The 52,639-nt window shown below is 38.2% G+C and overlaps 2 protein-coding genes across 2 annotated transcripts; one reads left to right on the plus strand and one right to left on the minus strand.

Moving 5' to 3' along the window:
- The first annotated feature begins 1,022 nt into the window (after nucleotides 1-1,022).
- On the plus strand, nucleotides 1,023-10,957 carry cd44a (CD44 molecule (Indian blood group) a). Its single transcript, XM_041791778.1, has 5 exons — nucleotides 1,023-1,155; nucleotides 6,624-7,721; nucleotides 7,809-7,856; nucleotides 9,998-10,076; nucleotides 10,164-10,957. Exons 1-5 carry the CDS (start codon nucleotides 1,089-1,091, stop codon nucleotides 10,327-10,329), a joined length of 1,458 nt encoding a protein of 485 aa, XP_041647712.1. The 5' UTR covers nucleotides 1,023-1,088; the 3' UTR covers nucleotides 10,330-10,957.
- A 5,449-nt stretch (nucleotides 10,958-16,406) lies between these two features.
- On the minus strand, nucleotides 16,407-34,274 carry slc1a2a (solute carrier family 1 member 2a). The gene is made up of 10 exons (XM_041788990.1): nucleotides 34,139-34,274; nucleotides 32,098-32,250; nucleotides 27,053-27,303; nucleotides 26,833-26,941; nucleotides 24,302-24,428; nucleotides 23,967-24,200; nucleotides 21,265-21,459; nucleotides 20,724-20,858; nucleotides 17,430-17,640; nucleotides 16,407-16,478 (listed from the first exon to the last, which is right to left on the minus strand). The coding sequence occupies exons 1-10, from the start codon at nucleotides 34,266-34,268 to the stop codon at nucleotides 16,407-16,409; spliced, it is 1,617 nt and encodes a 538-aa protein (XP_041644924.1). The 5' UTR covers nucleotides 34,269-34,274.
- Nucleotides 34,275-52,639: the final 18,365 nt, after the last annotated feature.

The following is a 52,639-nucleotide window of genomic DNA, read 5'->3' on the forward strand; positions in this document are numbered from 1 at the left end:
AAGTAAATATAAATAAGTAAATATAAAGTAAGGTTTATGCCACAGCTGCTCTAAATTAACAGCATTGGTAAGCTTAAGCTTCATCTGTTTTAATATGAAAAGTTGTTCAGTCGTAACTGCCAGGCTTTGTTTATGAATGAAGTTGATTTTTTTCTGTTTTTTAAAATCCAAAACTGGAAATACATGTACCAGCAAATCACAGCACTTCCGTTCTTAAATAGACAGCATCTCAATTCAATTCAATTCAATTCAACTTTATTTGTATAGCACATTTCATACAGGCGTAAACTCAGTGTGCTTGTCTCAGATGAACAATCTTTAATAGTGGCCATCAGAAATGTACGTTCTGCAGCCAGCCCCCTCAGTATTTTGGCTCCTATGACTCCATTATATATCCTAAAACAGCAGTTGCATTTTACTTTATTATTAAGGGGTGCCTGTACCTTTAAATCATGTAGATTCATGTTTTCTTCTTATTTTTAAACATTAAGAAAAAGGTTTTATTTTGTTGTACTACCCCCAGAAAGTAGGGGGGTTGAGTAAGCTCTAAGTAAATTATTTTTTACCTTTATTTTAGCATATTTTTGTAGCAGTATTTGTTAACCAGGACAGAAGTCTTTCTATTTCAGTGTCTGAGTTTTGCTGTGAATCCTGTAAGACATCAGATTTGGCCTCATCAGTGTTTGTTGACATTTTATTGTGACTCAAATAAGACAGACGGCAGAAATTAGGTCAATCAGCTGTATTTCGCAACTGTGTCATTGTCCCGGTCCATGAAGAATCACTGTCTGACAACAAACCCAGGCCCCCTTAGCTGGATTTGTTGTTCCCCTGTGTCTGGAGAGGACGGAGACAAAGCGTGAGAAAGTGGGATGAGGAAGGTGTGTCCACAGGTGTGCCAGCCCTCCTGTGTGCGTACGACAGACATTGTCTCACTGATGTTACACCTACGTGCCTCATGTGTGTATAAAAGACAGAGGCATGATTCATCCACTTCAAATTATCAGCTCATTGTGCCAAGATTGTTCCGGCTGCTAACAGGTACCTTCAGTCCTTGTCACAAGACATCACAAGTTCCTGGTTGGAAGATGAAGATCCTTCTTTTTGGGGTTATTCTAGGACTTCTTGTTTTTGTCCATTCAACACCTGCACCTAGTAAGTAAAAGTGCTTTTTCATATCCTTCTACTTTTTCACAGGATGTCTCTGAAGACTAATTGAACACTTTCTTTCTCTGATGAGTGATTGTGTGGTTTTATCAGACATGTAACTACTTCTCTTTTGTAAAATACAGATTAGACTACAGCTAGTTTCTGATTTTTTCCCTGCTAATTTTCCATACGACGGTCTCTGGTGGTCATGACATTCTTAGGCAAAATGACATTCTCCCACTGCAGCACTCAGGAGGCCATGTACTCAGGCTTTGAAGTCTGAAAAATACATTAATTCTTCAATACAGACCTCTGAAATTTCAATTATTCCCATGGTGTCCTTCCTCTCAACCCATGAGTCAGCACTTCCCTCCTTCGCCACCTCAGATGCACTTTATGTATCAGGTCTAACTCTCTCCGTAGGAATGCCGGAGTCGTGTTTCATTGTAGCGGCGCAGGTTTCACTCACACCTCCAGATTACACACAGAGATCATTGTAAAATCTGCAGAGCTGTTCCAGGAGGTGCATTAAAGCGTATGTCTTCAGTAATGTGAAACCAAAGAGAGGCGAGGAGCCGGGACATAAGTTTGGGAAACCTCATAGGGAGTACCGGAGCCTAACGTGACTGGGCAGCAACAGAGAGCTGATACCTGTCATTTGATTCCCAGGTTTTTTAAATTAATTTCTATTCAGAGCAACAAATTAAAGCTGGGATGGATCAATTTTAAAAGATAAATATGAATCATTGTCTTCATTAAAAGTACCTGATAGTTTTAACTGGAACAATCTGACATATGCTCAGTTAACTTTAGATTCTTTACAAACATTTATAATGAGGTTTTTCTCAAAATTTTATTTGTGGCTAAATGCAGGAAAAAAATCAAGCAGATATATTCAAGTGTAATCATAATCAGTTCCTTGAATCTTTGAGGTAATTTAAAGGGCATTTCTCCTCTGTATAACTTCTGTATCAGCTCAAATGTGGACTATTTCTGTGGCAAATGCATTGTAGGAGTCAGAGGAGTTGAGCACTGCTTGAAGTTTTGACTAGACTTGGGTTATAACATAAATGTGTAGTTTATTTACCGCTGTTGATTAGGTGTATTTACCACTGTTTATTAGGTTTATTTACCCCTGTTTATTAGGTTTATTTACCACTGTTTATTAGGTTTATTTACCACTGTTTATTAGGTTTATTTACCCCTGTTTATTAGGTTTATTTACCACTGTTTATTAGGCTTACTAACCCACTATTTATTAGGTTTATTTACCACTGTTTATTAGGTTTATTTACCACTGTTTATTAGGTTTATTTACCACTGTTTATTAGGTTTATTTACCACTGTTTATTAGGCTTACTAACCACTATTTATTAGGTTTATTTACCACTATTTAATAGTTTTTTTAACCAGTATTTATTAGGCTTATTTACCACTATTTAATAGTTTTTTTTAACCAGTATTTATTAGGCTTATTTACTGATTTTTATCAGGTGTATTTACAGATTTTTTTCAGGTGTATTTACCATTATTTATTAGGTTTATTTACCACTATTTATAAGGCTTATTAACCACCATTTTTATTAGGCTTATTTACCACTTTTTATTAGGTTTATTTACCACTTTTTATTAGATTTATTTACCACTTTTTATTAGTTTTTTTTTTTTAACCAGTATTTATTAGGCTTATTTACTGATTTTTATCAGATTTATTTACCACTTTTTATTAGGTTTATTTACCACTTTTTATTGGATTTATTTACCACTTTTCTTTGGGTTTATTTACAACCATTTTTTAGGTTTATTTACCGCCATTTTTATTAGGTTTATTCACCATTATTTATTAGGCTTATTTACCACTGTTTATTAGGCTTATTTACCATTATTTATTAGGCTTATTTACCACTGTTTATTAGCTTCATTTACCACTTTTTTAGGTTTATTTACCACAATTTTTATTAGGTTTATTTACCATTATTTATTAGGCTTATTTACCACTGTTTATTAGCTTCATTTACCACTTTTTTAGGTTTTTTTTAGTACTGTTTATCTGTGTGCACAAGCATGTGAATATTAGGTAATATGCAGCACCACCCATGTTTTTTGGACTTTGATTGGGTAGCAGCTAAATAAAAGCATTTAACTGAAAGTGAGCTACTGTATTGATGCACTGTATTTAATCACAGGCAGGGCAGCACTCTATTATTCATGGGTTAGGGCGGATCCTGGTATTAAACGGGGATAATTACCGGTAATGGGTTGGGTTTTAGTTCTGGGATCTAGGGTACAGACAGCTGCGACCCGTGCAGGGCTCTGACCCCAGGGCACGCCCAGGTCTTGGTTGAGGGATCATATTGACATGAAACCCCCCAGGAGGGGCTGGAAAATGTCTCTGGGGAGAGGGAGGTCTGGGTTGACTTGCCTGTTGCAGCTCCATCCCAGAATAGAGGCATGATTGTGGAATTTATGTTTTAATTAAGAATAGATCATTTGGATTTTATATGCAAATGTGCAGACAATATTACCAACACTGGCAATATTGCCAGCAAATTTGCATATATCACACCATCTGCAATATTGCCTTTAAACTAACTTATGTTACATCCACATAAGTCAAATAGCTATTTACAATAAAAACAGAATATCCATAATCATCAATCCATTCTTTATATACGATTCCCTCAGCAAGAACTGGGTCAGTCCTGGGGTTTCCTCCTGGTTGAACATGCCTGGAAGACCTCTGCAGGCATCCTGATCAGTTTCCAAAATCAAGTCAACAGACACCTTTAAGCTTCTTGCAGCACAGCTGATGCTGCATCAATCCAAAAGTATTCACTTCCACCAAAAGTGATCCCCGTTAACATAACTGGGTATGACTTTTTTAATGCATTGTCCCACAAACTTACACTTAAAGAAATACTGTTTCATAAGAAACAACAAAACATGACTTTACAAAAGTTAAATTATAAAAGCGTTACTGGCATAATGTGAACATGTAAAATTCTTTACAAATTTTAATTTCACCTCTGGTTAAAAGCTGTAACTGCAGGTGTGTTTGTGAGCTCACAGATGGCTTTGACTTCACTTTGAATTTCATTTTCTCTGAATTTGCACTTTTTCCAGATTTTATTGCCTCTTTTGTGTCTTTTATTTTTATTTATTTCAGATTTATTTGGTTTACCTGCTTGCATACAGGGAAGAACATAAAATAACTTTCTGCCTTCTCTATTGGGGTGCAGTGTGGTCTGCTAGGTGAAACTTTGAGCTAAATGGATGTAAATGATAAATTTGATGACAAAGGCTGTTATGTAAAGCATGCATCAGTATAAGCCCATCCAGGCACATTCATATATCACTGATATAGCAGTGGGAAGAATTTGCGTTTGTTGCCCTAGGACACTTTAACATGTGATTGTAGGGGATTGAACTCCTGACCTAGCTGAGAGGGAACTGGCATTATCACTGATATAAAGCCACCCAAAGGGCTAGCTAACATCCAGTAATTTATATTAGATAAATCTGTAATGCCATAGGTCACTGATCATCAACTGGTGGCCCGGGGGCCACATCAGGCCTCTCAAAGCTTCCTGTCTGGCCCCTGAAAGATCATTAAATTCAGAAAAGAAGATTTTAAGAGTATCCTCTTTTTTAAATGTCTGCAGCTGTTAAATCTATCCCACAAACAATGAACACTGAAATAGTTTTAGAATGACTGACCATTTAATCCGTTTTTACAGAAATTTACTGTCAAAATTAGTTGATATTTAAAACATGGTTAAGGTTGGCAGAAGTGTTGCAAAAACTGGCAGAAAAAAAGTTGTGAAAAGAGGTTAAAATGTGTCAAAAAAGGTAAAGGAGGGAAAAGGGGCAAAAGGTATCAAAAATTGGTTACAAATGACAAAAAACAGTGCAAGAAAGTAAAGAAAAGGGGTTAAAAAGTGACAAAAATTGATAATAGCGTTGCATAGGGGGACAAAACATGCAGGAAAAGTGGTTTAAAGGGGGTTAAAATATGTCAAAAATTGGGTTAAAGATGCAAAAAGGGGCAAAAAGTATCAACAATGGGTTGAAAGTGGGAAAAAATGGTTTTTAAATTGCAAAAATTGTTGAAAAGTGGCAAAAAAAATTGATAATAGAGTGGCATAAAGGGGATAAAACATGCAAAAAAAGTGGTTTAAGGGGGTTAAAATCTTTCAAAAATTGGGTTAATGAGGCAAAAAGTATCAACAATAGGTTAAAAGTGGAAAAAATGGTTTCATAGTGGCAAAAATATGTCAAAAATTGGGTTAAAGAGGCAAAAAGGGGCAAAAAGTATCAACAATGGGTTAAAAGTGGGAAAAATGGTTTTTAAATTGCAAAGATTGTTGAAAAGTGGCATAAGTTGATAAAAGAGTGGCACAAAGGGGATCAAACATGCAGAAAAAGTGGTTTAAAGGGCGTCAAAATCATGCAAAAATGGGGTTAAAGAGGCAAAAAGTACCAAAAAGGGGTCAAAAGTGTCAAAATGGGTTGGTGCTAAATGACAATTATGGAGGGTCCATTCTTGAATTTTCAGGGGTCCGGCCAATCCTGTTGTCAGTTCTGTCTCTTTGTGGCCTGCTGCATTCTAGATAATAGAGATAGATCTCACTGGTAATGACTAAAAATGTCCTGTAGTTTAAAGGAAAATACAAATACAACTGCAATAATATTTCAATCAGACCAAAATGTTAAATTAGTTTTTGTGTATTTGAAAGTCTGGCCCCCAGCGTTTCTGTTGAGTTGGCCCTTGTGCAGATGTACTTGATGACCCCTGCTATAGGTGCTAAGCCATGGTTTTAAGCTTGATGGCAAACTTAACAGTATAGAAAAATGACTACAGATATTAAGATAACTGAGAATCTTAAAGTTAATGTAGGCGACCAATTCTGGAGACAACTTGGGATCTGTGACTGATAACACAGTTTAACTAGTACATTCATAAAGGCTTTGTCTGATGGAGCCTGTTCAAGAAAACACTGTTTAGATAACAGATTAGGTTTTTAGTTCTGAATAGTGACTCGTGGCCTTCCAATGAGTTACAAATAAAATCCGTTGGGTCATTGGATGACTAATGGGATATTAAGAATGTCACGAAACCCTTACAATAACTTCCTCTTAAAGAAAAGAGAGAACGCTGTCCGGGTTACCTTGTTCCACTGGGTGTGTCAGAGTTTGCGGTATGCTCGTGTAAACTTTAATGCCCTGGTAGAGCTGCCTTTCTTTTGTTAACCCACTCTTACACCATTAGTCACCGAGGTTAATCATTACCGTCCCACCCTACACCTGATCAAAAAAGATCACAAGTTCATACACGAATTTGGGGTAAGTAATCCTTGTGTGGCAACTTTGAAACACTTCAAATAAAGCTTGGTAACTTTCCTTACCGCTCATGTCAAGACTAGTAGGTAAACACTTAAAGTGACCTGTGAATTTTTCCGTCTCTTTGTCCATAGCTGTGACCCGGACCTCGGCCAAGTCTGAGGATGAAGTCCTCCGCGAGGCGTTGACGGATGGTTTCCTGGTCAAATTGACTTCACTTACGACTGAATCACCCAAGAGAAATTCAACGCTTCCAGCTTCCCCGCAGCCGTCAAAGGCTCCCTCGGGAGACTTTGAGGGAAGTGGTATGGGGGGGTTCAACCAGCCTGAAGGTGAACACTATGCAACCACAACCCAGAGTGTTTCACATGCCCCAAGCTCAAGCTCAACAGTGTTTACAAGAGATACAGGCAACCCTAGCTCAAACTCTTCCACCACTGAAAGCCCAGGAGAGTCCATCGATGTGATCCCCCAGCATGAAGGTGAAAACATGGTGACAACGACCCAGAGTGTTTCACATGGCCAGAGCTCGACCACAACGGTGCCTCCAAGAGGTGCTAATGACGCTGGTTCTGATTCCTCTACAACTCAAGCCCCAGGAGAGTCCAGCAATCTGACCCCCAGTCATGACAGTGAAAACATCCCAGCAACAACCCAAAGTGTTTCACATGCCCCAAGCTCGACCTCAACCGTGTTCCTAAGAGCTGTTGACCACTCGATTTCAGATTCATCCATCAAACATCGGGATAACATCACAACAACAACCCAGAGTGTTTCACATGCCCCAAGCTCGACCTCGACCGTGTTCCTAAGAGCTGTTGACCACTCGATTTCAGATTCATCCATCACTCAAAGCACTCAGTCAAGCCTTACCTCTTCGACAGTGCCAGATGAAGCCCAGCCAAGCCTGGACTACACATCTACCACTCTAAAGACTCACCACTTTGTCCCAAGCTTTGATTCTTCCGGTTCAGGTTCAGGATCTGGAGAAGGAGAGATGCCTGACCAGTACACAACACCCAGTATTACCACCACCACAAACGCTGTGACCACCACTGCATCATCCACCATTGCTGTTCCTATCAAACCCATAGCTCCAAGAATGTTTCCAAAAAGTAACGAGTTACCATCAATAAAGGATTTAGAGGAGAAACCAGGAGTCATCCGTGTCACTTCGGAGCCACAGCTTCCAACATCAATCACCGACAATAAGAATAAGTCTGGCATGACTGGTAAATGTCCAATACCTCTCCCAATCAATATACTTTAACTTTGATGGTTTTTGCTCAGTGTATAAGAAAGTCTGGTTTTTTTTCTAGGTCCACTGATACCAAAACCAGAACCCAGCAAAGGACATAATACACCAGGTGAGTCCAGAAATATTCATTCGAAGCATTAGAGGTCTGCAGGGTCAGTCTTGGAAAACCTACAGGTCATGGACTGGCAGCCAATTTATCAAAATTTGGGTGTAGTCACAAATGAATGGTGAAAATGGTGTAGAGATAACGGTCCAGACTTCCTTTTTCTTGCACTCATAGTTGCTTGTGTTTGACCATAAAGTCATTTTCCTCAACTTTTGTCAAACTGCAGACATGGCTATAGTTTTGACTGCTGCTCTCAAAACGAGAGGATAACATCATGCTATACCGAGTAGAGTACTTGCGATGTTTATGAGTGCTTAGGCTTGGTATCGGTGTCAGTACTTGTAAAAGTATCTATGCATCCCTAACATAAATGGGTCAATAACATGACGTGCATATTTTTGTCTGAATTTAGTTCATGCCATTTATCATTTGTTCTATGAAACCTTTGTTTCATAGAACAAGTTTGAATACATTTTCACTAAATTGGAATTATACACTTCTTAAAATATTTTGGCATCTAAACCCCTTTGAATGTCAGGTGGTGGGACTGTCAGGGTAAATGAACAGATTATTGGCATGATTAAAAATATTTTCACTGTGGGAAATTCATATTGGATAGCTGGATTTTATGGCTGAAATCTATGAAACAAATGTTAATAAAATGTATTTAACAAGCCATCAAACAAAGCCGAGCAGCTCGGCTTTGTTTGATGGCTTGTGACCATGCATCTTCCTCTTCATCTCATTCCAGAGGTTCTCAATGGGGTTCAGATCTTGAGATAAGGCTGGCCATGACAGGGTCTTGATCTGGTGGTCCTTCATCTACACCTTGATTGACTTAGCGATGTGGCTGGCTAGAACAACCAATCCAAGTTGGGGAACATTGTCAGAGCAGAGGGAAGCAAGATTTCTTCCAGGATAATCTTGTACATGGCTTGATTCATGCATCCTTCGCAAAGACAAATCTGCCCGGTTCCAGACTTGCTCCAGCACCCCCAGATCATCACCAACCCTCCACCAAATTTCACAGTGGGTATGAGACACTGTGGCTTGTAGGCCTCTCCAGGTCTCCGCCTAACCTTTAGATGACCAGGTGTTAGACAAAGCTGAAAACTGGAGTCATCAGAGATGATGAATTTAGTCCAGTCCTTTATGGCACTGGTTCTCAACCTTGGGGTCAGGACCCCATTTGGGGTCGCGAGACTCTTAGATTGGGTCACCAGGTGCCTTCAAAAATTGAAGAATATTTTTAAACGATTTTTTTCCCCATCCAAATCCAAATTCAAATGTTCCCAAACTCTGAGGATTGGTCGTTCTAGCCGGCCACATTGCTAAGTCAATCAAGGTGTAGATGAAGGACCACCAAATCAAGACCCTGTCATGACCAGCCCAATCTCAAGATCTGAACCCCACTGAGAACCTCTGGAATGAGATGAAGAGGAAGATGGATGGTCACAAGCCATCAAACAAAGCCGGGCTGCTTGAAGTTTAGCACCGAGAGTGGCATAAAGTCACCCTACAGCAATGTGAAAGACTGGTGGAGAGCACGCCACAAGGTTGACAGCTGAGATTAAAAATCAGTTATTCCACCAAATATTGATTTCTGAACTCTTCTTAAATGAATACGTTAGTATTGTGTTGTTTGTAAATGAATATGTACTTGTTTTCTTTTCATGATTTGAGGTCTGCCTCATTTTTGCAATTTGGATCATTTTTATATTTCTGCAAATAAATACCCTAAATGAGAATATTTTTATGTTGAATTTGGGAGAAATATTGTCAGTTGTTGATAGAATTAAACAAAATTGTTCATTTTACTCAAACACGTACCCATGAATAGTATGATCAGAAAACCTGCTAATTTTGCAGTGGTCTTAAATTTTTTCCAGAGCTGTATAGATATATATATATATATATATATAAATAGAGACAGAATGATGTTTTTCTACACTTTGATATTTTATCTGCAATATTTTACCTTCACTTTGATAGTTTTTGTCTGCAGCAAAATTGGTGCAAAATGTTTGACCCCAGAAGGAACAACAAAGGAAACCAGTACATATCTCATACAAAAGAATCCCGCATAAAATAAGGAGCTTTGCGTGATCAACCTAATTAACCCTTTCTCTCTCATGTCTTTCCAGGTTGGATGATCATCGTCGGCTTCATCGTTGGTGTTGCAGCGCTGGTTGTGCTCTGTATTGCCATTGCTACAAGAGACAAGTAAGACTTTAAACAATCTGAATGAAAATTTTCAGCGATGGCTGCTGTGAGCATGCATTTAGATTCTTATTGTGTGTTTCTTCTCAGGTGGAATGGACCGAGGAAGGCTTCCCAAGTTGAGAACCAAGTCAACTCTGCAAACCAGCAGAGGGAGCAGGAGAGTGAGACGTTCCTGCCCAAAGAGAATGGGAAGGCGGCAGAATACACGGTCATCCCCCTGGATGAGCTTCCAGAGAAGTACTCGACAGACTGAGGCTCAGGAATAGACCCTTGTGGTTTCTAAGGCTCTCACTGTAGAACCTCAAGAGACTTTGAAGCAGAGGAGTTTGGTCAGAGGAACAAAGCAGTCAAGGCTTTAAGCCCAGTCTGAACCAAGGAAACCAGTCTGCTGCTTTCCAGCTGGCTTTCAAATGCTCTTTTCACATCTTTGCTGTGAGACTAAAGCAATATTTGATGATTTTATTTATTGCCATGTCAGCTCTTTTTTGAACTGCGACACACAAAGCCGGTCGGGTAACTTTCAGATGCCGTTTATTTCAAGTCTTGTTTTATTTTGTATGTATAGAAATAATTTTCCCATGTTCTTTGTATGAGGGGGAGGCAGTGGCTAAGTCTGATGTGCCTTATTGCTTCCTGAAGGCTGCTGATGTGCCGCTGAGTAAGGAAACAAACCCTCAGGCAGCAGCCATCACTCTGATATCTTCATTAGTGCATGGATCCTGTTTGCTCAGAGTGCTGGGGTTGAATTTCCCTTTGAGGGATCAATAAAGGATATTTTCTTTCTTCTGTTGCTCTTTTTGCAAAAATATGTATATTTTCAATGGTCTTTGTAATTATGTTGAATCATGCTGTAATTATATTATTAAAGTCTGTGTTATGGAGAGTAAGTTATATCAAGCTGCTGTTTTCCCAGCATTCATTGGAGAAGCTCATTAGCTTCTCTTGACATCCAACCTTCACCCTCGTCTGAGAAATAAACACAACGCCAGCTCATCAATAAACTTTTATTTGTAGTTTCCATTCATATTTACACACAAGTATTAAAACATTTACACACCTTCAGTCCATTTGCCTGACAAATGTGTTTTTGCACTGTAGTGGTTTGTTTTGTAGGAGTGCATTCAATTCTGCTTGAAAATCGCCAAAAGACATTTGAATAACAATAAAAGGAAAATGTTGAAGACATTTTTGGAACAATATGTGCATAGAAACAAAAAAAAAAAAATACAAAATATTAAATTTAAAGTCTAAAGATTCAATTTCACAGATTCATAGAAAACACTCACTAGTCTCGGCCAGCTGACTAAAAACATTTCCTTGTTTTGATCAAGGCCCATAAACATAATGGATGGGAAAGAACTCATGAACTAACAGATAATGGGCTTTTAACATTAATTTAGGAAGAAACATTTGTGAGGCAGACTTCTACTTTGGAGGAGCGGTGCTTCAGCTGAACACTGCTCATAACCCTTCATCAGTCAAGAACACTCGTCATAGATTTGACTCGCAAAAAGGAAATGCAGTTAAGCATGCAATAATGGCTCTGCTAAAGATGCTGCCTGGGTTAGCCGACCTGCATGCTGCAGCCTTGCCAGGAGTGCAATGTTTAAGCAAAAGCTTTACCAGCAAATTCCACATACTCCATGTCTGCAGCATTCCTACACACAGCAGCGGGCCAGATCTGTGCCCACTGGAGATGTGGGAGTTAGCAAGATTGCAGGAGGACAATGGGTTCACACAGTCTGATGTGAGAGTATAGGCCTTTTCACACTGGGTTTGATTATTTCAAATTCTTCGCACGTCCAAAAAAATAAAATCAAGCTCATGTTGTTCTAATGATGTTTGCGGACTGACGCCGAAATTTTCGTCCGTCATATTTTTTTTTTTGGAACAGGTTCGATTTAATGCTAAATTTCACATCAGTCATTTAAATGGGTGAGTGATGATTCAAAGCAGTGCCCGCTGCCTCCTCCTTGCTTGCTCACCCCTCCTCCCTCTCTCTCTCTCGCTTCTTCTCTCTCGCACTAAGCTCAGTTTAAACACCAAAGTTTGCTCATTTATTCTGTGGATATAAACCATGGAAATATAACAGATAGATAGGTGATTCATGATTCAGATCAGCGCCCGTTACTTTATTCTCTCTCGCTCACTCACCCCCGCCCAACTCCCCCATCTCCCACTCCCGAACTCTCACTGCAAACACCATAGTTTTCCTGTGTGTTATGTGGATATCAGCTATGGAAATATAACAGATAAAGGCAAACTTTGTAACCTACTCACAGCTCATAACAGAGACAGAATTATAAAGTTGCTCTCTCTATTTTTCCAACATCGCTCAGCGCTATTACGCATGAATGGGTGCTGAATGAAGCTCTCTGTCAGGCTGGATCCAGCGGGGTTTTAAAGGGGTGACAGAGACGCAGGCTCGCAGTACGAAACTATTTGCCACATTCTCCGAATTTTCCCAGTGAAGGCAATAAAAACGCATCGGATCCAGTGTGCAAGTACCGAGTGCGTGATGTTTTTTCGGATTTCGGATCAGAAAAAAACACATCAGAAAATAACGGACCCAGTGTGTAAAGACCATATGTGAAGTACTTTTGTCTTTCTGAGGCTGATTTGATGTTCACATTGACATTATTTCTCTGATTGCTTTGGTAACACAGGTGAGTATTAGGCAATTAAAAGGTTTATGTTTTCTAGAAAGGATGTGTGGTGTCACTCGTGTGGTTTTCTAACACTCATCAATGGTGTTGTGTTACCTCTGTAGCTCTCTGACTGACTGATGACCTGTAGCTTGTGACGTACTGTTGATATAGTAATGGGATTTACAGTCAGGAGTCAGTGCATTGAGGTGTATTTTGAAATTGACCTGATGCTTTGTGAGTCCTTGCTCCTGTTTAGGTCAATCTACTCCCTGTGGATTGATGCATTTTGGCAACGGGCTCCACTGAAAATAGACTCGGCTTGTATCTCGGACACACTGAAGTGGAGTGTCAATTCAGGCGCCTGAGATAGACCAGAGCACGTGCAGTGGAAAGACTGACTAGAAAAGGAGCAATGTGCTCCAGCGCTTTAAACTGTGCGGCAGAGTATGTGGAATCTGAGGGTTAGGCTGGCCACATACAAGACCTTGTGACACCCCCACAGTCTTCAGGGGAGGCAAATCTGTCCTAAAATGGGGCTTTAAATCGTGTCGTACGTGGCCAGCCTCAGGCTGGAAAGAAGGAGGCAAAGCTTTGCCAGCAGGAGCTTAGTGTAATCAGCATTTGTGTAGCAGCAATCAGTGTTAAGGGAGTCATATTTAAAAGGACTGCCTTTGTGTGAGAATAAGCTGACTGGTTAGCGAGTGACTGGAAACAACCAGCAGGCTATCAGCTGATTACAGCTGGCGTGTTGGACTGCAGCGTCCTGCCTCTACTATTTTAAACCTTCCTTAATCTGCAATAAATCAATCATACTGTTCAGTGAAAATGTTTGGGCTTATTTTTTTTTAAATCTTATGGAGGAGAGCTTCTTTTAAAAAAAGATAATCTGAATGCTTTTTTTTTGTTATAAATAACCTACAATCACAATCAATAGAAACTATTGGCCCAAGAAGAAATTTAACATTGTTCTAACTTTATTACATTAGATATATATATAGTTTAAATCTTAATAGAAATAGTAAGCATTGCAAAAGCCATCCTGATACATGACATACACTGTCATATGCTATACATTAGATTTATACAGGTTTGATCTAAAGAGAGTATATACACAAAGTGCAAGGAGGCACTTTAAAAGTGAGAAACATAAGCTGACGCTTATGTGAAAAGAGAAATAAAGAATCCCGTCTTTGCCTAGGATCAAACCGGGCTGGAGTGAAACTTAAACACAGTATCCAATGACCTTGTTGTTACAGTTTTAGATTAATGCGAGTGCTGGAGGCAGAATTTAGCAAGAGTACCTGGATGCATCCAAAGACACCGGAAGTCGGAAAATCGCCACCATATCTCGTCTTCTAGTAACTGACACCGGGTTGGTTTCCATTACACTTGGAAATGCGCAAAATCTAAATAGTACAATAAAAAACTGGTAATGTAAACACTTGAATTTCGAAAAAACCCTAAAATATTGCTATAAAGTTTCTATGCTTTCATGAGGTTTTTTCAGGCGTTTCGCTATAGAAATATATCACAAAAGTTTAATGGAAACACTTCTTCTGCATTTACAAGTCACGGGACATGATGTACAGTGTCACATGACCAGTCACTCCGAGACAACATGGCGCGGCACGTGTGGGCAGAAGAAGAGACGAGACTATTCTTAACATCATACTTATACCCTTATACATGGCTTTTGTCATACATCTGGACTTTACCTCTGAACTATCATCCGTTGCCTTCCTCTTTTGTTCAAAATTATCAAGGCAATCGCCGTAGATGTAACTAAACCTGTACCAACACGCAACAGGTTTTGAGCATCAAGCTATCCTGCAACGGATTCACGTGAGATGAGATTTTATGAGAATTGCAAGGCCTATTGCCCAAAACTCCCTTCCGTGGAAATGCATTCAAAGCGCAGTTGTACTTAATCGAAATTTAAGAAATATCGCTTTTATTTTGCGAAATACGTGCACAGTTCTTGTCTGCCGTATTGAGTGACGTAGCCGACTTGCCTCTGGCAACAGACATAAAATGCGACGTCAGCGTCCGGCTAGCCAATCTCCCTTCGCATTTTATGTCTGTGCAAAGTGATAGTTGAATTTCAATCATAAATTGATTTAGTAAAATTAATGTTACTAAATCTGAAAAGTCACATATTTTTCGTCTACTTATATTTCCTTATGTGACGAACCTGCCACTATTAACATGCCGGCGATGCATGAAGAAAACAGCGAGGAAGCTGTTCAGTTCAAGTGACTTCCATTATTAGAAGACGAGATATGGCGGTACTCGTCCGACTTCCGTTGTGAAGTGGAGGTCCTCCAATGCATCCAGGTCCCTCTCGAATTTAGTGCGCACTAGCAAAAACAGACGTGAGCAAAGCTAATTAGCGCTACATGTAATTACAGGCTTCTTTCAGTTCAAATCTGGGTTTTAAAATCTAAGTGATCCCTCGTGAGGAAGGCCCAGCCGTCCTCGCCAGAGGAGGTTAATATGGAGGAGGGTTTGGTGTTATATTTATTATAAAAATGATAAAGCCAATATTACATTGGCAACTTTGATCCAGAAATGTTAGTCATCCTATTGACTGCACTCTGCAGTTGACATCGTCAAGGCAAGGTTGTCATATAGCAAAGAAATCAAACAGTTTGAAATAAAACACAGAGCAATGTCGTGCCTGCTGAGAGTATGAGAGACACCCCCTCCATCTATATCCTCTTTCTCTTCCTCTCTTGCTCTCAGAGACACATGAATGCAGCACATGCACACTGTTACTACATACAGAAACTCAGTGCTTTTCTCATTAAGAACAAAAATACAAAAAAAGATGAATAAATAAATGACAGGAAGGGCACCTTTCACGTGCTCTGTTCTCTGCGACACATCATGTTCTGTTTGTTGCCGCTTTTAGAGGCCACGCCCCCTTCCTCTTATACTTTAAGTCCTAAGCTTATCTTAGCCTTGACTATGTGTGCGCCATCACGGTGTAATCCCATAAGTCAAAAAGTCAAAGGTAACTCAGTGTTTAACCCTCCTGTACTTACACTCAAGCATTCAGTCAGTCAGTTTGCATCATTTTAAACATTTGTGGACAGAGTTATCAGAAATGACAAACACATTAAAGCATTAATACTGACAAACATGCTGGCAGAAAGTCTGCCAAATACTGACGTCCTAATCTGTAACATTTAATTTGAGTCCATTACCTCCAAATTCTGTTATTTCTCATTTCCTCTTTGAGTTAATCTAACAGTGATTACCTTGCAAGGCCATCGTCCACAGATCATCTCTGCCCTTCAAGCTACTAAAAATGTTTTAATACAAAAGAAAAAAAATGAAATGTTGCACGTGGTAGAAGAACTCTTTAGTTGACAGATCATGAAGGTTGCAGCAGCACAGAGAGAGGAATCTTGTCAACCTGATGCCGTGGCGTTTTTGAAATGCAGTGGTTAGTTTTAGTCTGCACAAGATGATGAAAGATTTGTGGTTTAGTCCAACAGCCACCAGGATGGGTAGAAAAAGATGACTGTCTTTGGTGAATGGTTGACATCGCTAACTCTGTTTTCCCCTTTCTTTTCTTCTCTACGTGACTTTTTTTTTTGTTGTTGTTTCTATAGTTGAGTCGGCAGAAAGTTAAAGCTGGTGGAACTTGGGGTAAGGCGCAGCAGGATCTGGATCTGCATTACTCGCATTTCCATGGCCCCTCTTCAACAAGAGAGAACTCTGCAGTCTTGCCATTTTTGCCCATGGTGACCTGTAGGCAGGTATCAAGAACATCAAAATATTTGGGCCAAGGCACCGTCATTAGATAAAAAAACGTTTGGTTGGGAAGAGAAGCCATCGCTTCGTTATAGTCGGGCCAAATCAGGAGACTTCCACTCGACATAGAAAATAATGACACATTATTACAGTGATGCTTTTTACATGCCATGTGAAACTAAATTTACATTATAACACAAAGCTGGCCATGTATTTTATGGCTTCTCTGCCCAACCGAGTCACAAAAGTCAAACAATCAGAACGCAGCTTTTGCATTGGACAAAAGTTGCATCAAACAAACAAAGGAATACCCACAGTGTGCTCTAGAAATAACCGGAAATTTACTCAGGTTTGGTCTGAAAAGTAGGAAAAGTAGTGATGGGGAAGGATTTTCAGTATGCATTTCATAAATGGATGCATAACTTTGGATGGGACATGGTGAAACAGCAGTCTTTATGTGTACCACTGGTAGGAAAAAGTTTCTGCTAAGTATTGCCAATGAATAAAGACTGTGATTTGGTCTGGGCTGCCACAAATACATGTCCAATTCAGCTGATAAAGAGCGAATTCCTCATTTAAAAAACAAACATACAGCATCAACAATCAAGTAAAGACAACACATTCGGTTGAAGTGTAAAAGTGACAGATATTTTTGGTTTCATGTGAGTAAAACAGAGATTTTGATGATAAAAAAAGAAACTATAAAAAGAAAAAAAATCCATTTGATGATTCTGGTTTCACAAAAACTGCTTTTTCATAACATAAGTGTGTATATTTTGCTTTTTCATCCATTTATATATAAAAATGGACTGTCATGAAAGTGCTATCCACATACACCATCAGAAGTAAAGAATCACAGACAGAGAGAGGAGAAGGACGAAACACGACCACAGAGGAGGAGGAGTCTCTACATGCACGTCTCTATGTCCGTTAACGTGAAATGTACCTTGCAGTCGTCTATTAAGATTGAGTTGTGGTGAGCGTATACATTCTGGTTGGTGTTATTTTCATAAAATGATTGTGTCTTTGACATCTCAAAGTCCTCCATACGGGTCTGCTGGGAGTCGAAGGAGTCCAGCTCGTGTTTGGAGAGGTGGTAGACTATCCCCGCTCCGTACGAGTCCCCGACCACGTTCACCGAGGTACGGAAACGATCCCTGCCAGACAAACATGAGGGAGGAGTACACGTTATGACACAATTCTCCTTAAATCGTCTATAAATTTGAATTTAACCCTACTTTTGTCCCTAAGGGTATTTTTTTTCTTTACCCTTTTAAATTTCCTTTTCTAGGGATGCAAATCCAAAAATACTGCTAGGGACACAGGAGGGTTGAAAAATAACCAAGTACTAATCATGAAAACGGGCATTTAAAGGGTAAAAAAATTGAAACAGAGCAAAGATTAAGTTACTAAAAGTATTTATACAAAAAAATGGAATGATACACTAATGCATACATTTTCTATGGCAGTCTTTATTGGAGGGTATTTTTATCCTTAGGGACATGGCTGTTGCACTTATAGAAGGGATGCTGGAGGGTTAAAGCTGCTGTGAAGAACTGTTTGTATGTGGTGACTCTGGCGCCCCCTCAGGTTGATTTTATATATATATATATATATATATATATATATATATATATATATTTTTTTTTTTTTTTTTTCAAGAAGCAGCTTCCACCTTCATAACATTAACCAATGCTGAAAGTTAGAAAACTGCAGTCTGTGATATTTCAGTTTTGTCTTTAATCTAGTTGCAAAAAATAAATAAATAAATAAAATCTGTTTTTAATTTGTCATGATGGGGTATGACCGAAGATTCATGGGACTGTATGTATATATATATATATATATATATAATTATTATTATCATTATTATTATTGTGTATATATATAGTTTGTGTGTGTGTGTGTCCTCACAGATCAATCCTAAACATGTTCTTTCTGTGGGTGTTAACAAATGTGGTAGTCAGGCTTTAGTAACTATCAGCTCTTAAACTGTAACCTTTGAATGTCTCTGTGTTCATCCAGGAACAGAAATCACACACATCAGCAAAAAGACCAAAGTTCTGGCAGTTTCTCTCTCTGCTGGCTGCAAACGTATGTTACTCATGTGGGAACCAGCTGCCCCTCCTAAACCTCACCTGATCTGAAGGATTTTGTTGAACCTTAGGCTAAATGATTCATAGAAAGGTGGAACCTCTTTTGACAATCTGATTAACCGTGAAGAACTTCTTTTCTCCTGCTCCTGCTATAGAGTTACTGAAACAATATTTGACTTTAAGGCTTACTATGTGATTTTCAGAGAAGATTGTCAAACCAAAATAAATGCTATCCCCCTCTCCTCCAGTCCATCTGAAAACAAGAATCTGTGATCAATAAGAGATAAAAGAAATGTTAAAGTTGATTCAGTTGTTACAGGTTTGTCTTTTAAGGTCATAGAAAGTGTTGTCTTTACAACTCTTGATCATTATGCCCCTACAAACAAAGCCTCTGAGTGAACAGGTGGTTACTTGAAAAACAACCATGTATGAGTCTTGTTTGAGCCTTTGAGTAAAACATAATTAAGCTTCATGAAGCGCCATCAATCAGTGTGAACTCAGAGCTAAGAACAACAAACCCAGAGAGAGTTTGAGTATACCCTCTATTTACATAGCAGTTTAATTTAGCACAGGTGGACTCCAATCAAGGTGCAGAAATGTCTCAGCAACAATCCAGAAACCTGAGCTGCATTTCAAGTATTGTTTTAACGGGTGAATGTCTGTGTCATTTTTTCCTGCCATGCTTTCTCTTATTTTGAAAATGCTGAAGTAAGGCATAAATGTGTTCCTCTCTTATCTGCTAGTAGTCTTCACAGCACCATGCTTTATTGACTTTATCTTCTTTGTTTCTTTAGTTTCACACCATACAAACATGCACCACACATCCTACACTCACCAGACAGCTGACACACTCATTACCTGACATACACACCTCATACACACTCTAAACAAGCAGTATTGTTGTTTCTCTAGTAATAAACCTCTGTAGTGTTTGGTTAGATCAATGTTACTCAACCCTGCTCATCCAAAGAGCCAAACTGTTGAAAAATACCTTGCAAGAGCCGCAATCTAATTGTGAAAAGTGGGAAAAACAGCTCAAAGTAGCAATAACAGTGAGTTAAAGTTGGCTTAAATGATCAAAAAGCGGCAAAAATGAGGGAAAATGGGGGGAAAAGTGGATAAAGGGTCAGAAGGTAGCAAAAATAAATGGGAAGTGACAAAAATGAGTTACAGGTGGCAAAAAATGAGTGTAAAATGACTAAAATTGCCATAAAAAAGTCAAGGGTGGCAAAAAAGGGGAAAAAGAGGAAAAAGTGGTATATACTTGCAAAAGGTAGCTTAAATAGGCAAAAAATGGTGAATAGGGCAAAAATAGGATAAAAGTAGCTAAAAGAGGTGGCAAAAAAAGGGGCAAAAAGAGGAAACAAGTGGCAAAAGGTAGCTTAACTGGCTTAAACGTGGTAAAAAAGACAAAATGGGATAAAAGTGGCAAAATTTGAAAAAAGATGAGGCAAAAATGGTGAAAAAAGAAAACAAGTGGTATTTAATAGCAAAAGGTAGCTAAACTGGATGAAAAGTGGCAAAAAAATGGGAAAAAAGTGGCAAAAACGTAGCAAAGAAAAGAGTGAAAAGTGACTAAAATGGCCAAAAAGCAGTCAGAAATGGCAAAAAAGGGGCAAAAAAAAAGAGGAAACAAGTGGTATTTAATGGAAAAACGTAGCTTAAATGGGCAAAAAGTGGTGTAAATTGTAAGAATGGCAAAAAAAGGTTTCCCTTTTTTAAGGTTTTCTGGGCCATTATATAGAAAATAAAGACATAAAGAGCACATATGTCTCCAGAGCCACATGTTGAGAATCTCTGGTTTAGACGGTTTATTCCACGTGTCTTTGTCGTATCGTCAGAGCCACGTCATGAGAAATTTAACGTTAGATCAAACATGTTGTCACACTTGCTTGAAATGATTGTTTTTAGTTATCTTGAGGCTTTTATCATGTGATATACTCCCGCATTTATGTATTAATATAGTTCTGCAGTTTTAAATGTCTAAGTCTGTGTGCATGTGTTTTTCTATGTCTCTCTCATTCTTGCCTGCAAAGCAAGATGAAATAATATTTTTCAGAAATTATTTTGCAATTGTAATTTTTCCTAGGGCGTTGCTTTCCTTTTCTTCTCTCTTGAAATGTACATTTTCTGTGTTGACTTACAGCAGCCAGTCGACAGCCACCAGCAGGCTGATGTCCTGAGTGGGCAGACCCACCGCTGTGAGGATCAGAAGCATGGTCACCAGTCCAGCACTGGGAATACTGGCTGCTCCAACACTGGCTAGAGTGGCTGTCATACTACAAAAGAGACAAGTTCAACACTCAGCAGGAGGAGAAAACACAGACGGTAAGGCTCCAAACACTCACACTAAGCTCTTTGAACATCAAACATTCAATAAATCTAATAAAAATAGAGTTTTTATGAGATAAATAATTAAAAAAGGCAAACAAAGAAGGAGATATGTGGGTCTAAATGTCTTTGCTCAAGCTGTAAAAACTGGTTAAACATTTAAAAACGAGCATCTTTTAATAACATTAAAGTTTTAGTTCATAATACGGGAAAAAAAGCACTAGAAATCCCCACTTTTCACGTTATTCACACCTTGCACTTTTGCATATTTCAAAAGCACCTATTAGTAAAAATATTAATTGAAATAATGATGAACCTGCATTCAGTCATATCTCTCTGTCTCCACGTTCTCACCTGACAGTAACAATCTGGCCCCAGTCGAGGGCGATGCCGTTCATCTGAGCAATGAAGATGGCAGCCACGGCCTCATAAAGCGCTGTGCCGTCCATGTTGATGGTGGCACCCACAGGAAGGACGAATCGGGTCACTCTCTTGTCGATGCCCAGGTTTTCCTCTAAGCACCGGAACGTAACGGGCAAGGTACCAGCACTGCAGAAAAAGAACAGGAAGATGATGTTAGACAAGGGCAGTATGCAGAGGTCCAGTTTGCAATCTATGCACCCAATATGGCACAACAGACATGGCACCCAAAATGGCACAACAGACATGGCACCCAATATGGCACAACAGACATGCAGAAATGTAAGTCTCTAATAAATTATAATATTGTGTATAATAACATTGTCAAATAGTACATCATAAACACATCATTAAAAACATTGCCACCAAAAACCAACATAGATTGTAATTGTTTCACTGATAAAACACTGAAAAAGGCCTGTGCATGCTTTTCTTATCAAAAAAGGCTTGTGTACAAAATAGTTAACAACTGCTTTATCATGGTTTTAGTCAATATTTCCAAATCTAAGCAGCAGAGCAGACAATGCCTCACACCCCTCTAAGATCTTTGGCCCAGGTTGGGAACCAATGATTTAAATGATCCATAATGTCAGAAAGTACCAAAGATTTACAAAAATACCAAACCATTTTTGTCATATATATAAAAACCAAAATGAGAAACAAATTTATAATTTTCACAAATGTGGTCTGGAAATATCCGCAAGGTTTTGGGATCAAAAGTGGCAAAAGTATTTGTACAATAAGAGGGTGCAGGAATTTGCCTGCAATTAATGTCAACGGGTCTTTTTTTGGCTCTTTGATTGGTTGGCTCACCCACCAATCAGAGAGCCCCCTTTCATGGCAGTTATTGCTGGGCCATAATTGGTTAGATAAACATTCAAAGGTGTGTTCCAAATCAAATAATTAACTAAACTGAATACTTGATATGAAAAGTGCATGAGTGTGCAAAATGCGCTGATCCAGAGATGAATGCAAAAAATGCTGTGTACTGGTGGGGCACTTAAAAACATCCAAGAATTGAATGTGGACACTCTTCTCAGCAATGGACGCCAGATAACATATCAACTTTCAAAATGGCAGCAGCCACATGGCTAGTATGATAATTGCTGTGCAGTACAGATTCTAGTTAAACCTATCTTTGCCTTAGAGCGGTAGAAATGGAGAAAGGTGGTCAAACTGTTGTAACTTCCAGTAAGTGTAAAACTGCAGTGCATGATATTGGACACTACCTAATTGTGTACTGCAGAAATGTGCAATTTGGATATCACCGCAAGTAGTTTGGACTTTCAGACTTGGATTTGCACATTGGGCGTATGCCGCTCCCGGTATCTAAGCATGCTGACAAAAGTCAGAGCCTTTGGTCCCTAGTCCTACTATACTTTTGTGAGGCCTAAACGTTGACTAATGCCCAGAGGCACCAGCTGGACTCCTTTGTGACAGCTTCTCTTCTGCACTTATTTGGGAATTTTTAGCAAGACCATGTGTCTACAGACACTTTTATCCAAAGTGACATCCATCTATGATATGAGGACCTTGCCTGAGGATCCAGATACCAACTGTGTCCAGTCTCCTGTATCAAAGTCAACTATGTCAACCACTTGCCTATCCAGCCCCAGGATGGGAGAACGAGGATGGGAAGGGCCAGTTCCTTGATACAACAATGTTAGCTGCCTTTTATTGGCATCCTTTAGCAGGCCTGATGCGGCTCTCTGCATACTGGGTGCCCAGAACCAGGTGGGCAGGTCCAGAAACGTGGCACATGCATGGACAATGGCCATCAGGAGGCCAGAGCGCCGCTGGCATGGTGAAGTGCGAAACCAACATACGGTCTGATCCCTGACCTGTTGTTTTGGTGCCTCAAGGTAAAATCTGAAACCACACCATAATCCAAGAGTATTGTTCATCTAGTAAAAACAATCAATTAGACATTATTGCTGCCCAGGTATTTTTTTTGCTGTGATATTAAAATATGAATCATACCATTTGATTTTAATTCTATCTTAAGAAATGCTGAAAATAATCTGTGGCATCTGATGAAGACATTTTGCTCTGTCAGATTGGATTTGCAACCTCACAACTCTGTTTTCTATTCAGCCTGGAAAAAGTCTGATGATCATGATTAATTCATTTTCAATTTGCTACATGAAATACAACATTTTAGGCCAGAAATGTTGTGTTAAACTTCCCCAAAGATCCAAAAAAGTTTCACTAGTTTGAATTCACTTTCAGGGTGAATCTCACAGAGGGAACAGCAGTTATGACTCAGTGGTTGTTTCGTATGCTTTTTCAGATAATTAAGGAGTGTGTCTGGTTGGCGGAGGAGCACTGAACTTGAGAGGAGAGCTCACCTCAGGAGGAGAGCGAGTTCCTCAGTGTTGTTAATAAAATATGGAGGGAAGAAAAAGTCCTCCCACATGGAGGCAAAGTGAGAAGCCATGGCTGGCAAGACTACTTCATGGTTAACATTTGAAAACCAAGGTTACTTTTAGATGGATGGGTGAATCACATTATTCACAGAGACACCCTCACAGAGAGGGAACCTGAATTGGAATCCATCCACTGTTCTAACCAGGGCCAGCACCAGAGAATGAAAACTGGATAAAAGAAAAGCAAAACAAATCAGAAATCTCTCCAACCTGGATGCTGTCCCCAGAGCCGTGACCCACGCTTGAAATATTCCCATGAAGAACTTGTAAGGGTTTTCTTTCACTATCACAAAATATATGAGTGGAAGGAAGATGCCTCCGTGGATGATGAGCCCCACGATCACAGTGATCATGTACATCCCCAGCTGCCTTGCAACCACCTCCAAGTCATTAATGGAGATGATCTTTCCACAGATGAGGCAGGCAATACCAAGAGGAGAGTACCTGAAGACAGACAGAATATGTGCATATGTGTTAAAATTACTGTAGATTTTTCATGGTTTGGCAGAGATACTGACAGGAACGATCTGTTGGATGGAACTTACCACATAATGGCACCAACCAGCCGCATCACAATCTCATTCAGGACATTGAAAAACTCCAACATCAGCTTGGCTTTTTCACCCATTTTTCCCATAATGACTCCGAAAGCAACAAAGAATCCAATCAACCCTGCAGGACACAAAATAGAGCAAGGAAAACAAAAACTGAATTAGCCAGCCAGCATCACTGTAGAGAGGCAAAGTATCTCAGTAACCCAATGGCACAATTTACTTTTAGACTTTATCACAATGGAAAAAATCACATTAATAACAGAAAAACAATTGGGTTCCTGTCCTTCAACTTTTTTATGCAAAAAGACCAAAAAATTTAACTCATCCCAACCATGCAGTATCCCCTCGTACAATGGAGATGGGCGATACCGATGTTTTTCAATTCGATATAAAGACTGATACTTTTTAATTTAATTTTATCAATACTGATACTTTTTGATGTAATTTTATTGATACGAAACTGACATGTTTTGACTTAATTTTATCGATACTATACCAATACTTTTTGATATAATTTTATTGATACAATAACAATACTTTTTGATTTAATTTTATCGATACTATAATGATACTTTTTGATGTAATTTTACTGATACGATAGCGATACTTTTTGACCTAATTTTATTGATACGAAACCAATACTTTCTGACGTAATTTTACTGATACTATACCGGTACTTTTTGACGTAATTTTACTGATACAATACCGATACTTTTTGAAGTAATTTTATTGGTACGGATACTTTTTGAGGTAATTTTATCAATACTATATCAATACTTATTGACGTAATTTTATGGGTACTGATACTTTTTGAAGTAATTTCATTGATACAATTGGATACTTTATGACGTAATTTTATCGGTACAATACTGATACTTTTTAAAGTAATTTCATCGATACAGATACTTTTTAATGTAATTTTATCGATACTGATACTTTCTAATGTAATTTTATCGATACTGATACTTTCTAATGTAATTTTATCTAAACTGATACTTTTTGACTTAATTTTATCAGTACAGATACTTTTTGACGTAGTTTTATCGATACTAATACTTTTTGACGTCATTTTATTGATACCGATACTTTTTGACATAATTTTATCAGTACAGATACTTTTTGACATAATTTTATCAGTACAGATACTTTTTGACATAATTTTATCGATACTGATACTTTTGAAGAAAGAATGAAATATTGAACCCAAACCTTCAAAAGGTTCACATTTCAGGCAAATAAAAAGGAGTATGCATGTCATTCAGAAATTCATTTAAGGAGAAACTTCAGTTAAATTAAAATGTCTGTGCAAGCAGGTAAAAAATAAAATGAAATATAATCATAGCAGTTAGACGAGGGAACTGGAAGTGCTAAAATGCTAACTCACTTCCGTGTTTTACGACTCATTCCTGCACCACTCTATTGTTCTTAATGTTCTAGTCTTTGTTATGACTTTTTTGCTACCTTTTGCTTTTGCTTACATTAGCGAACTTTGATAAATCTTTAAAGACCCTGTAAAGTGAAAATGTTTCATTAACACTCTAGAAATGTTAGAATCTGGCTGCTGTAAACATGTGAAAACACTGAGATCTACACGTGACTGAATGTTGGGTTTAGACTGTTAGAAAGTTTTTCACCTCTCTCCTGGTTTGGTTTAATGTGGGCGGGACAAATATGTTCATATTATCATATCAATATTGCTTATTGGACCTGAGGGTTCATATCAGAGTGACCTGTCATACAACAAACCTGAATACGGATCTATTTTCACTTTACAGGGTCCTTAAAAGACTAGCATATGGTGCGCCGGTAGTCGAGTGGTTAAGGCGCACACCATATACGCAGGCGACCCGGGTTCAAATCCGGCCCGTGGCACTATTTCCTGCATGTCTCTCCCTGTTTCTGACTCTATCCACTGTCCTATCTAAAAAAGGCCAAAAATAAATCTTTAAAAAAAAAAAAAAGACTAGCATATGATGCCTCACTGCTCTCTATAAAATTATGGTAAAACATTAAATAGGTCAAACAATGGTCTTCTGCAGGAAAACAGATGTAGGCCTATTTTCTTAGGGTTTTATCAAAATTCAAATCAGTGTTGATTTTGACAGAAATTTAGGACTTTTCTTTCTTTTGGAGAGTCCAAGATTAAAAAGGTTTGAACCACATCTAGAAAAAGAATGAAGACGTACGGGGTAAATGTTCATGAAGTAGTTATAGGCAGCATTTCTTTAACTATTACATGTTTCAGTGTTTAAAAACTATTTCTTCTGAAGTTCTGAACTGACTCCACTAAAAATGCATGCTACGAGTGCCAAAGGACTCTCTCTTACTACTGTTTGACACTGATCTGCATTTAAAATGCAGCTTTTAAACCCTCGTCCATAACTGAAACTGGTTGTGAATATTCTGTGATATCCTGTTATCTAGTGTTCAGTATTTGAAAGTGAAAAAGAACTGCCTCTTTTTCTCTAAAACCTTCTTGTCTTCTTTTGCACAGTGGGAGTGTTTTCAAACTTTTCACCTACCCAGGACGTTCATCCCTCCCTTGAACTGCAGCGACCTCTTCACCGTGAACTGTGGGGGCGCTTTGGTTCTGTTAGTGGGCACAGGTACTTTGGTGACTACTGTTTGGATCTGGACAAAAATAAAGAAATAAAAATCAAAGAAAAGAACAAACAGTTGGAGCACCTCACCTATGAATCAGACTGCTTATAGGTGGGTGAGAGGAATCTGAGAGTCTCCTACCTGCTGAAAGCACGCCTGCACCAAGTTCTCAGGGAAGAGATTTCTGATGAGATCAAAGAAGGCGTCCACGCTGGAAACCTCGTCGTTCTTCTTTCCCTGTCCCATGTTCGCTCTCAGCTTTGGGTTGCCGGGATGGATGAGGAGAACCAGGATCACCCCGAGGACTGCTGCAATCACTGTCGTTGACATGTAGTACACCATGGCTCTGGTGCCGAGGCGGCCGCTGGATTTGGCATCTAAACCGGCAAGTCCTTTGGGCAAAGCAGGGTTAAAAGGATGCTGAGGTTAATATCTACAGTATATAACAGGGCTGCAGGCATGCACACATTAATCATGCTGCAAGTAAGGTCTGTATTAGTTAGTGCATTCACTTTTTTTATCACATTATTGACATTATTATCAAGCATTAACCTCTGTAATGTTCCCTTATTTCATAATGAACCCATTACAAGTTCTTTTTTTCAGCGATTAAGTTCATGGCATAGTCTCAGTCTCCCAACGTTCCTTATTTTCTTTAAAAATAAAAGCAGGTCTGAATTCAAACAGGAAGTCAATTATTCTTAGTTTCGGACAGCGCCAGAATCCTACGTTAAACAAAAACAGTTTTAAATGTCAAATAATGCATTTTCAATATGTTACAGTAGAGATTAATCACAATTTACTAAAAAAATCAGAGATTGTCACTATTAAAGGATTTAAATAATTTGACACATATATTATATAACAACAGAGGCTGAAACATACCCAAGAGTCTTGGAATTAAGTAGAATGTAAAGTGAATATTTTCTAATTGCAGTTAAATTCAGTATTTAGGCAATTCATTTAAAAATAAATCACATTTCTATATGCATGTTTAGATTTAGATAATTTTGCATTTCTAAACCAGAAATTTTAAGAGGTGAATCTACCATTGTTTTGATTTGTTATTCAAATGAATGTAAATAGAGACATTTTATGATGTTGACTTTAAGATATATTACTCAAATGAGTGCTGCACCAGTATGGTCTGAGTCCGTAGACCATTGATCTCAAATGGCCCTCCAGCAGATTGCTGATGTGAGACACCGCATATCTCAGACGGAAGCTAAGTTCTGGTAATAGAAGAAGAGGAAGGAAGCGAATGCCAACCACATATAAACACCAACGAAGAAAAAGAGGAAGTGATGTCATTAGTCGTAAACTTATCATGTAACGTTTCTAAGAAACACCTCATATTCAAAACAAAGGCTTTGACAGTCTAACTCACTATAATTAGATGTATGATGTGTGCTGTTTGTTAGAAGCGTGTGATGTCTACGACTAACGGCGTCACTTCCTCTTTTTCGTCATCAGTGTTTATATGCAATGGAAATTCGCTCCCCTCTTCTTCTATGAGATGCATGGCATTTTAGATGTGCAGTCTGTGAGAATGGCTGTCAGAGATGAGCGAACTCTTATGTCACATTAAAAAAGAAAAAATGATCTCATTTTGTACTGATCCACATTTTTGTTCCAGTCCAATTCACTTAGATGGGGATTGATGATTCTAAAAGAAAAGGGTATAGTTTGTTCTCACAGCCACCTAAAAAGGCAGAATGAAAAGTTGATCTCCATGTCTTCAACTCAGTGTTTGACACTGTTCATTTAGAAATATGCGGTTGCTGTTGTCCTTGTGTGTGTTTTACTCTACATGATCACGTTGCTAAACTAATTTCTCCTTGCGGGGCAGTAAAGAGAATCTGAATATGGAGTGCATGTAAACAATCAGGCAGAAACATCCTTCTGGGGCGGCAGTAGCTCAGTCTTTAAGGACTGGGGCTGGGAGCATTCAAGACCATAGACTGTAGAAAAAAATTGGACCAAGGCTGTGTGACGTCAGCCGTCAGCTTACAATAGGCAGACTCAAACTGCTTTTGAAGCCAATCCGCGGAGGCTTCCATATTGAAATCGTTGTCTCAACCACACTTTGGATCAACGTTTTGCACTTCACATTGGCTTCATTTTTCAGGACCGGAGGTTGCTGCTTGTTCAAGACCCATTCGGACCATATCTGCACTTTGGCCTGGTAGCTGGAGAGGAGCCAATTCACTTTCCGAATATGGTCGAAGTGCCTTTGAGCAAGGCACTGGACCCCCAACAGCTCAAGGCAGCACTTCAGCAGGAAGATGCCATCACTCTGACATCTCTCCATTAGTGCATGTCCATGTTTGTGCATGTTTGCATGTAACTCAGCCTGTGTGTGTGTAATATGTTCAACAACAGTGTAAACTGTGAATTCCCCTGCAGGGATTTTTCTAAATATCTCATTGACCATAAACCCCTGCTATTATTTTGAAGGAGACTTAAGGTGGATAGAGTTACACCAAAAGCTTAACAGTTGAAAAGCACATTGCTGTGAATGGAAAAGAAAATAAAAAAGTAAAAATGTTTTATATCACAAGCTGAAGCTACTCCTGGCCTGTCTGGTGAGTTTTCACTGCTCTGCTATGGTAGCGTAGCATGCATTTATGTCATCAAGATAATATCTATCAGTTAAATTTGGAACCGAACTGCATCGTGTTCCTCATGTTTTGTGAAAGTTTAAGTAAAAACCCATGTGTTTCATGCAGGGTCTGAACTCTTCTCTAGCTGCTCTAGTAAACAGCTCTGATGAAAACATCAAACTTAAGTTCTTTCTAAGCAAAACAATAGCTGATGTCGTGACACTCTTTTGGCCAAAGATTTCACGTGAATTGCTTCCAAATGAAGACGACTCAGTCCAGAACTCAGCTCAGTTCCACACTTGGCAGGATAATTAAACTCGCCCTTTTAATTAAGTTTTAATTAGGCGTTGTGACAGGAAGTGATTCTCGCAGCATTCATCTGGTGACTTGTGTGGGAACTAGACGTCTGAGCTCTCGGAGAGCTCATAATGATTCACAGCAGTCTTCAACCCCTGCATTGTTTACTGAGGGTAATTGTGTTTGGTAAGACAGACTTGATAGAAGTTGTGCTGACTTTCAAGGTTGTGGAGAGGCAGCTTGTTGTGTCTGCAACTCTGCTTTAAGCAATAAAGGATTATGATCTGGTTTTATCCCAGCTATAATGCTGCTGTGTTTCTGTCTGAGGTTTAGAGTTGGGGGCCAAGGCCTGGACTTTCAAACTAGTCTGTTATATATATATTTAATGTGACTGGCAGGTTTTAATGCTTATTAGTGGCTGTGTCCAAGGCTATTCATTCTTTTACAGCCAACAGTTATGTACTATACAAGTGGTTTGACTTAGAATAATGAATATCAGCGTGCCAGGAATAGATTATTTAACCACATATATCACAGCTCTACTACGCTCCAATAAAAGACAAGCTAAGCTCTTTAAAGTGTTGCCAACAAAACTCACATTGAGGAAATGTAACTGTTGTCATGCTGTTGATGGATGTTGAAGTCCTAGTTAGGGCTGGGAAATATGTCGAGTTTTTTTTTTGATATTTTAATGTATATTTTAAAAAGACACGAAGGGTAAGATGAAATCAGTTGCGTCAATGTTTATTTGGAAAAGATATTCATACTTGGTCTTTAAACTGAATATTGGGTCACTCTTGCACAGTGTCAGAGTTGCACAGAAATGTCTAAAAGTCAAGGTAACTGGCAAAGAGCAGGTTTCATCCAGTTTTCTTTATGTTGCAGAATGTTGCCAGTACATTTATGCAATACAGATCATACCACCTCCATCTCTTTATTGGTCAAAAACATGATAAATTATATTGATAACTTTTCTGATTAAAAAACCACAAACAGAAGTTCTAGAGCGGGGGTGTCAAACTCAATCACAGCAGGGGCCAGATTCTGAATTTGGGTCTAACATGAGGGCCGAACAGGGTCAATATTTAACCATTGACTGTCAACTAAAATGATTTTGAGATTAAATGGAATTTGGACTTGAAGCAATCACAGGAACCCATTAACTGGGAAAGGAAAATGTAGCACTCTCATCTCGAAATTACAACTATCAAATGATTCATTTAAAGACTATACATAGATTTTATTTAACACCAAGAAAATGCTTTCGATTTCAACTTAGCCACTCACCTTTGTGTAATTTGTGTAATTTTAATGTAGTGGGAACCTATGCACATATTATGTTGGACTGCCTAGATGTAAAGCACTTCTGGTTTACTGTATCACAAGTTTTATCCAATATTAGCAGAACTAATTTTCCTTTTTCAGGCAACTTTTTACTCCTGAATGTTGATTCTGCATTGAGTTTTAACAAATCTGAGAGAAGACTGATTCTTTTAGGTCTGACTGCTGCTAAAAGACTGTTGGTAACGAGGTGGAAACCTCCACATGAGCTTGAGATAAACCACTGGGCTTTCCTAATGTTGTAATTTAAACATTGCTCCTTCTCCTTTGGATTGAATTATTGCTTCAGATTATTTCGTATAAGTAATTTTTGTTACTACCATAAAAATAACAGATTTATCATCTGAAACATTTAATCAGTATGTGGGCATTAAGCTGCGATTTCTATTAACTAAAAATGGAAAATTGCCCAGTATTGGTCGTCTATTGTTTCAATTTTCTTTCCAGATTTTAATATCAATCAGTTTTCTACAGATTGACATCAAAGTTTATGATCCTGGTTTTGAACAACTGTTTGTTATTTCTTTAAAGAAAAGCAGATAAAGATATGGATAAAAATAGATATCTATTATCACCATATTGACATTAAAGGTTTTTTTGTCCTTATTTCCCACCCCTAGTCCTTTATATATTTATATTTTACTTGCATTAAGTTCTTTTTTTCCCACAAGAAGTAATTTTAAGTTTGGCAAAACAATAACATCTGTGTACCTGTGCTAGATACCCAAAACAAGCCTGTGTTCCTCCCGCCCCCCACACATCTCATCTATGCACAAAATAAACACCTTAAGAAGCATTTTTCAAGTGTGCCTTGCAAAGAAATCCACCCACTCTCCTCTCTCTCCTGTTGCAACTTAACTCCCTGTTTGCAACAAGTTGCAGTGCTCGTCCTCATTTCAGGACATCCCTGTGCAAATGAAGCTGCAGCGACTGCACCCCACCCACCTGTGACCAGACTGGAAACAACAAGAGGCAGAATAAGCATCTTCAGCATCCTCATTAGGATCTCTCCAGGGAAGGCGATGATCATAATAACATCAGGAGGGAGAGGAGATATGTGCCGCAGCAGCATTCCAGCAATGGAGCCCAAAAACACACCTGAGCGGGTGAGAAAAACAGGAATCAAACACAGAACCATCACAGAGCCAGGAGACGGAGAGACTGAACACTAACAATGTCTGAATCAGAGGAAATCAACATCTGTGCTGATAAACTGTCATCTTTTGCTTGTTATAGACTTGATTAACATCCTTGCATGTCATCCACAGCTATAACTCCATGATCGTGTGCATTAGTGAGAAACAAAACCGACTAAAACCTGAATTTTTAAGGTCACATGTTTCCTCTTCAAGAAATTGATATAACTTTGGTATTAATTTTAGCATATAAAAGAAAATACTTGAATTCTGCTGGTGGTAATACACCCCCAGGAGGTACAATTGCCAGACAGTAAAAGTACCGTGGAGGACAAAGGGCTTCAGGGAGGATTTTGTGGTAGTATCTTACCTCTTTAGTTATGGGGGAGTATGTTTTGTGGATTAAATAACTAGCTTAGAGTACGGAGTTCCAGGAGATGCATAAAATGACCTCCAAAACTGAATTAGTAAACCATCATTTCCAAGTGTAAATTTGTGCCAGATTTGACAAAAATCCCATTACTCATTCTTGAACTTTACCCTTACGACATCACAGACCACAATCCCCCTGACATTGTGCCTCCCTAATCTAGTCTATTGATCCATGGGCCAGAGTGGATATTTGTGCCAAGGATTTGTGCACATTTGTGCAGAGGATTTTTGAACTACAAGTTCTCAAACAATATATAAACATGAGGCTTTAAGACAATGACCCTTGACTTTTTTTATTACAAAATATAACATTCTTTTCCCTCAGGCAGAGTGGGCATTTATGTGAAGTTTGAAGAAATTCCCTCCAAGTATTTCTGGGGCATTCAATTCAAAGGCAAGGGAAGAAAATTAAGCTTTATGACTATGAAGTTTGAGTTTTTCCTACAATTAGAACATAATTTTCCTCAGGCAGAGTAGATATTTGTGCAAAGTGTGAAGAAATCCCTCCAAGTGTTTCCAGAGTATTGAAATCAAAGGCAGAGTATGAACATGAGCCCTTATGACTATGAAGTTTGAGTTTTTCCGACAAATTATAACATCATTTTCCTCAGGCAGAGTGGACATTTGGATTTAGTTTGAAGAAAATCCTCCAAGTGTTTCTGGGGTAAAAAATCCAAATGCAAGGGGAGAAAATTAAGCTTTATGAATATAACCATTGAATTTATCCTACAAAATATAACATTCTTTTTCCTCAGGCAGAGTGGACTATTGTGCTAAGTTTAAAGACAATTTCTCAGAGGATTCTTGAGCTATGTGTGCATAAAGAAGGTATGAACACAAGGCCTTATGACTATAAAAGTTGAGTTTATCCTACAAAATATAACATTCTTTTTCCTAAGGGAGAATGGACATATGGGCCAAGTTTCAAGAGGATCCCCCCAAGTGTTTCTGGGGTATTGATATCAGAGGCAAGGTATGAACATGAGGCTTTATGACTATGAAGTTTGTAGCATGATTTTCCTCAGGCATAGTGGACATTTGGGCTAAGTTTGAAGAAAATCCTCTAAGTGTTTGGGGTAATGAATCCAAATGCAAGGGAAGAAAATTAGACTCTATGACTATGACCTTTGACTTTATCCTACAAATATAACATCCTCTATTTAAATGATAAGTAGTAAAAGTGAATTAGCCACAAATGATCCATATTATTTTCACAGTCCAATGAAATCTTGCCAGTGAAAGTTATATTTCATATTTTGGATGTTTTTGGCAGTGAGTGTTGGACTAGCATCCTCTGTGTAGTGTGTCTATATACTGGGGAATTCTCTGGCCCTCATTTAAAACAGTGTTTGTATGCTTGTACAGTGTTTGCCTGGGGTTAAAAGAATTATGGACAGAGTGGGTTTACTAAAACTTACCAAGGATTGTGAGAGTGAGAACCATGTTCTTCATGATTTTATCACACAGAGAGCCGCATGGATTGTCAACGTTGTCCACTCTGGGCTCCAGGTGGCTCTCGTCCATCCTGACCTCCACTTGCTTCTGCATTTTGTTGGCACTGAAAGAAAAAGGAACATGAAGACTTTAAGTAGCAAAATAATGATTATTTTTTAACAACAACAAGAAGTTCATGCTTTGTATTGAATTCCTACTTTCTCATTGAATTCCTGTATTCTGGAGTATTTGGACATATTACTTTTGACAGCCATCCAATGTCTGAGTCCCTGAGAGCATGTGTATTTCACTCATATCTGTCAGTCTGTCTACGCTTCAGACAAATAAAGGCTTAATTCTGAGCCTGAGTTGCTCTCCAACATTTTGGGGGCATAGTCCAATTCAAGGCTTGTCACAACCAGTTATTTCTCCAAATATTCCTCAAGTGTGTTGTTGTCAATATGATTATTTTTCTGCCTGTGATGTCAAAGCCTCTCAGGACTTGAATATCAAACATGCTACATATTTACGTTTCCAGACAGAATGAGGTGGCTAGGGCATCTGATCAGGATGACCACCTCCCTTTGGAGGACTTCCAGGCACATAAAATTGGCAGGAGACCTCAGGGTAGCTGGTCTGGGACCACCTCAGGATGCCCCAGGAGGAGTAGGAAAATACTGCAGGGCAGAGGGATTCCTGGGTTGACTTGCTGAGCCTGCTGCCACCACAGCCGAGCCCCATATAAGCAGAAGGAAATGTAAGAGTGGAGAGAGCCTGGGCTTCCTCATGTGCAGTATCGAAAGCAGCCGACAGGCCTGACCTCAGGATTGTCTGGGCCCCTGAAAAACCCAGCGAATGGGCCCTCCCCAGTTGTGTTTCAAACATTTTCCAATAAGTTAGCCTTTTTGTCTTTATATTTTCTGGCATCCTAACATTTGTGCACAATAGCTTAGAAGTCTGACATTTCTTTCAGAATCATTTAGTTCAGTTTGCACATCCACTGATAAAAAGGTAATTCTAAGAAAGAGGTTTACATTTTTAAAAAGCCCATATTTCCCACAGCACAAATAAATAAAATTCATATTTTTGTTGCTTTGATAAGAGTGATTTTCATTTATTCAAAAAATAAAGTTTAGTTCTCACAGCCTAACTTTTTGCTGACCCCTATGGACCCCTAAATTGGCTGGCAGAGAGCTCTTCCTGTATCCCCCTTATGGGCAGGCTTGGTAGCCAATGAAGGCGGTCGGACTGGAAAGTGAGACTAACTGCATGTGTTCTTTTTGTTCCTTTTCACCTCAAAACATGGCAGCAAACAAAAATTGCAGCCTCCAGCTCACTTTGCAAAGTGAATGAATCAAACCATCACTATCTTCTCAGCCCAGATTCTCCCTTGTTCTTTTTCTCCTGATTTTATTTTGCAGTGCAAAACAGATTGCATGCAGGGATCATTCTCCTTATTTGTTTTCTTATGAACTTATGTTCAATTATGTAAAAACCTGTGAGGTCCATGTATTTGTGGACCGGCCACTGCAACATGTGTGGTCTTGGGTTGTGTCTAGCGTTTCTGTTCAGAAGTCAATCATCAAGCATGGAACAAGCTTTAGAAACGTGCAGGAGTCAGATGAATGTTCATCCTGATAAATGTCGTCTATGGTAATTTCAAGCTGAACTAGATCAAAATTGTAATTTCAGCTGAAATTGCGTGGGGATATTGTGAGCTGAATTGTGGAAGAACTGCTGAAAATAGCTTAAAAATAGCATAAAATATGATAAAATGGCATAAAAGTAGCTGAAAATGTCATTCAATAGCGAAAAGAAGGACAAAAATAGCTGAAAGTGGCCTAAAGGTAGCTGAAAACTGCATTCAATAGCTAAAAATGGAAAACATAGCTGAGAGTAGCTTAAAAAAGCTGAAAATAGCCTAAAAATAGTTGAAAATAGCTTAAGAATAGCCAAAAGTAGCCTAAAACTAGCTGAAAAAAGCATGAAAATAGCTAAAGTAGCCTAAAAGTAGCTGAAATGGCATTCAATTGCTAAAAAAAAAGGACAAAAATAGCTGAGAATAGCCTAAAAAAGCTGAAATAGCCTAAAATAGTTGATAGTAGCCTAAAAGTAGCTGAAAATGGCATTCAGTAGCTAAAAAAGGACAAAAATCACTGAAAGTAGCCTAAAAAGGCTGAAAATAGCTTAAGAATAGCAAAAGGTAGTCTAAAATGGCTTAAAATAGCATAAAAATAGCATAAAATATGATAAAATGGCATAAAAGTAGGTGAAAATGTCATTCAATAGCAAAAAGAAGGACAAAAATAGCTGAAAGTAGTCTAAAAGTAGCTGAAAATGGCATGTAATGGCTGACAAAGCACAGAAATAGTTTAAAAAGCATAAAAATAGCTGATTTTGTCCTTAAAGTAGCTGAAAATGGCATTCTATGCTGAGAAAGCATAGAAATAGCTGAACATAGCATAAAAATAGCCAAATTTTTTAAAATTTGTAAAAGTTAGAAATGATAAAAAGTCATAGCAGTCAAATAACGAAGAAAGTGAATGTTTTTAAAGTTTAAATGGTGTCGATACCACAAAGTATGAAGGAGGAGATAACCGGCGCGGAAGAAGAATAACAAACAAAATGGCCGATGCGAATATCAATAGTGTAACTAATTATGTAAAGAAGGAGTACTTCAAGTGTAGTTGTACATTCTGTCCAAGACAGTCAAGGATCACACATGTCTACAAGCTGGCTTGGGTGTCAGTGCAGGTACATAGAGGATATTGGGCATACCTTACAGAAAAGATTCAGTCCTGAGCAGCCAGACATGGGCCATTATTTGGTGGATTCTTCCTCTGAAGCCTTGTTCTCAACATTCTGCCTGTTGCATTCTTGTTTTTTTTTTACCAACAGTGCTTAGCTGACAGGGTTTAAGAGCATTTTTTTTCATTTCTGCCTTGCTGATTGGCTGTCCTAGTAGCAAATAACAGAAACACTCTGCTTTATTCTGGGACCAGAATTTACAAAACCAACATTATTATGCACTGCACTGCACTATTCAGGGTCAACTTCCAACCTCTACTCATGCACTGAGATTTTTTTTAACTGGTGCACTCACTCCCAGTTAGTCCTTATTAGCATACATGTTTAAGGCATTGACACAAGGCTTCACAAGTGAAACCAAAGGTTGCATCGACTAAATTCACTGCTTATGCTCTGGTGGATGATGTGAGCCATTATACCGTCCTACCTGGTTGGTCCTGGTGAACAGCAGATGTTTGGGTAGCTGCGTGCTGCCAACAGCAGACATATTTGGGGGGAAATCCATCTATATTGCCAAAAAGGAAATTTTCCTGTATGCTATTGCATTATACAGTCTCTAATAAAATTTGCAATGCTGATTAAATTATCCAGTATTAGACACAAAATTAATATTTGGAAAAAAAAAATCACACTGTTATTAAGTAATTAATCAGGGTGAATGCACACATGGGTAAACTTCATTAATTTTGCATAATGTGCATTTTGAATGCACGCACATTTGTAACAGTTTTACAGATGGCCTTTTTTATTATTAGTGACTGACATTACTAACGACTCACAATTAGCACAGAATCAATAAAGAGCCGTTTCATAATCTGCATTTAAACGAACGATCCCAGTTTTATTGGGTAAGTTTGGGTAAACACAACAGCAGCTGTTCCTCATATCCTCCCCTCTGCTGCTGCTTCTGTTGGAAGGCCATGCATAGGCATTTATGATAATCCCAAATATGCTGTTTTTGTTGTTGAATGTAAAATCAGAGCAACTAAATCTGCTTGTGATGTTTAATAAGGGCATGCATAATGGACGTTAACAGGCAAGTACTTTGTATGCACACTAATGGGTTTGTTTTATGAGGTCGCTGACTGTGACCTCCTGTTTTCTCTGCAAACAACTCTGTTCTTAGCAAGTGTTTGTGTTGTTTTAAGGAATAAAAAAGGCAAATAATAAAGCCTGGATTGCATGGTTATTAGTGAAAAGATGTCTGCCAAGGATACAAGTGAATCTGTAACTCCTGAGTGTCTCTAATGAGGGTGTACAGCCAGCACATCTCAACTCAAGTCATTTATTAGAACTTTGCTTGTTTCATTGAATGGTGTAATTCACCTACTTTAAGCAATCCAGGCCTTATTTATCACTTTCATGTCTTAAAATACTTCTTTTTATTTGCACATGCTATAAACAGGATTGAACAAAGTGCAATGAGATTGATTTAACATGAAATCAGTCAAATCAGTTGTGTAGATTTCGCTGAGCTTCTTGGATTTTCACTTGGGCTGCCACAGGATCAAACATTTTGTTTCAGATTTCAGTAACACTTAATTTTAGTGGGCCCTGATTACTTAAGTGGTAATTATCTAGTAATTTCTTAAGAATAAGGAAGTATATGGTGCTAAATGCAGCAGCTAGGCTTCTGACTGGTTTTAACAGACGACATCACATCACCCCAACTTTAGCATCTTTACATTGGCCGCCTGTTAGTTTCAGAACTTTTATTAAGATTTTACCTTTTCACCCTTTTAAAGCGCTAAAGGCTTCAATCTATATCATAGAACTTTTAACCCCCTATGTGCCAGCCCACAGCCGTAGATCCTCAGGTAAGGGCCTCATGGTGGTTCCAAAGTTTCCTAGTAATTAATACATTATTACTGGGCAAATACTTCCATAATATTAACAAGTTATTACTTGGTAAAATACTACTTGATCACCGAAGATTGCCACACTTCTATGAGGGTTACGGCTCAGGTAAAACACCACCTGATTACCAGAGAATAGCCACACTGTTATGAGAAATTACTTGATAATTAATACATTATTACTCGGCAAATACTGCCATAAAATTAACTAGTTATTACTTGGTAAAATACCCCTCGATCACCAAAGATCGCCACACTGTTATGAGGGTTAGCATTAGGGTAAAACACCACCTGATTACCAGAGATTTGTCACAATATTATGAGATAGTTCTTGATAATCAACATTTTAATAAAAGGAAAATACTTCCATAATATCAACTAGTTATTACTTGGTAAAATACCACCCAATCACCAAAGACTGCCACACTATTATGAGCGTTAGGGTTCAGGTAAAACACCACCTGATTACCAGAAAATTGCCACAATATTATGAGGAATTTCCTAGTTTTTGATACAAGATTACTAGGCAAATACTTCCATAATATTAACTAGTTTTTACTTGGAAAAATGGTAACTTGTTACTAGGTAATTATCACCTTATTCTTGAGAAATCACTGATGATTACACTTAAAACTGTTAAAATTACTACACAATAAGGGCCTAGTAAAATAAAGAGTTTCTACAGTAGATCACAGTTAATATTCTTTCTTGTCACGTTTTTAATTCCTTCGTTCTGCATGTCAAATTGTGGATTTTCTTCGACTAAGGGTAGCTGAGTTCTTCAGGCTTAATTTTGTCCTGAAATAAAGTAAGGTTTTTAGGATAGGATCTTTACCATTGAAAATGAATTTGTTATTGACTGAAAGGAAAGTAAGGAACTGATGAACAAGGAAATGATTGAGGCTTTTTTCCTGAGCTGTATGTGGAGTGAAGTGAGACATTGGAGCAGTGATGGACTTGTTTATCACTGTAGATGCAGAGAGATGCTGTAAATGTGCTGAAAGGTACAATAAAGCACACGATTAATGAAAGTAAAATAAAATGAATGCACTAATTATGGCTGATCATGCAGACGGAGCTACTTTTGAGTAAAATTTTATGAATTAAGACATATCCTCTCTTTTCCTTCCTTGGTCTTGCTCCTTCTCATGTAACTGAAGCCCCAAGTGTCTGCGCTTTGTTGTGGTTTGGTGTAAAGCCTCTTTGACTTAAAGATCAGCTCTCCCCTGTGCAGCCTTTAAATCCTCTGTCGAGCACAGACTTTCACTGTTATGTAAGAGTAAATGCCCGTGTCAACTGGACACTTGACCTTCATGACTACATGACAACACCTGGACTACTGGTGAATATATGTTGGTTACAACACCACACAAAAGCTATTGTCCTTTAGAAAAGGCTTTAGACTTAGAAAAAAACGCTTCCTGACAAAAAAACAGGACCTCCATTTAAGAAAATGCACAGCTAAAGTGAAAAAAAAAGGCTTGAGATTGAGGCGGTAAAGCGCCTTAAACTGCGTTCTACCTGCTGCATTCAGATAATTCTTTGCTAGCAGAATGCATGAATGACTTTCTTTAAGACCTGACAGGTAAGAGGCAACACATGAGGTGAGGACAGAACACCTGCCAAGTCAATCACGACTGTCTGATACACTCTGCTCTAGCATTAATGAGCCTTAAGCCTTTTAAAGAGGATAAAATTAGCACCTACAGCACACAAGTGATTGAGTTATGTAACAGAAAAGGGGCTTCCCAGGAAAAGTCAAGGTGTCACCACCACCTAACCTGACCACTGTTATGCAGGAAGATTACAATTTGAATTTGAAGTTAAGTGTAATCTGCAGCGAGATAATATTGAATGCATTGTGCAAACAAAAAAACATCTTAATAAGGCAGTTTGAAGCTGAATACAGGGCGTTTTTGCAGCATACACAGAGGTTTTTCCACTGCAAGCGTTGATGCATTCAAAGTTGCATCAATTACACTTCAGATTGGCTGATGCACAAGGAGGGAAACAGACACACAAGAGTGTGTTAGAATAGTCACCATACTGCAGCTGCATGATAATAATGCTATCATTGCATTGCAAAGATTAAAACAGATATCTTTATTTGGCTGAACAGCAGTTATCTCTGGATACAACACACATCAGCTATTCCATCATCATCATGCATCATTGATGCATCCTTCAGCCTGCAGGGGAAGTCTGCACTTCTCAAATGCCAATGTTTGGATGACTCATCTCTAAATCGACCACCACATCACTACTTTCTACTACTAATGCTTACCACTTGCTTTTATGTTGCTTTGGATTGAATTGGTTCTGTTTTTAAGCGCTACCACACAGCCATCGGCTTCAGAGGACAAAATAACAGACTCATGCCTCATGCATTAGTAAATCCAGCCAGAACCACTCCCAAAAAAATCTTTTCTTCTGCTCCTCAGTCTTTAAAAAGAAATTCTTCCTCAGCATTCGACGTAAATCCACAACCACAGGTTTCTGTTCATTCAGCTGCAGGGAGGTGCGTAAAGGTGAACTGACTCCACTGGAGGACTGACGCGAGTCTCCCAGACAGGAAGGGTGGAGTCAGCCCGCTAAGATTAGCAAGGGAGTGAAAATCCTTGTTGCTTCTTCTTCTTCTTTTTTTTTTCTCGCCTCTTTGTATTTGTTTACTTCCCCTTCTGAAGACAGTGACTTCTATCGCTTCGGACGTTCAGCGAAATCACGTCTCAGAAGGTCTTGATAGAGTGAAAAATGGTGTTGGGATTTATGAACAGGATGTACTTTGGCTGCATCCTACTCGAGTAAAAACACAAATCGTGTTGGGATATTTCAAACGGCATATTCAAATATTCAAAATCTCATGAATTAGACAAAAGAAAGACAAAATTATACTCATTATCACATTTTTCGGAGCTGTAACATGCTGTACTCACAAAACTTGAGAGCAGATACTTGGAAAGTGCATGTTTTGCCCTGCTTTGATTTTTGTACAGGCTGCTTTTAAAAGTTCCCAGAAGTTGGGAATAGAAAAACAATTCCTTGCAGAAGTTTGCTGCTGCTGCCCATGATTTATTTCTAAAGGCCCATTTATACTCCCTTTACATACGAAAAAATGTACATGTCCTTTTCAAACAATGTTACCGTCACTGCCCACGTACTTCCATGCGTCCTTTACGTTGGCATGAATGTTAACCAATACATCCACCGGGGGGGGGGGGGTAGCCCAGAGTCAAAAGTTTATGACAACAAACTCAAAAACAAACATGGCGACTGTGGAGGAGGTATTGATAATGTACCTCTTGCAAAAAAGGACAAAAATGGAGGCTGTGTTTATAACCAAAGCCTGTCAGGCTAAAAGAGAGTGTGACCGACGCAGGAGGAAATAGAGGATAAATGTCAGTGGAGCATTTGAGAAATGGAGGGAGCTTCGCTCGGCGCTCGGGATAAATACCGAGATGGCCGTCTTTCTGTTGAAAAGGTAAGGCATCACTCCGGACCATGAAATACAATGTAGTGTTTTATGTTGTATAAACCATATGCTACATCACGTTAGCTTGCTTACGAAGATGCTATTCAAACAACGAGAATGTCACATTAGTCATTTAGTGTTTTCCGGATAATATTGCATCTTTTTCTTGCTTCCTGGCACTGGACTCAACTTACTGAGTTTACTTTTTGATGCTTTGTTCGTAAAATATCTTCAACACATAATGTCAGCTATCTGATATCTGAGGCACCATTATCAGAGCTAAGCAATGTTAGCCCTGTTGCTTCTGCTCTAAAACTCGTCCTATTCAATACACTTCACACATGACACACATAAAAAGACAATAAAATTGGTCAGTTTTTGGTCAGTGCTGCACTAAGCAGTGAAGTTGTTCATTCATAGAAATGTTCGCGAAAATATCGTCCTTTTTTAATCGCCTCATATGAAGCAATACTTAATTTTGTGCCGTTTCCACACTAGAGGTTCAAATATACTTTATTCATTTTCATTTTTAGTTGGTGGAACTTTTAAGTGTTACTTCACTTACCTCCTCTGTAGACATGATGCCGGTAAATCACCTTGGTCTGCGTGTGTATCAGCTGATAAACTGGAGGCTCGTTCATGAGCAAGGAGCGCGCCATGGTGGAGGAGCAACACGATGTTGTTATAGTTGGCCTAATGGCCAGCGGTGTCGCTACACTGATATCTTTCTAAATCTTGCATAGAGCCCTTTTAATAGAAGTTTCTGCTTTAACTCTAGTGTACTCCACAAAACCAGGTCTTGAACGCTCAGAGATTTTGGGCCCCGAGAAAGAGTTTACACAGCGCCCCCCTTAACCGGCTAGTCAAGCAACAAATGTTACGTAATTTTTGATAAAAATCTATGCACTTAAATGTGTTTTTGAGCCATAATTTTATGGATTTATGAGCAATATTTTTACAATGGTTAAATTAAATTTGCTTGCATTATTTTGCAGCGCTGGACTTCATCATTTGGACATTTTCGAGGGATACAAATGATAAAAATTTCAGTCTGTTGACCAGATCATTTAGTTGCTTTTGGTCAATAATGATGCTAATTAATAAAAAAAAAAATAACACTGCAGGGTTTCCAAGGGCCCCTCCCTACTGTGGGCCCGGGTAATCAGAACCCTTTTTCCCCCCTATGCTACGCCCATGACTAAGCTGCTTACAAAGTTTGTGTTTATCAGATTTTTTAACAAGCTGCACTAAGTTTTATCTACATAGTGCTCTAATATATGCACAAGAGAAAATATTCAATTAACAGTCAAGTATGGTGTTCAAAGCAAACAATAATTTCCAAATTAACTCAGTCAAAGCTTCACATTTAGTTGAATAAAATTCAACTATGAGAGTGAAACAGAAAAACTGATTGCAGCTGCTTACTTGGCCTTTTTTTGAGTATTAATCAGGCATTAATTATGTGTCATATTTTGGTACCATTTCTTCTTTTTATTGATTTGAAAGAACGTCTTGGCGTGGAGATGATTTCAGTCATTTCTGCTCCTCAGTTTAAAGCAATATTGGATTTCTTCGGAGACAGATGATAATTTGGATGACAGCAAATCAAAAGGAAAATCAAGGCATGTATAAACTTTTCCATTGATTTTATGTTTGTTTGATTCAGCAGTATGGCCCTGGATGTGTCCTGAGCCGCTTTTTGACTGATTCCAAACGGTTGTGCAGAAATTGCATGCAGGGGGAGCAAGGTGTTTGAATGAGTTAGGTGGTTGCTTAGTCACTGAACGGCCACAGTGTGATTTTCCAGGAAATATTGACAATGGCTCCTTGACGTTTTTCTCCTTTGGACATGCTGTTATTATAATGCTTCTGCAGAAGCAGCAATTGTAAACTCAAGATGGTTGTGCCGTAATGAAAGGATGAGTGCAGTAAACAGACCCTGCATCTGAGTTCTTAGAATCAGATCTGCTTTATTGGCCAAGTATGCAACAAGGAGTCTGACTATCGACTCTTTAAAGAACATTAAGGTTTTAAATATGTACAGCCTCTTGTTGGGTAAGTCTGTGTGCATTGATAGTTTTGTTGCAAGATGTGCAAAAGGTGCAAGAATGCTAACTAGACATGATCAGAAGTGTAAAATATGCAAGGATGTAAAAGGAGGTGAATAAGATAATTTAGACCTTTTTTTTTTTTTTTTTACTGAAACAGCAATGCCACTTTTAAAAGAGTCAAGCTCACTTTCGGTTATCCACCCTTTAACATGACTCCTAATGACCCCCAACCCAACTATAGCGCTCAGGTGCCTTGTTCTAGAATCATTTTCTCCATAGCGGATCTGATTAGTGGCTGTAATGTCATAACCATCCAAGGAAGACTCACCACAAGCTATCTAAGAGTGAAACCATGGTGCATGCTCCTGTAGAGAACAGGTTTGCAGGATACGAACCTCGTTCAGAGTAAAGCATGCTTTATTTCAGGGGTGTCAAACTCAATCACAGAAGGGGCCGGATTCTGAATTAAGGTCTAACCTGAGGGCTGAACAGGGTCCACATTAAACCAAACTGTCCATCTCATTTTCACCAGTAATCGTTATGGGGAAAAAATTAGCACTGATGATGAATGATTTTGAAATTTAAAAATCAAAACGATAAGTTAAAATGCTCAAAATCTTAGATAAAAAGTCAAACTTATTAGTGCAAAAGCTCAAAACACAAAATAAGATGTTAAGATAATGCTTTTAAAAGGCAAATATATGTATAAAAAAAGACACAATCATTTTTTAAAAGGCTAAAATATGACTTGAAATTTAAAATTGTAACCTAAAATGTCAAAATATGAGATAAAATGTCACTAATGAATAGAAAAAGCAATATTTATTAGACAAAAGTCACAATAATAAATTGATTAATAAATTTTTTTAAATCTTATTATTTTTACTCTTTATATATATATATATATATATATATATATATATATATATATATATATATAGATTATATATTTTTATGACTGAAGGATATTTGACATCATCAAGATTAAGTTTATGTTTTTATACTGGAGGAAATCTGCAGACCTCATATTTTAGGGCCAGTCATAATAAGAATATGATATGATCTTGCGGGCCGGGTGTAACAGTATCATAGACCAGATTTGGCCCCCGGGCCTTGAGTTTGACACCCTAAGTAAAAACAACTACATGTACAACCCCTGAAGGTCACAGTGACCTTTTCTGATTGGGGCCTCCAGCTCCAGCTCTCAGCTGCTACCACTGAAGTTCACAGACGGTGTTTTAGGGATGCACAGTTCTATCAGCATATCAGTAATGTCAGATACTAGCTTTAAGAGTAAAATATTATTATATGCAGATATGAAAATCTCTGCCCATATTTACAACATATATAACAGTTGTGAATATTGATGAATGTACTTTGTAGAAACCGTTACTCAAAGCTCTAACTAAGGTCAAGAGTTGAAAATTAGCAAATCCGTGCAGCATCAGCTTCATGCTCTGCAATTCAGTGCAGTTTGAATATGTTTAACTATGTTTAACTGCATTGTCCCTGTCAAATAAAATACATTTAATTCAACATATAGGCGCTATATATCATATAACGGCCTTGAATTTCAGGAAAACATACAAGTGTCTCATCAGCCTTGCACAAGAGTAACCTGATGTTTTTACGATAGAAAAAGGTGTGTATGCATCAGTATCAGCTAAAGTGAGTTTGGGAAAATCAGTATATCGGATATCGGCTAGTATCATGCATCATCATGCTAGGTGTGAGGACAAGAGCATGCATCATTCAAAATGAATTAAGAGATTGCAATGGACTTTAAGATGCATAATGTTTTCATGCCTGGAATAAGTGATGCATCCAGTCTTGTACTATTGCTATTCTCTGTTTTCTAGTCTCTCTTTTAAATGTTTCATTCTAACGAGTGTTCGGGTGTCTGATGGACTTGGTCCCAGGATTAAAAAGACTGATTTTTCTGATAGTCCCACGACAGTTTAAGCTGCGCCATCCCAAAGCCACCCCCTACGATGCTAGGACTTACCACCCATCTTAGACACACGTGGAAAGACTCAATCAAACAAACAAAAAGTAGTCTGCAGAGAGGGGACAGGAAGGGATGAGCCAGGATGAGAGGAATGTTTGGGCTGGAGGTCAACCCCAATGGGCTATTAATGATAGATAGATAGATAGATAGATAGATAGATAGATAGATAGATAGATAGATAGATAGATAGATAGATAGATAGATTGATTGATTGATTTTCCTTCTTTATCAAACAATTTCTTAGTCTGATTTAAAGGGGAATCAGTCTCCAGGTGTGTGATTGCTGACTGATTGCCTACTAGAATACCCTATAGCTGCCATGAGTGTATAATCCAGTCACTCTCCAGGGTTATTGGGTGTAAGCGTGACTAGCAGGTGAGGGTTTCATTTCTGTGAAGTGTGTGTGAACATTCCTGTCGCTGAGCCGCTCTCTGAGCTCGGACGGCGAGAAGAGGCACAATCGAAGAGCACATGGCAGAGCATTTGCAGTTCCACGGCTCGGCCCCGCCCCGCCTTTCCCCTCCCGCAGCATCAAGCTGACCTCATGCTGCAACACCTGACAACACACACCACGCTTAGACAGCAGGTGTCTATAATTAACTAAGCTGTTCTGAGCCACCCTAATCCAGCACACATACACACTGAGATGGATCAGACACACTCTGAGAACAGGTCTACAGCTGCGTCTACAGCTGGCAAGGAAAGTGTGAAAAACAAAGCAGGTAAACACACGACATACGCATGTAAAAATAAACCCCAGCATTTAGGATAAACAGCTGCAAGAGGCATTTAAAGTGGACAAATTAGACCATGCAATCAATCATTAAGAAGACTCATTACACAGAAATAAACATCAACTAGAGCTACCATGATGCATGATCGTCACACCAGTGCTGCTAATAAGAGAAAGATTGAAATCTTAATTTTGAACAAGTTCTATTTTGATAGATTTTACTATTTAATAGTGATGAATTCTTGATTCATGGTTTACTTTTATTCAGCGAAGCACTTTGGTGGCTGTTTAAAATGTGCTATATAGATAAAGTTGAATTGAATTGAATGCAAAAAAGGGTAAGAAAACAAAGAAATGCACAAAAGTAAAGAGACAAATACTAAATAAATAAAGGAATGATGGATGGTATAAATGTATTTAATCCCACCCCTTCACCATGATTTAAATAAATCATTCCAAATTTAAACAATTCCATATAACAGTTCTTCTTCATTCATATGAATAAATATGTATATATCTATGTATGTACAGCGCTTAACAAATTTATTAGACCACCTGTCATATTTGTCTCTGAGACCATCCAGTATCATGAAGTGCTTTAATGCGGACTCTCCACTTTTTACCATTTTGAACAGGAATGAGGAATTTCAAACTGAATTCACCTTTTTATACCCAAATTTGAGCCGGCTCACTGGGCTTCTCTGAGAAGTCAGAAATGAATCAAGCATAACATTCAACCACTAAAACTCATTTTTCTCTTCAGGAATGACAGTAAATAACTATAATTTGACATATTAATCAAGAAATATTAATGTGCTTTACTATTTTTTTCTGTTTTTTTATAAATCAGTAAATTTGAAAATTCATGGATAAAAATAATAATTCTATTTTAGCATTAAAAAAATCGTTTCAGTTAATCAGCTTCTGCATATTGGTGTTTTAACCATTGCAGAAAAATAAAAAATGATTGAATGGTAATTATCAATGCTGTTAATTTAGAGCAGCTTTTGCATAAACCTTACTTTGGTTAGGGTTAGGGTGGTCTACTAAATTTGTTAAGCACTGTATACATACATAACATTCATAGAAATGAATATATATATATATATATGATGCAGATATTTACAAATAAAGGATAAACATCAATCAATAAATAAATGATAATCACTAAGCACCAGTGTGAATCAAACCTTCGTCATCCCTCTACCTGGTTAAGATCATCTCTGATTGATTAAAGGACAATGACGGGTCAGTGGTAGGTCAAGAGGGCAGACTTAGGTGACAATTATTATTATTATAATCATCGATATTGTACTATTATATTTAGATACATTCATCAATGTTTTTTCTTGTGTTTATTTATTTATTTGTTCTATTGTTTATTCTGTTTCAATTAGAACTTGGTATTTGATACTGTGGTTAGTTGTTACATGTTGATCTCATTAGGTGAGGTTTTTGAGATAAGCCCATAGTGGGTTTCTACTTCACCTGCACATGTGATTTACTTTTATTCACTTTTCTTTGTCTGACTGTGTTTTTTCAAATGTGCTAAATAAAGAACTAAAAAAAAAAAAAAAAAAAAAGGCAAGAACATGGTGTTAAATGACCGTGGTATCTGACCTTCGATATCTAAGCAGTTCATATTTAGTCAGAATGGACATCTGTGTAAAGTTTGAAGGAAATCCCTCAACCACATCTTGAGAGATCATTTATCAAACAAGCATTAACATGAAGCACAATGTCCTTGACCTCTGACCTCCAAAACTCTAATAGTTCACTCGTGGAGTTAATCAAAATAGCCTGGTGTACCTGGTTAGCAACAAGAAAAACAAAGTCACCTCTTCTTTCTTGGATCTCAGCGTAGAATCATTTATAAAAACATCAGATTAGTTTTTGATCAGACTAGATTGACTTCATTGTCTCTGAAGGTAAATTTGCCTTTGGGCAGGAATGTGAAAGAAACACAAAGCTTAGTGCTTTTTAATAGACCACACAGCAAATATTCATACCTGAGCCAGTGTGTTTGTTTCTAGTCAAACAAATACCTCACTGCTCTTATTATACTCCACATTCAGCAGATAAACATCTTTATTATGCTTCGCTTTATGATGGATGAGTTTTTGTTTCTGTGAGGATTGACCAATCAGAGATCATTTATGATCAAAGCTTGTAGGTAATGAAGGTTCCTGAGCAAGAAACGTTGTTTTTTTAAAAGGATACCTTTATTTTTAGTTAATGCATGTCAGGTTGTAAATGAAAGATAACAGGGAATTAAAAACCATACAGAGCAAGTCTAGCTGAATGTATTCAGACTGTTTTATGTGGAGAAGAAGACCGACAAAGTTTGCAATTCTTCCCACTCCTTTACAGTTAAGTGAACCAGATCAACAAGTGTTCTTGCTTTTTAATTGTCACTTCTTGTGTTATTTCCTTTTATATTTGTAGACTTTATAAAGTAATTATTCTTCAGATGTTTCTAATCAGATTTCAGGAAAATATACTTGTATTTTTAGTGCATAAAAACAGCACATAAAACTTTATAGATAATTTTCTCTTTTTTAAATATGCCTGTATAGTTTGTAAAGTAAGTTGCATTATATACTATACTCTTGTATGGTACAGTGCCCTTAAAAAGTGTTTTATTAATTTTAGAAATCAAACCTGTGTATTAATATTTAGCTTTTCAGGCGTATAAATAAAAAAAAAATAAAACTCTAATGTCAAAGTGAAAAAAGGTTTCTGCAAAGTAACACCGATTAAATAAAAATGTAATGTAAAATAAGTGACTGCATAAATATTCACCCCCTTTAATGACATAATTCAACAGAGGCTGGTCTCACAGTCAGAGAAATGGGGATTGCCTGAGTACAGTGATTGTAATCAGTAATCCTGGCTACCATTACACCATGCAGACAAAAGAACACTCCAAGCACCTCAGAGAAAAGGTTATTAAAAAGTCTAAGTCAGGGGATGGAGACAAAAACATGTCCAAGGCTCTGAACATCCCCCATCATGAAGAAATGAAGGACTATGTCACATGTTTAAATCTGCCTAGATCAGACCGTCCTCACAAACTGAGCGGGCGTGCAAGAAGGAGACTAGTGAGAGAGGACACCAAGACACCCATGACTACTCTGAAGGAGTTCCAAACTTCAGCAGCTGAGATGGGAGAGACTCTGCAGATAACTGCTGGCCGGGTTCTTCACCAAAGCTTTATGGGAGAATAGCAAAGAGAAAGACACTGTTGAAGAAAACTCAGATTCAATCTGGACTAGAGTTCACCAGAAGGCACATGGGAGACTCCATGGTCAAGAGGAAGAAAGTTCTTTGTTCTGATGAGACCAAAACTAAGCTTTTTGACCATCAGACAAGACGCCAAACACTGACATGACCACAAACACACCATCCCCACTGTGGAGCACAGTGGTGGCAGCATCATGCTGTGGGGATGCTTCTGGAGGGCCTGTAACACAAGACTTAGTAAGTCATATCAACTAGTATACTGATTATGGATAGAGTGAGTTGTGTTGATATTATAATGCTTTTATATTGCATCATATCTAACTAATAGAATATTGTCTTGTACTACTGCATCACACTATATCATTTAACTGTATCATATGATATTATATATTCATAATGATATAAAACTCAGTGCAATATCACCCAGAACAAAAGATTTATAAGAAATGCAAATGCAAAATAATTGTGTAAGTCTGTAGTCATGGCCAGTGAAAGTAGAAATACTCTAGAGCAGGGGTCATCAAGTACATCTGCAAAAGATTTAGTCTCAACAGAAACTCTGGGCACCGGACTTTCAAATACACAAAAATTAACGAAATGTTTTCTATATTTTTAGTCGTTACCAGTGAGATCTATCTCTATTATCTATAATGCAGCAGGCCACAAGGAGACAGGCCTGACGACAGAATAGGCCCCTGAAAATCATAGAGAATGGGCCCTCCCCAGTTGTCATTTAGCCCCAATATAAACCACTTTTTGACACTTTTAACCCTTTTTTGATACTTTTTGCCCCCTTTTGCCTCTTTAACCCAATTTTTGAAAGATTTTAACCCCATTTAAACCATTTTTCATGCATGTTTTATCTCCTTTGTGACACTCTTATCAATTTTTGTCACTTTTCTATCTTTTCCACTTTTTAACCCCCCACCTTTTCTTTTTTTTTACCTTCTTAAACATTTTTTTGCAACTTTTAAATCAATTTTTGCCACTTTTAACCCATTGTTGATACTTTTGCCCCTTGTTGCCTCCTTTAAACAATTTTTGAAAGGTTTCGACCCAATTTAAATCACTTTTCCAGCATGTTTCCCTCCTTTGTGCCACTCTTTTATCCAAGTGTTGCCACTTTTCTTTTTTTGCCACTTTTTAAACCCTTTTCTTTACTTTTTTAAAACATTTTTTGCAACTTTTAAACCATTATTCCCACTTTTAAGCCATTGATACTTACTTCCCATTATTGCCTCTTTAACACAGTTTTTGAAAGATTTTAACCCCCTTTAAACCACTTTTCCTGCATGTTTTACCTCCTTTGTGCCACCCTTTTATCAATTTTTCCACTTTTTAACCCCTTTTCATTACTTTCTTGCGCTATTTGTCATTTGTAAACAATTTTTACTACCTTTTGTGCCTTTTTTCCTCTTCACCAATTTTTTTCCACATTTAACCTCTTTTCACCACTTTATCTGGTCATTTTTGCTGCACTTCTGCCAACCTTAACCCTTACTAATAATGACAGTAAATCTCTGAAAAAACAGATCAAATGTTAAGTCATTCTAAAACTATTTCAATGTTATTTTTGTGGGATGGATTTAACAGCTGCAGACATTTGAAGCCAAAAGATACTCTTAAAATCTTCTTTTCCTCCTTTTCTTAATTTAATGATCTTTCAGGGGCCGGACAGGAAGCTTTAGGGGGCCTGACATGGCCCCCAGGCCACCAGTTGATGATCAGTGCTCTAGAGTAAAAGTTTGAGTACCAATATTTACACTTTCATGAGATTTCCGGGTGTTTGTTTTGAAAAAGCAAAATTAGAAGGCTATCAATGTGCTGAATGCTGATATTTACCCTTAAATGTGAGAGGTACACCTGTATTGACCTCAGGAATATTTTAACAGCTAGTCTATTATTATAATTTGCATTTTCACAATATAACAGCATCTAAACAACTGTTTCTACTGCTACCTTAATCTAAAATGTACTCACTTAAATGAATACAAGTCCCAGCATGCTCTAAGGCTGTTACATAACACAGACACGTGGATGCTGTGGACGTGGAAGTCCATTAACTGCTTAGAGATTTAGTGTGAGGACACCTGGAGCTGGGGTCAGTCAGTCAGTCAGTAAAATGGAGATGCTTCAATGGAGCTGCAACAATGAGGATTAATGGGCTGCTCCGATGGTTCAATGTGCCAAAGTGTCACGCTGTCAATGCTCTCAAGGATTCCACGCTGCCACATCAGATAAATATTCTCTGCTCCATGACAGCAGTATATATCTCCATCTGTTTTTAAAGAGTACATGAATATTATCTCTGAGGAGT

Source organism: Cheilinus undulatus, linkage group 1, assembly GCF_018320785.1.
Source record: "Cheilinus undulatus linkage group 1, ASM1832078v1, whole genome shotgun sequence".
Taxonomy (NCBI): domain Eukaryota; kingdom Metazoa; phylum Chordata; class Actinopteri; order Labriformes; family Labridae; genus Cheilinus; species Cheilinus undulatus.

What these genes read in the sequence shown, in the direction of transcription:
- cd44a (XM_041791778.1), top strand. Translation starts at nt 1,089, where the DNA reads ATGAAGATCCTTCTTTTTGGGGTTATTCTAGGACTTCTTGTTTTTGTC. An exon ending in CCATTCAACACCTGCACCTA is followed by an intron (nt 1,156 to 6,623) that starts GTAAGTAAAAGT and finishes CTTTGTCCATAG; the next exon opens with CTGTGACCCGGACCTCGGCC. An exon ending in GAATAAGTCTGGCATGACTG is followed by an intron (nt 7,722 to 7,808) that starts GTAAATGTCCAA and finishes TTTTTTTTCTAG; the next exon opens with GTCCACTGATACCAAAACCA.
- slc1a2a (XM_041788990.1), bottom strand. Translation starts at nt 34,268, where the DNA reads ATGCAGAAGCAAGTGGAGGTCAGGATGGACGAGAGCCACCTGGAGCCC. An exon ending in TGTTTCCAGTCTGGTCACAG is followed by an intron (nt 27,304 to 32,097) that starts GTGGGTGGGGTG and finishes CTTTGCCCAAAG; the next exon opens with GACTTGCCGGTTTAGATGCC. An exon ending in GTGGCTGTCGACTGGCTGCT is followed by an intron (nt 17,641 to 20,723) that starts GTAAGTCAACAC and finishes TTTGTCTGGCAG; the next exon opens with GGATCGTTTCCGTACCTCGG.